This window comes from Gobio gobio (assembly GCF_949357685.1).
Source record: "Gobio gobio genome assembly, chromosome: 15".
Classification (NCBI taxonomy): Eukaryota; Metazoa; Chordata; class Actinopteri; order Cypriniformes; family Gobionidae; genus Gobio; species Gobio gobio.
This window is the reverse complement of record NC_137108.1, coordinates 39,522,696-39,594,784: the sequence shown is the minus strand read 5'-3', so window position 1 is coordinate 39,594,784 and position 72,089 is coordinate 39,522,696. Positions and strand designations below refer to the sequence as shown.

Below are 72,089 nucleotides of genomic sequence, written 5' to 3'. Positions count from 1 at the left end.
GTGTAATGGTGTGGGGGATGTTTTCATGGCACACTTTAGGCCCCTTAGTGCCAATTGGGCATCGTTTAAATGCCACGGCCTACCTGAGCATTGTTTCTGACCATGTCCATCCCTTTATGACCACCATGTACCCATCCTCTGATGGCTACTTCCAGCAGGATAATGCACCATGTCACAAAGCTCGAATCATTTCAAATTGGTTTCTTGAACATGACAATGAGTTCACTGTACTAAAATGGCCCCCACAGTCACAAGATCTCAACCCAATAGAGCATCTTTGGAATGGGAGCTTTGTGCCCTGGTTGTGCATCCCACAAATCTCCATCAACTGCAAGATGCTATCCTATCAATATGGGCCAACATTTCTAAAGAATGCTTTCAGCACCTTGAATCAATGCCACGTAGAATTAAGGCAGTTCTGAAGGCGAAAGGGTGTCAAACACAGTATTAGTATAGTGTTCCTAATAATCCTTTAGGTGAGTGTATATATATATATATATATATATATATATATATATATATATATATATATTACACATTTCTTTAAAAATATCTTACTGACTCTTACTAAAAGTGCTGACAAACTTTTGTACACCGATCAGGCATAACATGATGACCACCTTCCTAATATTGTGTTGGTCCCCCTTTTGCTGCCAAAACAGCCCTGACCCGTCGAGACCTGAAGGTGTGATCCAGGATCACCAGATCATCAGGCCTCCATGGATCGGAATTGTTTGTTCAGCACATCCCACAGATGCTCAATTGGATTGTGATCTGGGGAATTTGGAGGCCAAGTCAACACCTAAAACTCTTGTGCTCATCAAACTATTCCTGAGACATTTTTGCTTTGTGGCAGGCGCATTATCCTGCTGAAAGAGGCCACAGCCACCAGGGAAGACCGTTACCACGAATGGGTGTACATGGTCTGCTACAATGCTTAGGTAGGTGGTACGTGTCAAAGTAACATCCACATGGATGGCAGGACCCAAGGTTTCCCAGCAAAACATTGCCCAAAGCATCACACTGCCTCTGCCAGCCTTCGCTCCCCACGTGCATTAATGAGCCTTGGCCCATGAGCCCATGACCCTGTCGCCGGTTCACCACTGTTCCTTCCTTGGACCTCTTTAAATAGATACTGACCACTGCAGACCAGGAACACCCCACAAGAGCTGCAGTTTTGGAGATGCTCTGACCCAGTCGTCTAGCCATCACAATCTGGCCCTTGTCAAACTCACTCAAATCCTTACACTTGCCCATTTTTCCTGCTTCTAACACATCAACTTTGAGGACAAAATTTTCACTTGCTGCCTAATACAGTATATTCCACCCACTAACAGTTGCCATGATAAAGAGATAATCAGTGTTATTCACTGTTATGCCTGATCGGTGTATATTATTATATCCTTTACATTCCTTGATGCTTAAAAAAATTTACCCGCATAAGTTACTATAATTTACTGGTCTCCTATAGGGTCAGGCTAGTCTGCTTGCTGGCTTTGGAGAGTTCTTAACACAAGCTTGGCCAGGCTGGGAGGCTTTTATAACTAGTAAAGACCAGCAAAACAGCTAAAGCCGTTTTTCCCCCCACAGAATTTCATTTTAGGGCATTTTTGTGACATTAAAGTGATGAAAATATTTGTTATTCCCGTAGTAAAATCATTAAAACATTGAAGAATGCTTCATGCTTAATCTGATTTCATCTAATGCCATGTTTGTTTTAGTCTGGCATGGAGAAAGACAGCTGCAAAGCCCAATTTGAAAAGTACAGAGAGAAACACACACCCTCCCTGACATATTTATTTTCCTCCAACCACGTTTTCATGCGGTTTTGAGTTGGCACCAAGTTCATATTTCTTAGAACCTCTGTTCCATACTAGGCAGAGTCCCAAGATGCCGGACTCTAACAAGAAGAAACCAAAGGTTTCTGGCAGCAGCTATGAGACAGCCCTGATTAAAAATGAGGACAAAGACAATGTGAAATGTTATACTCCACTACAGCAGCCAAAATCAACTGTACATTATGGAAGCCAAACTGAGAGAGAGTTCTGTGACACAGCAGCTATGTGGATCAAGAGTAAAGTCCTACAGCACGCTCAGTCAATATCTCATCACTAATTAGGAAGCTTTATCTCTGCAAACACACATTAGCTCTCTCTCTTTGTTACTCAACATCAGAGTCATTATCGTTTCTCCTCATTGGCTGCTAGCGTTGGTAAAATATAGCCATTTCAATCCTCTATCTCTCTGTATTTAATTTAAAGTCAAATGAAAATAGACCCACAACCCATTTAACTTCGGTAATGTGACTGTTCAAAAGTTTGGGGTCAGTAAGTCCCTTCGTGCACTTGCGTGTACAGTGGACTTACCTCTAAAAGTACTGGGTAATATAAGATAACTACATAGGTTAAGGTTTAGGTTTAGGGGTAGGTAGTCATTACTCAGCTATTGTAATTATTACATGGGGAACAGGACTGTAAAATAAAGTGCTACATGCTCACCAATGCTGCATTTATTGAATCAAAAAAAACATTAAAAACATTAAAGGGTTAGTTCACCCAAAAATGTAAATCCTGTCATTAATTCCTCATGTCGTTCCAAACCCATAAGACCTTCGTTCATCTTCAGAACACAAATGAAGATATTTCTGATGAAAACCGAGAGCTCTCTGACCCCTGCATAGACAGCAATGTAACGAACACTTTCAAGGGCCAGAAAGGAAGTAATCATTTGGACTCCTTAAATGACGTTTTTACTTACTATTCTGGGCCATCAAGTTTCATTCCCTCTGAAAGCCTATGGAGGAGTGAGACAGCTCTCAGATTTCATCAAAAATATACTAAATTATGTTCCGAAGATGAACGAAGGTCTTACATGGTTGGAACAACATGAGGGTGAGTAATTACTGACAGAATTTTCATTTTTGGGTGAACTAACCCTTTAATAATGTAGATGGTCTTGCTGCCATTCTTTACTTAATAGACATCCAAGACTTCACCCACACCTGTTGTCAATTACAAGACAGCAAAACAGAAGTCATAATAACGTTACAATAGCCTGACCGGTAATCAATGCAATAATAACCTGAGCTATGGAAGCTGACCGGGCCACTAATGTTTATTTTTACAGTCTAACGCTAGTCTAGTGGGCCTATGTTAATGATGCTAACATTTTTTGAGCTATCGTCATTGTGGTGGTTTTCCATTAGTTACTAGTTCAGCTCGCCTCAACTGTATTCCCCAAGTTTGCTTTTCCATTGTGAAAATCTCGTGCCTTGTGGCTGTAAGGTAACTGTGACTGTACCCTGTAAGGTAACTGTGACTGTAGATCTGTCTCTGTCAAAAAGAGATGCTTAAATGAGAACACTAGTGTGCTGTTTATGAAGGCTATATCTCTAACACCAATCATATCTGCAGACTCTGTTGATTTTCTCCTTGACTCTTTTAACTCAAAAGTTAAGGGTGTAATTGATGATATTGCTCCTGTGAAAGTCAGAAAAAAGAGTAGCAAACAAAAAGCACCTTGGAGAAACTCAACAGCAGTGCAATTAATGAAAAGACAATGCAGGAAATCTGAACGCATGTGGCGAAAGACAAAACTTGTAGTCCATTACAACATTTATAAAAACAGTCTTCGTGCTTTCAATGTGGAACTAGGCAAAGCTAGACAGACCTTCTTTTCAAATATTATAAACAGAAACATAAACAACACACGCACTCTTTTTGCTACTGTAGAGAGACTAACAAACCCCCCGAGTCACATTCTCAGTGAAATGCTCTCAGACAGCAAATGCAGTGAGTTTGCTTCCTTCTTCTCCGAGAAAATCATTAATATCAGAAATGCGATCAGCACATCCTTGAGTTGCTCTGAGGTGAGTCAGATCAGACCACAACCTCATAAAGTTATTATGACTGATTTCGAAGCAATTGATGGTAAAATTTTAGAAGAAACGGTACAGCACCTTAAAACATCAACCTGCGCTCTTGACACACTCCCCACTTCTTTTTTCAAAAGTGTGTTTAACTGTTTAGAAGCAGATCTCCTAGAAGTGGTAAACGCCTCACTTCTTTCTGGGACTTTTCCAAACTCCCTTAAAACTGCAGTAGTTAAGCCTCTCCTTAAAAAGAGAAATCTGGATAACTCCATACTGAGCAACTACAGACCAATCTCAAATATTCCCTTCATAGGCAAGATCATTGAAAAAGTTGTTTTCAGTCAGCTGAACAAATTCTTGAATTCAAACGGATACTTTGACAATTTTCAATCTGGTTTCCGACCGCATCACAGCACAGAGACAGCGCTCATAAAGATTATAAATGATATTCGCCTCAATACAGATACAGGCAAAACATCAATTCTGGTACTACTGGACCTCAGTGCTGCATTCGACACTGTTGACCACAACATACTTCTTGACAGGCTAGAAAATTGGGTTGGGCTTTCTGGAATGGTCCTCAAATGGTTCAGGTCATACTTAGAAGGGAGAGGTTATTATGTGAGTATAAGTGACCATAAGTCTGAGTGGACGTCCATGACATGCGGAGTCCCACAAGGGTCAATTCTTGCACCACTCCTATTCAACCTGTATATGCTGCCACTGAGCCAAATAATGAAAAATAACAAAATGGCTTACCACAGCTATGCTGACGACACCCAGATCTACTTAGCCCTATCACCTAATGACTACAGCCCCATTGACTCTCTATGTAAATGCATTGATGAAGTTAACAGTTGGATGTGCCAAAACTTTCTTCAGTTAAACAAAGACAAAACTGAAATCACTACATTAGGAAACAAAGATTAAATTCTCAAGGTGAACGCATATCTTGAGGCTAAGGGTCTAAAATCAAAAAATCAAGTCAGAAATCTTGGTGTGATTCTGGAGTCTGACCTGAGTTTCAATAGTCATGTCAAAGCAATAACTAAATCAGCTTACTATCATCTGAAAAATATTGCAAGAATTAGAAGCTTTATTTCCAGGCAAGACTTAGAGAAACTCGTTCATGCTTTTATCACCAGCAGGGTGGACTATTGTAATGGTCTTCTCACTGGCCTTCCCAAAAAGACCATTAGAAAGCTGCAGCTCATACAGAACGCTGCTGCCAGGATCCTGACCAGAACCAGAAAATATGACCATATCACACCAGTCCTCAGGTCTTTACACTGGCTTCCAGTTACATTTAGGATAGATTTTAAAGTACTATTACTTGTATATAAATCACTCAATGACCTAGGACCTCAATACATTGCAGATATGCTGATTAAATACAAACCCAACAGATCACTCAGATCATCAGGATCAAGTCAATTAGAAATACCAAGGGTTCACTCAAAGCAAGGAGAGTCTACGTTTAGCTATTATGCCAGCCGTAGCTGGAACCAGCTTCCTGAACAGATCAGATGTGCTCCAACAGTAGCCACTTTCAAATCCAGACTCAAAACACATCTGTTCAGCTGTGCATTTACTGAATGAGCTATGCCACTGTACGTCCGACTGATTGCACCTTATCTTATGCATTTACTGAATGAGCTCTGTGCTTTGTCCGAACTGCTTGTAATGTGTTTCAATTTAACCCTGTTTTATTTTTTAGTTTTTAATTATACTTTTTATTTTTTATTATTTTTTATTTTGTTAAGGCTGTCTGGGTGGAAGAGGTTGAGAGATGGGGGAGCGATAAATCGAAATCCCTCCGGTGCGAGGACGATCCGTTTAGATCTGCTCTGGCGGGTAAAACATCTAGAGAACGCCCTCAAGTTAGGCCAAGAAGATTTGTCTGTAAGGGTACTGTCTAAACGCACAGTTACCTGACAAATATTTTTAAAGTAAACCTGACTCTCCATTTTCTTCCACCCCAGATTTCAGGGGATTTCAGCTTTATTTTTTATATCCTTTTAATTCCTATTATAACTGTTATACTATATATATTTTTATTTATTTTTTTTCACTTATGACCATTTTAACTTAATTTCTATGTAAAGCACTTTGAATTGCCACTGTGTATGAAATGTGCTATACAAATAAACTTGCCTTGCCTTGCCTGCCTACCCGTCGAGGTAACAAGGCGAGCCGATGAGATGACGTTCAGATCAACGGCTCTGGTTCTGAAATAATTGACAACAAATCCGTGTCTGAAATAATCCAGCTAGGAGCCGATGTGCAGCTAATTTACTCCCGCGGCGGTGTTACAGCTTCTGCTGAGTTTGTCTACGTTAGTATATGATTCCTTCGGTGTTGACCGTTCAGGGCCGCGGTGAAGTTTGCATCTTGCTCTATCCAACTTAACTAACGGTGAAGTTCGTTAAATTGGATAGAGAAAGACGCGAACTTCACCGCGGTCAGTTCAGGAGGTTTCTACCGGGAGCGAGCGAGTCGAGGCGAGCTAATTTTAGTAACGGGACCTAACGCTAATGTCACAGAAATAGACCAAACTAAACAAACAGCACTCACTCAGATCACCGGTATTAATACAGCCATAGACTTATAAAATAAATGCCATGTTACATACCTGAGATGTTCCTTCTTCCAAAAATGGTTGAATACTTCTGGTACCGTTGGCCGGCTGGCCGCGTAAATTTCGAAATTCAAACAGCAGCGATCCCACAATGCTATGCGGTTGCTGTAAAAGAACGCTTCTACAGTGTAGTTACAATAATATTACAGGACTGACCAAAAATTTCCCGTCATGCATTTGCATTTACAGGAAAACCGTGAATACAATACGTTGTTGTAAAATGTATTGTAAAAATTACATCAATTGCTAACAGTGCAGTAATAATCAGTTTTGAAGAAATGTTAACCTGTACAGTAGAGGGCGCAGCTCAAACAAACCTCTGTGCTGTCTATGTGATGCTTATGTAAAGGCATTTTTGCTTAGTATGGTTGAATTGGATAATGTTTTTGAAGGTCAGCAGCAAAGACATTGGTTAAAGCGAGAGTTCACCCAAAAATGAAAATTCTGTCATCATTTACTCTTAGTAATAACTTAGATATTAAAAAATAAAAAATAAATATAAAAAAGTAACTTAGAAATGTAAGACCGCGAAATTCGTTCCAATATAGGTAACGATCGCGGTTCGAAGGTCTCTGCGCGTTCGGTCTTTTCAGCTGGGTAGAAGGGATTATTTCCAATTCATATTTTATCTGATTCCATTTATCATAATCTCGAATTTAGGTTTGAATGCCAATTGGTTGTTTGGTCATTTATATTTAATAATTAGTCACACATTTAATCACTCTGTTTAACTCTGTTAAGTAAGTCAGAATAGATCAAAATGTAACAATTTATTAACAGTCAGGTAAATGTATAACACCAATTACATAATCAATTCAAGGATAATCCATACATATCATCAAATACTCTGCAGTAAAGAAAAAGATACAGATACCTGATTTAAGATTACACAACGCTGAGCATCTGTAAGAGACACTCAGCGTTACGGACTCAACCATGTAAAAGTTTGAGCCCCGATCTTTCTGCCATATCGCAAAATATCTCTAAACTCTAAAAACTCTTATCTTCTGGTTTACTTTTGTGGTGATGAGATCTTTGTACCAGTCGCACTGAGACATTTCAAACGATACCAAACACATAATACTGTAGAGTGGGAATTGACATTATATCAAATAGATTTTGGGTGTATTTCAGGTGATCTCAGCAGGAGAGGGAATAGGAGTTTGGGGGAAGTTTCAGGTGAAAGGAAATGGATGTGGATTAAAGCCATTTTCAACTGATTCACTCAGTGTGACGTTGTCTCAGATGCAGTAGCATACCGTGGAGTTTCAGTCAGGGCCTTCACTAACAATCAACACACCCCACGCCGCTGCCATAACACACACACACACACACACACACACACACACACACACACACACACACACACACACACACACACACACACACACACACACACACACACACACACACACACACACACATACAATCAAGCACTGTATGCACTACTGTAACAAACCCTGCTTTCAAAGTGCTCGTTGGGAAGGTTGCAAGCAACATAAAAGGACACGCGAGACAAAAAGGCAATTGAACTATTTATTGATACCACTGCACTCACGTGTCACCGTTTAGGCAACTGGTGAAATGAATCAAAATCAACTGACACAAATACTCTTAAACAAACAAACAAACAAAAACACGGACCAACAAGAATATCAAAAGAAACACGGAAAAAACAGCTTGTCAGCTAACGTCACACGAAGCTCACGCAGCCCATCATCCGCAGCGGCCATAGCTCATTTCACATAGATCCCTCACAACCAGCGAAAAGTTCAAACGGCTGATGACATCAGCGGGGGGTAAGGCCGACACACCACTAGGCCTCTGGGGCCTAGTGGCCAATCAAAATCTGATTGGCTGATAACACAAGTCAGTCAAAGTTATACTTCAACTGAAGGTTAGCTATTCTACTAGTGCTGGTCCACAGAGCTGTGATGCTTTTAGATGATGGCATATGTAAAATACAGCTCAGCCTGGACTTTTGTAATATAACTCCGATTGTGCTCGTCTGAAAGAAGAATGTCATATACACCTAGGATGACTTGAGGGTGAGTAAATCATGGGCTAATTTTCATTTTTGGGTGAACTATCCCTTTAAAAAGAACAGCATTTATTTGATTTTCTTTTGTAACAATGAAAATGTCTTTACTTTCACTTTTGACCAAAGGGATATTCACCCAAAAATTTTAATTCTGTCATTATTTACTCACCCTCATGTTCCAAACATGTATGAGTTTATGTTGAACAAAAAAGACGATTTTAAAGAATGTTTTGGTAACCAGACAGTTGACGGCACACATTGACTTCCATAGTATACTATGGAAGTCAGTGTGTGCTGTCAACTGTCTGGTTACCAACATTCTTTAAAATCGTCTTTTTTGTTCAACATAAACTCATACATGTCTGGAACAACATGAGGGTGAGTAAATGATGACAGAATTTTCATTTTTGGGTGAACTATTCCTTTAATGCGTCATTGCTGAATAAAAGTATTAATTTCTTTCAAAGAAAACAAATAAATAAATATACATTTTTACTGACCCCAACATTTTCAATGGCGTATTTCTGATTTTTTTTTATTTATAATAATAAATAATTGGGCGAAACTTGATTTTATCCATCTAGAACTGATCAGATTATAAAAGGTGGGTGTATCAATGTATCACACCAGATTTGAGACCCAAATGCAAGTTTGCAGTCAATTCATTAGTTAATGTTCATCCAAATAGCTAAAAATGTAATCATTTTTAAAGTAAATGTAATATGTTTTAAGCATATGTTTCCTGCAGTACCTTCATGGACCCCTGCATAATTGAAAACCTGCAGGCGTAGACTTTCTAGCTTTAACATTAATTTCTCTGCCTGCAACTTTCATAGCAGAAAAGCAACATACTTTCAGTAATTTGCTTTTTTATTAAAAAAATATGAAGACATGCATTATTTTTCTTTGGAATAACATGCGATAATTAATAAGAACGTCAATTTTGCTCCAATTGCAGGTTATAGCCGTATGCACTTATTTCCCTCTCTTTAAGTAAGAATGGCTGATGCCAGAAAATCTTACATACCATTATAGCTAATGTACTAAACCTTGGGTCAAGAGCAAGGCCAATCCTAGAAATTGCATTAAATATCAATTGGTAACTTTCATAAATGTTTCAGAGTATGCCATTCAATATTTAAACCTCAACGCTCTCATAAAACCACACGAAACACCCCATAGCCTGCTCACAGAGGGAAAATAAAGCACTGCTGAGCTCTTGACGTCAACTTGACGGTTTGTAACACACCCACCTGGTTCTAAAAGAAAACCACAGAAAGAGTCATGGAACCCTGACCTACAGATACAGACCTCAGCCGTCCTTCTGCGTTAATGTTACACAAGCGTCCAGAAACATATCAACACTATTAGCAAAACACGATTGCATAAGCAGGCATTATCTATGCTTAGTCAAGCTGCCAAGTGATAAACCACACATTTGAGAAGAGGGGCCTGATTTTCAGGGCCCAAAACACTTAATGTTCAATACCTTCCTTATCCACAAGCCACTCAAAACATCTCCAGCACTGAGAGGAATTTACGAAACGCGTTCCCTTTTGGTATCGCTGCTTTTGACCCGTTCTCTCTGGCAACAATAAAGCAACTTTTTTTTGCTGCAAATGCTGCCAAAGGCTACACAATTGTGAGTGTGATAATTGCTTGTAACTTGAAGAGGGTTTTATGGTCAGTGAGGCCAGTTTGGGGCACTGAGACTAAATTGGGTAAACCAAAAAAAAAAACAAGCTTAAACGTGGATGGAGAAAGAGGAAAAACAGTGCATAATTGACACATTGGTGAAGGTAAAAACAATAATTAAGTCAGTATCTGAATCTTTTAACTATGAAAAACTGTTGACATGAAATTGCACAACTGGAGTAGAATCAAGTAATTAAAGGCCACACTGTTTGACCGGTGATGGCCATCATCAGTATTGAGAAATGCATATTCTCCATGATATAAAGAGATAAAATCAGCAGCACATCAGTTCCACCTGGTGGGCAGAATGCATATAAAAATTCAACCCTAGTGTTCTATCAGACGTGATTTAAATGGTCAGCAATGTTTTGATGTTCAATAATATATACTGTAGGCTATGTAAAGATTCATCAGGCTCAAATTGTGAAAGAATGGTTGGGAGGGAGCATGAAGAATCATTTTCACACATGAATTGGCACATTGAACGTCTTTGCACCTCTTGATGGAAATAACATCACATTTATTTCCATTATCAGTTTTTGGTCAAGATCTTGTACTGACAACGTAAGAGTCAAAAACTCTGTAATGTCTGCTCCAGCACATCCCAAACACTTCAATCAATTCAAGGTCTGGACTCAGAAGTGCCAATTCATGTGTGAAAATGATTCTTCATGCTCCCTCCCAACCATTCTTTCCTAATTTGAGCCAGATGAATCTTGACATTGTCATCCTGGAATATAGCCATGATGTGTCTTCTTACATGGTTGTTTAAGAAATTAAAAGCAACATACTCTATCAATTATGGTTAGAAGAACTGTTGCCAAACATATAACATGCTAGAAACATAATCACTGCAATAACGATCCAATCATAGACTCTTAAGCATTTGCCTATTTAAATCCAAACGGCGCATTATTTTTGGTCGGGCAGTGTATATACAATATATTGCCAAAAGTTTTGGGACGTCTGCCTTTACATGCACATGAACTTTAATGACATCCCATTCTTAATCCGTAGGGTTTAATATGGAGTTGGCCCACCCTTTGCAGCTATAACAGCTTCAACTCTTATGGGAAGGCTTTCCACAAGGTTTAGGAGTGTGTTTATGGGAATGTTTTACCTTTCTTCTAGAATCACATTTGTGAGGTCAGGCACTGATGTTGGACGAGAAGGCCTGGCTCACAGTCTCCGCTCTAATTCATCCCAAAGGTGTTCTATCGGGTTAAGGTCAGGCCTCTGTGCAGGCCAGTCAAGTTCCTTCACATCAAACTCGCTCTTCCATGTCTTTATGGACCTTGCTTTGTGCACTGGTGCTCAGTCTTGTTGGAACAGGAAGGGGCCATCCCCAAACTGTTCCCACAAAGTTGGGAGCATGAAATAAATTGTCCAAAATGTCATGGTATGCTGAAGCATTAGGAGTTCCTTTTACTGGAACTAAGGGGCCAAGCCCAAACCCTGAAAAACAACCCCACACCATAATTCCCCCTCCACCAAACTTTACACTTGGCACAATGCAGTCAGGCAAGTGCAGTTCTCCTGGCAACCGCCAAACCAAGACTCGTCCATCGGATTGCCAGACAGAGAAGCGTGATTAGTCACTCCAGAGAACACGTCTCCAAAGCTCTAGAGTCCAGTGGTGGCGTTCTTTACACCACTGCATCAGACGCTTTGTATTGCACTGGATGGAAGGCTTGGATGCAGTTGCTTGGCCATGGAAACCCATTCCATGAAGCTCTCTATGCACTGTTCTTGAGCTAATCTGAAGGCACTATTAAAGTTGGCGACTTCTGCGCACCTCAACATGCGCTGACCCCGCTCTGTGATTTTACGTGGCCTACCACTTCGTGGCTGAGTTGCTGTTGTTCCCAATTGCTTCCACTTTGTTATAATCCCATTAACAGTTGACCGTAGAATATTTAGTAGTGAGGACATTGCATGAATGGACTTATGCTTGATTTTATACACCTGTGTCCATGGAAGTGATTGGAACACATGAATTCAATGATTTGGAGGGCTGTCTCAATACTTTTGGCGATATAGTGTACATAGTAAAGAGATCAATAGAAAAGGTTATATATATAAATAAACTAGCAAATTTATAATTCTAGCAAAGTAATACTAATAAAAAAACCTTCTGTGGTGGAGCCTGCAGGAAAAAAATATTTATTTATTTCCCATTATTATTGTTGAGCCCTGAACAATCGTCAATCAATAATCTGTCAAATTCCACATCCAATGATCAAGTGCAAGACTTCTCATTTTGATGCGAAGTTGGCAGTCAGATCAATAGAGTTGATGTGTAAAGACTTGACTCTGACAAACCGACCCATTATATGAGTTTATTGAAATATATACATCATACACACAAATCAAACAACACCATATCACTGAAATAGTAAATCCACAGAAACAACTGAAAGGGCAATATTGTGTGAAAATGAAATGTTATAAAACAGCATAGGCACTTCTCCACAGGTCGAAAATAAACCTGGTCACTTTTGATAAGATGGGTTATCGCTGAAGGCACATGAAGATGTACTAATCTTGTATGTTGCTCCTAATAATAGACTACAGATGAACCATCATGCTTGTGTTAAACTGTTACTTTTGGAAAAAGGTCAAATATACTTTATATATATACTACAGTACATACTTCACAATCAGTTTCTTCCAATGTCACGAGCATAGCACAAGCAATACAGAATGACTTGAGGCAGACACACCTACAATACTTCTGAAATTTCACATTCTGCTTTCATGACACAGTGTTAAAAAATGTAAACGAAATGTTTTTTTGTCACTTTTAAAACGTTTGTGTCCACAAAATTGTATTTAATTTAACTCCGCATGTGCTTACAAGAAAAATGAATAACAAAATAAAAGTAATAAAAAAACGAAAAGTGTACCAAGCGTCACAGGCGGAAGGATTAACAAATCAATTCTCGGGAACAACATCTACCCATTAAATACATCAATTATTAACATATTAACCAGCCCTGAACTGTTCATTTATACGTAAGTGCTATTTAATTCCCACACTAAATCACCTATTGCCACACTAAAGTACATTTTACTTAAGCATTTTGCCAAACAACAAGCTAGAAATGCTAACATGAGGCTCTGATGGATTGGCAGCACCATATTATATTTATTTGGATCACTGATCAATATTACAGCACAATCTGTATTTCATGGAAGTGCTGGAGACCCTAGTCAGCGTGTGTGACCTCACGGTGGAGTGTGGTGTAGTGAGCTGTACTGGGGAAGGGTGTGTCAGATTGGGCTTATCTCCTGGATGCACAAGTTTTAGGGGCTCTACAGAGGACCTAGAGTGAAATCGGTCCCCTGTTTAAGCCCCCCAGTGCACATGGGCTGCCCACGGCCCTCTTTCCCAATTACTTGCGACAAAAAAGTGAAATTGTATATTATAAAGAGTTTATTGTACAATGCATTGAAGAAGATGTTGATGTTCAAATGCTATCACTGTAAAAAAAGGTTTCTTCTTCAGGTAGAGTAGGTTTCTAGCAGCAGTATTATGCATATTTGTATTCGTGGCTGACCACTACGTCTGAAGGACGGTTATTGAGTTTATTTGCTGCACTGGAAATGTGTGGCATCAGGTTTGAGAAGCTTTCACCTGTTAAACTGACGAGTAGCACTGTTACCTTAATGCAATACAAAATAAACTAGCAATATTGACTTTGAAAGACACACTAATAGCAATATTGTATTTGAAATGACAGCGAAATAACCCAAGTTAAAGTCCAGAAGAGGTGAATTATTGAGGGTATCGACAACACCGTAGAAGCGGAAAAATGTATCTAGGTCTATTTCCTTCATGTATATATCATGTGTGGGGACACTACCGTGCAAAAGTTTGGGGTCAGTAAGGCTTTTTTTGGGAAGAAATTCATTTAAATTTATCAAAAGTGGCAGTAAAGACTTTTACATTGCATCTACAAATTTATCTAAATCTATTTCAAACAAAAGTTCTTTTGAACCTTCTATTCATAAAAGTATCCTGAAATTTTTGTATGACTTTCCACAAATATATTAAGAAGCACAACCGTTTTAACTGTGAAAATAATAATAAATGTTTCTTGAGCACCAAATCAGCATATTAGTGTGATTTCTGAAGACACTGAGGACTGGTGTGAAAAATTATAAATTAAATTTTAAAATATAATAAAATAGAAAAAAGTATTTGAAACTGTGCTAATATTTCACAGTATTACTATTTTACTGCGTTTCTGATCAAATATTACAGTTTTACTGTGTTTTTTCAGCCTTGGTGAGCATAAGAGACTTCTTTCCAAACCTTTGAACAGTAGTGTATGAAAGGAGACAGCAGTGAATAATTCATTAAAACAAAAAGGTGCTTCTCATTTCCTTTCGTTATAGCTCCTCCATCTTAAGATCTTAAGGACGTAAAGATGAGATGCAAGGATGGAGGAATCAAAGCAAGATGTATTTGTAAAATGGACAACGCTATTACTCTCACTGTGCTTTTGAGATTTGCAATAATGTTAAAGTTAATAAATAAATAAAGACATTCTTAATAAAGCAAGTATGTTCATACTAAGTTGTGTGAAATGTATGATTTATTTAAACTAAATTGGTAAGACGTGACTTAAAAGAATATTAACTTCAAAAAAAAAAAAAAAAAAATGTGTGCATCAGGTGTCAAGTCTCTGCGAAGCAGCCAAAGTCAGATAGGAAATCTAATGATGAATGGCAACTTTCTGCACAGCAGTAATTCTCATGCCACATGTTAAGTTACTGAACAACTGAAGCAGACTGAAGTGTCATTTTAGCATTTTTTTTTTTAAATACTTGTCATGGCATCATATACTTTTGTTTTTGTCCATGCAATTTCTTAAAAATGCAAGTACCTATTGGCCTTATGATACTAGTCACAAATGGCCCGTTTTAGATTTGATTTGCTTTCAATCGTGCAATTTAATGGTTTTTGGATTGTAATATTTCGAACACAACACAAACATGGACAGTATGAATGGGTGAGGGAGTCTCACCCACTCATGCTCAGTTGAAGTCTCGATTGGATAATATGACGGGACCCACAAGCGTCCACAGGTAGAGCCCCAAACTCAGCCAGCTGGAGCAGATCTTCACCCACACGGCAGGCATAGTGCTCTGCATGGCCTGAGTGCTTATATCAGGTCTAAAGATGGATGTGAGGAAAAGGCAGAAAGAAATAACAGTATTTAGACATGAGCTAGTTTATGAAGAAATTCATTGTAACTGCATGAAATAATGACTTGTACATTCTTCAAAGTTTCTCCTTTTGTGTTCCACCAAAGGTATAGGATGATATGAGGCTGTGTAAATGATGAGTAAATATTAGTGCTGTCAAAAGATCAATTGCATCCAAAAAAAAGTTTGTGTTTACATAATATGCGTGTACTGTGTATAATTATGCATGTATGCATGCATGCATGTGTATAATATATATATCTAAGTACACACACGCATATATTAATAATTATGTAAACATAAACTTTTATTTTGGATGCGATTAATTGTGATTAATTATTTGACAGCCCTAGTAAATATTGAAAATTTCTATTTTTGGGTGAACTATACTTTTAAAATATGTTACAAGGTTTATTTTTTATTTTTTAAATGACTATAAATATATATATTTAAAAAAGAAAGAAAAAAAAATTGTAATGAACTCACTCCAGAATCAAAAACTGAAAGAACGAACACTTACTTGTACCAGTTAGTCAGAGTCATCATGATGTAGAGAGAGGCTAGAAAGAGGTGGAAGTGGAAAAAGGAGTAGTTGTATGTGACGCCATCCTCTTCGTTATCCACAACACGCCGCAGACCATCTTCGCCCACCTCCTCCCCTCCCACAGTGCCCTTTCCCTCCTCTGTCTGCATCAGCCTGTTCACCTGAGCGTTACTGGATGAACGAATGCTGAAAAGAGAACATGCGTCACATGGACAATAGCATGAAAATGCCATTCACTTGATCAAGATTGGGGGGAGAGTTTAAAGAGGGAGAGTTTTGTTTTTTCTGATTTGGTGAAAAATTCACACATGAAAAGTCACACATGCCAGTAGACCCCACAGGTCACAGCAGTGCTGCGCTTTGATTTTTAACCGGAACAAAAGCGAGGCTGTGAGGGATAGACGTTCATCTCTTCAGTAGGTTGTACTATTATTTAATGTGCTTTTGATTGTTCTGCTGACGAAACACTGCCAAAAATATATATTTTCAAGAAATTTAAGTTGACAAAATAATTCCAGACAACAGGAGCTGTGCAAAATGATAAGTGATCTAGGAGCTTTATATATCTTTTTACAGCGGTTGCCTCACAGCCTGACTTGTCATGGAGCTGCTCTGAATAAGGTCTATGATTGATGAATCCGGAAAATTTACCAGCAAAGGATGCATTTAAATTGCCTTTTACACCATTTAAAAAAAAATATACATTTCAAATAAATGCTGTTCTTTTGAACTTTCTATTCATAAAACAATCCTAAAAAAATCTATTACAGTTTCCAAAAAAATTACAAATAAAAAGCACAACTCGTTAGCACAAAATCAGCATATTAGAATGGTTTTTGAAGGATTATGTGAAATAATCAGTAATGGCTGCTGAAAGACATTTTCATCTTAAAATATATTAAAACAGAGAACAGTTATTTAAAATATTAATATCTCATGTGTTTTTGATGAGCAAAAAAAAGCTATTTTTTAAAAACATTATAGTGTATAATAGTGTATATATTAGTGCCACTCAAAATTCTAAATGAAAATAGAAAATAAATCTGTGTTTGAACTGTTTCTAAAAAACCCAAATAATTGTTGATGCAAACTGAAAAATATTTAAGATTCTGCACCGTTTCTAGCTACTAATCAAACAAAAGATTTATGACTCACTGACTATGTTAAAGCTTAATTTACCATCCAACTAACAAGTTTTTTTTTTTTACTTGCCAATGCCACTTTGTACTCATATTTGCTGCTTGGCAAATGTTAATTATGGACCATGCCTACAGGTGTCAACATCTGACACCATTGATCAATCAATCCATCTCTAGTGCATGCAACTAAATATTCCAAGGCACTCACGTGGTTAAACTAAAAAAGCATTTAATACGCTGGGCTAATTTATTAAACATTAAAAAGGTTGATCAATATGTTTCGGTTACAAAGCACATCTATACTATTAGCAATCAGTGAATCATCCAAACAGCTGGTTAACCCAGTCTGGTGCAGTTGATTGTAATCATCAAATTGTAGGGTACAATGAATCAGCCTGGAAAACACCAGTTACTGTATCTACAGGAGCTGCAGAAATGTACTCGAGATGGTCTTTTTGCATTTTAAAAACAAATACTGATAGTAAAGAACAGCTCAATGAAAATCACAAAAATTAAAATTGTGTTCAAAAATGTTTTGCATGATGTACCTGGCATAAAAGGTGCAGAAGAGGAAGATGATCAATCCCACAATGCCTTGAGCATCCCACCACTGCACCATCCCAGGGGAGCTTGTGGGCATCGCCTCAGTTGTGCTGATATTGGACACCAGGCTGAGCAAACTAGGGTTACATTCACGATCTACGGGTCGAGTCAGAAAAATGAAAGGTTTAAAAGTGAACATACTATAATATAATATAATTACACCAATTAAAGGTTTAGTTTACGCAAAAATGTAAATTCTGACAATTATGTCATGCCTCATGTCGTTCCAAACCCGTAAGACCTTCGTTCATCTTCAGAACACAAAGGTGGGAAAGACATCATTAAAATAGTCAACCTTAGGTTCAACCTTAATGTTATGAAGCGTCGAGAATATTTTTTTGTGCGCAAAAAATAAACAAAAATAACGACTTTATTCAACAATTTCTTCACGTCTGTGTCAGTCTCCTATGTTGTTGATGTAGTTGTAGTATAAACAGTGCAGCGCTTCCGAGTTACGTCAGAGCTATGCCAGAACGCCGGCTTACCATTGGCTGACCAATATAAACTGTGTAGGAGACTGACACAGACCAGAAGAAATTGTTGAATAAAGTCATTATTTTTGTTTGTTTTTTGCGCACAAAAGGTATTCTTGTCTCTTCATTAAATTAATGTTGAACCACTGGAGTCACATTGACTATTTTAACTATGTTTTTACTACCTTTCTGGACCTTGAAAGTGTTTATAAAAATAGCGGTCTATGGAGGGGTCAGAGAGCTCTCGGATTTCATCAAAAATATCTTAATTTGTGTTCTGAAGATGAATGAAGGTCGACATGAAGGCGAGTAATTAATGACAGAATTTTCATTTTTGGGTGAACTATCCCTTTAAAATCACATACTTCACTACTGGTCAAACACTACACATCTAGTGGTCAGCTAATCACATTTTTAATGCTTATATGGATCGCTAATAGGTATATTTACTAGATCACGTATACTAGACCATAACAAAATGTTGGTATAGAGGGCTAAATTCATAATCTGGATTCTAATGGGTAATTTGGCCTTATTTAGTAAGGAGGCTATAAAAGGTTGAGCATCTGGTTATGACTCCACCAAACTCACCAAAAAAGCATCAACCTAAGTAGGAAAATAATGAAAGCTCGTAAAATGAAAATAGGGACCAAAGTCAGATATTTATTTCGAGTAAATATTTTTCTGCGTGACTTACTAGGATTGTTGGTCATGGCGGACCAGGTGACATACATAGTGTACAGAGTAATAATAGAGGACTGAAGCAGACCAGACTGAGGTGAGGCATCCTACAAACACATGAAAAAAAAAAAAGAAACATATTTAGTAAAGCACACATTTTGTAAACACTAGAGAAGCTTGTATGAAATTAGAGAATCTAAACTAAGCAGATTTTAATAATGGCTCGCACAGTGAAGAAAGCTTGTCTGTTGTGGCAGGCCAGCATTGATATTCTGTATGCAAAGAAGGGAACAAAGAAGTTTCCTTTAAAAGACAAAAGCTGGAGGCTTATGCAAACAGTAGATGACCTTCAGTACAACGAAGAGACTGTTTTCTTATGCACATTATAAATCAGCATTCATGTCAGGATTTGTGTACGCACGGAGGCAAAAATCACATATTTGGAACAGCTAGTTAAAACGGTTGTCATTTCATGTTTGTTGATTCACATTCAAGGTCTTAATACTGTTTATTACACGGCTCTGTGGAATACTTGATTCTGATTGGTCAATCGCGCATTGCAGCGGTTGTTCCCAGATAACAACCGCCAAAGTGAATAACACACCACTCATCCAGCGGTACTACTTGCTTAACGCTGTTGTTGACTGTCTGGTGCCATCTTGTGACTGAAAAACACTTAACCACCACGAGTTACAAAGGAAGACTTCAAGGGTTTCACTGCTGGAACTTTACTTTATAACGTTTTAAATATGTATATCTTTCTTACACAAACGCATCGATTCGCTTCAGAAGGCCCCCAGAGCCGCGTGGAGCACGTTTTTTGACGGACAGCTGCATTTTTATGGACTTAAAAAACAGAGCTACAACTAGTGCCATTATAAAGCTTGGATTAGTCAGGACTTTTTTAATATAACTCCGATTTTATTCGTCTGAAAGAAGACTGTCATGTACACCTAGGATGACTTGAGGGTGAGTAAATCATGGGCTAATTTTCACTTTTGGATGAACTATCCCTTTTGGCATTAATTTCAACATATATGGTAAAAACTCATCTTTTCAGCAATAGATAAAGGCTTAAAACAGTTTGGAAATGTTTTTCTTCGCGGAAGCTTTGCGTAAGAGCTAATAAAATATTTAAACTCAAGACAATATTTTGTGTCTGATTTACTTGAGAAAAGTAGCCGTGTAATAAGCTGGATAATGTACATCCATCTGGTTGTTATTGCAGAATAAACCCCTTCAGAGTGACCCCTCCGCTTCTTAAGTTGGGTCTCAAACATAAAAATTTGGGAGAAAAAACCCCCCACAACCATCCAAAAGCACGTCTTCTAGTACAAAATTTTAAAAAGCCTTTGTGGTTTTGGCTAGTCGTTTACAAAAACTACACTCTGACGCATTTCAGCATACAGCCTTCCTTATGCCGAGTTCAGACTAAACAATATCAACCACAATATCAACCCGATTTTGGCACGATCCGTTTGATGTAGGATGTTGTGGTGATTCGGCAATGGCCGCCGGGATGTAGAAATCGAAAATTTCATCTCGATAGTGTGTCATAGTGGACAACAACTGACGCCGCGTCTGTGGCGCTTCACGATGTCACGACAGAAAGACTAGCATGTTCTGTCACATCTGTATCTATAGGAGCACAGAAGCTCTTCCGTACACAGCTTTCAAACACGAGAGAGAGAGAGAGAGAGAGAGAGAGAGAGAGAGAGAGAAAGGTGATGGTATTGGTGCTGCTAGGTGGAATTATGCAATTAGGGAAAGATTCGTGGCGCTATGGCAACAATACTTCTGCCTTTATGATGTTTCCTCGAGTGACTTCACGACAGAGTGAAAAAGATACATTCTGACGAACGATAGCGTATGCGCTTCAGCAAACTGGTAACTACTGGAATTACATTAAGCTAACATTCTGCGTCTGTAGTTTGTTTACGCCGTTGTTTGCTGCGCAGTCACAAAAGCTTATCGTTTGCATGTGTTTTAAAGCATTGCGGTTTAAAAGCAGGTGATTTTAAACCTATGAATCACAATTATTTAGCAGTGAAAGAATTCATTGAGAGCTGTCAGAGACGTGCGACATGAGGTTCAGAGCGTGTGAGAACTGGAGTGCATTTTCCCGCCTAATAGGGCATGAACGGTTAAATACACATACCTGTGTCAAAGTGACATGTATTTGCAAGTAAACAGTAATTTGTGTCTTAAGTGAACATAAACAGATGAGAAAGAACAATGCATGAGTATAATGGATCCGTGCAGTCGGTCTTAAAGTGACAGCAACCACATTTACCTGCTTTCATTATTAATGCTAATCAAACAACAACAAAAAAGAAAGAGAAAAATCTCACTGCTTTCGACTGAATCACTTTTGTAATTTAAAAACTAAATGTATATTTAAAGGTGGGGTAGGTAAGTATGATCTAAAACACTTTTGTCCAAATTTGTTTAAACTGTCTTTATATGTCAATACATAATTAAAATTTAAGTACTCTGAAAAAGAGAGTATAAAAATCGAGTGACTCTAGACTTTTTAATCTGCAATAAACACCGCTCATTATTTTCGTTCGGGCCGAATCAAGTGATTGGCTTGGGCGCCTGTCACTCTCTCTCGCTACCATGACTACCACCGCTTTTGCTCAGGATCTGCCCACATGTGCGCACCCCAGTGTTGCCAAGTCGGGCTACTTCAAACAATGTGGCCGCGGGCTGTTTTTCATGTCCGCGGGTTGAAGCGACCCCAATTATGTGATGTTTTGCCCCGGGATTTGCAAATTTTAGCAGGCAGCCCTACCAAAAAGACACATATTTTACCCCCCAAACGCGATTTTTACCGGAGAAACACGATTGGGCTTGTTTTGAGTAGCAATTGGGCGGATTTTGTTGTGAAAACCTGGCAACCCTGGCGCACCCGATTGAGTTCAAGAGGCTGTATTTCTGCTGGACAGGTAATCTTTCATTTTGATTATACATTTTTTTGGTTTATGTTTTCATGAAGCATGTCTCACTAGCACACGTAGCTGCCTAATATAGCTAACATAACATTACTTAGCATAAAGTTACAATGTTATACACCTAGCGAGCCATTGGTAGAGATGATAAATACTCAATATGCTTAGCTCAAGTTGATCACTGTCGTGTTGAATTTCGCAAAATGTAACTTTAGATAACAAAATGCATGTGTAAAAGCTAGTACACCGCATCCAGGAACTTTTTTTTAGAGCTTTAGCTACTACCCTCTGTCTAAACTCTTCTACCATGTTCACCGGGAACTTTACCTGCACGTTTATTTCGGCCCTTGGTTTGTTTTTATATATACTCTACCAATGTTTTTATCTTGTATCTGTGTGTGTCGTAGACACTGTGTTGTGTGTGTATTTTGAACTTTACCAGTATCGTTATTCTAGCTTGATAGTGAGTACTAAAAGACATCTTATTTGTTTATATTCATAATGATAAAGTTAGATTTTTTATTACATGTGATTCTGACATGATGTCACTACATGCACTCCGCTCCTTCTTCTCCGCTAGTCTCAGGTAAATAATGCGTCAGCTGAGCTGTGCGTGGTCGGCGTGGCGCGTTCATGTGTTTTGGGGGCGTGGCTTTGGAAAGAGCCCAGAAGGGAGAAGGTGGAGTGAATGGAAATAATGAGCTGTCTTTAAAGGGTTAGTTCACCCAAAAATGAAAATTCTGTCATTAATTACTCACCCTCATGTCGTTGGACACCCGTAAGACCTCCGTTCATATTCGGAACACAAATGAAGATATTTTAGTTGAAAGCTGATGGCTGAGAAAGGCTTCACACAGGCCTCCATTGGCATTCAGTACATTGACACTTCCAAGATCCATGAAAGGCACTTAAAACGTCGTTACAAAGTCTATCTCACCACAGTGGCTCTACAATAATCATATAATGTGACGACAATAGTTTTTGTGCGCAAAAAAAAATCAAAATAACACCTTTATCCAACTTGTTCTCGACTTCCGTGTGTGCCTCCACGACGCATGCGCGAGAATATGACGTAGCGCCGGGGTTCGGGAATCGATGAAATACACACTTAAGCCCCATTTTGAGCACTACGCCGAGACCTAAAGCACGATCAATGTAGAATCCAACAGCTTAGACACGCGCGTCTTCCTCTGCTCGTAAACAAATCGCTTCTGGGTCATATGTCCGAACGCCGGATCTGCGTCATATTCTCGCGCATGCGTCGTGGAGGCACACACGGAAGTCGAGAACAAGTTGGATAAAGGTGTTATTTTGATTTTTTTTTGCGCACAAAAACTATTGTCGTCGCATTGTATGATTATTGTAGAGCCACTGTGGTGAGATAGACTTTGTAACGACGTTTTAAGTGCCTTTCATGGATCTTGGAAGTGTCAATGTACTGAATGCCAATGGAGGCCTGTGTGAAGCCTTTCTCAGCCATCAGCTTTCAACTAAAATATCTTCATTTGTGTTCCGAATATGAACGGAGGTCTTACGGGTGTCCAACGACATGAGGGTGAGTAATTAATGACAGAATTTTCATTTTTGGGTGAACTAACCCTTTAAAACAGTCGTGAGAGGTCTACAGACACTCAATTTTCATACTTTCTTTTTCTGAGTACTTACATTTTAATTAAGTATTGATATATAAAGAAAGTTTAAACAAATTTGGAAAAAAAGTTTTTTTAACCAAATCCTACCTACCCTACCTTTAATTGACACATAAAAGACTATGCCTTTTTTTTTAATACATTTTATGTAGTATTTCTAGTACTTAAAGTTTTCATTTGTGTCTGTTCTAATGTAGTTTGTTTTCTTTATCACTGTTTATTTGTCTACAGTAACCTTGAGTTTTTTAGGGCAGTATTAGTTTTTTTAATGATATTGAAAACGTTGATAAGAATTATGAAATTTCACTGGTATCAAAAATGTTGATATCATAAAAACCTTATTTAAGCATAAATAACTATATCGTGATATATATCGTTATTGTGAAATAAAATCATTATAACTCATGTCGTGATATAAGATTCTGGTCATATCGTCCATGCCTAAGAAGTACCTTGAATTTCTTTTCTAAATGTTATGTTTTTAAATGTTTTTGTAGGGATATTTGAAGAGCAGAGATGAGACATGCTTTGGTGCTTTAATACTTTACCTGCACTTTTGGCAGAATGGAAACCACAGATATGATGACACAGAGAATCAGGTTGAAGCTGATAAAGAACTTGTGTTCGGTGCAGTTGTCGGGTTTGGTGTAGTATAGATAAAACAGCACAATCGCAGCAAAGGCCAGGGCGTAATGCAGGATAGTGAAGAACAACAGACCTGTAGACATAGAAAATAGTCTCAGGTTTCTTTCTCGGAAAAAAGAGGATTGGGACACACCTCTTTGCAAGCCTATTGTGATGAACAGGATGTCTTACTGTGTATCTGCTCTCCACGTACCTGAGAACCAACATTTGTTGTTGCCCTCCTCAGCATTCCTCACCCACATCTCATTCCAGGAGTGGGCAAAGTCAATAAGGAGGATGAGCTGGATAAGGATGAACATGAAGGAGCCCACAATACCAAAGTAGAACCAAACTGTAATAAAAAAAGAAGAAAAGGAAACAGCTGGAAACAGCTGTGCTTGTGGAAAATGCATACATAATTCAGCCATGCATATGGAATAAAACATTTTTAAAAAAAATTCAACAACAGCAAAGGCTGTTGGAGCTGGACCCGAATATTGGTTTGGTTGGTTGGTATTTTTCAATTTTGGGATTTGAATAATCGTTGTTGGGGGTTTTTTCCGCACACCTGGCATCCCCCTTGAAACGGTTCTCATTCGCGCTTGAATATGTTTACACTATAAAATCTGGTGAAATACATTACTCTTTTTTCAATTATCTTATATAGCCTAGACGTTTTTAATAGGATGGACAGTTGAAGGAACCCAATCTTGTTACACTTAATAAATATATTAGCTTCTTCTTAGCCTACTAAGTGTTCCCTGCAACTGGAGTATTCTCTGTCTAGACAGAAGCGCATGCCTGAGCTTGTATTTTGGGTTAAGCTGCGTTGGTTTGACATTGTGGAAAATAGAATAATAGAAACAAAATGTATTAGCCTTTTTACCCGTTAGGGATGGAACCACGAGGCCATTTTCCTACTGGTTAATTGACGTGTTACAACACAGGTAATACCGGTATCACTGACCGTGGCTTTTAAATCACTAATTCTAAACCGAAAGTAAAATGCGCACGGCCACTCAGGCATTCATAACAGAGCAGAGCAAGTGTTTTCAATTAATTGAACTGAAAACGCGCCAGTGGACACGCACCGTAAATGCCAATTCGGGGGCGGGTTGCTTGAATGGTGGGTTCATTAGCCTATTATTCTTAATGAAAAACTCAACAACAAAACAGTACAATGACAAACTCCCTTAAATAGGGGCTTTTACATTTCGCTTTGAAAACTTCCGCGATCATCTTGTCAGTCAGCTCCTCACTCTCGTGATGAATAAAATCTGACTCCTGCTTTATTTGTGCTGCGACTCTTGTTCGGCTCACGCTGTATTAAACAGGCACGTTCAGTTTTTATTTGTAGCGTCTGTTCTCTAACTGAACTAAATTAATTTATTACTATATTAAAAAAAAAATCTAAACGACGGTGGGGGCGGTGCCACGGAGGGCAAGTGACATAACCTGAACACCGGCAACACCGACTATCGCAGCAAGCCTATTACGCGTTATTATCAATCTAAATTAATCTACTGCAAAATATATGAGCTTGTTACTGGGACGTAACAGACCTGTGTGTTTTGTATCACTAGTGCAGAGTCCGTTCTCAGAGCATATAAGCCCTGTCCCGCATGAGGTGCCGCTTTCGGCTCTTTATTAGAGAGAAGAATATGTTCAGCGCCCTCCCTCCAAAGCTTCGAATATTCGGAGGTGATTACTACCGAAGCTAAAAAAAAATGGTATTCAGACCAGCCCTAGATAGTTTTCAAAATATTTTCTTTTGTGTACTGCAGAAGATAAAAAGTCGTACAGATTACACACATGACAGTGAGCAAATGATGACAGAATTTTCCTTTTGTGGGTGAACTATCCTTTTAAACTATATTCATAACTAGGTTGCTTCTCTGAAGGGCCTGTATTTTCATACTCAAATTCACAATGAGGCATGCTAATGTCAAGATCGTGTTTTGGAAGTTACCCATGATCTCTGAACACAATGTTCTGCATCTTTAATTCCCCACCATGAGAATTCTGGCAAGACAGTAACAACGTGTTCCCACTGCTAATGTAATATGCTATGAAAAAATAACAACATCCTATTCTACTTTTAATACCCATCTTTTCCCATGCATCTCATAACATTCAAAATAGTCATTAAAAAGTAATTGACTTCTTCCCTGCCGAAAACCAGGCATTTTCCGCATCCCTTGAAATAGAGTCCTACGTTTTGACAATGGCTTCCCAGAATAGCATTATCATGAATATTGCTGCATTTAGAGCTTGACATCATTGTCATGTTGTCATTGTATTTCCCTTTGCGGATATATAAAAATGGAAAATGTTTCATTATGTGCTGTTAAAGGAATGTACCATCATGAAATGTGCCATCCGGGATGAAAAAGGCTCCGACAGTGATGCCAACTAGGATCAGAAACTTGAAGAACCAGAACCTGTCGACAAAATGTTTAAATTCATGTAGTAAATGATTACAAAAAACAATAGCATAATATAAGTAATGATCATAAAGCAAACGTCAGGCTCACCCGTTCTGAACAGCAGCACGAGGGTCTTTGCTGCTTTTTACACGAATCATGATTGCAAAAAAAAGGAAAAAGAAGCACGCCATAGCAAAGCACATGCGGTAGACTGATTTGTAGCCGACAATCACGTCACAGTTAACATGGTTCTCGATCCCTGGTATTGTGGTCCCCCCTTGACAAAAGCCAGGTATCTGAAGAGACATTAAAATCAACACAATGCACTTAAAGCACACGTGAAGTGAATGCGCACCGATGGTGAGCCCACCTTGCGGAGCTGCGTCTCCATGCCCGGCAAGATCATGATTACAGACACCAGTGTCCCCAGCAGGAGGAAGAAAGAGAAGATCAGCCGGGTGACGGTGGAGTTGTTGGAAGAAGGACAGCAGCCACAGAGCAGACATGGAGCCGAGCCACACAAACATGAGGCCTGTAACACGGAAGGAGTAAAAGAAAGAGCAGTTAACATGGGGTAGCATTTATTGATTAATTGCCAGAGTTCACAAAGAATCTGCAATACATTAGAACTTGTAATATACAGTGTGCAGAAAAAAAATTCTAACTAGAACAAGGATGTATTGTACAAAGTATCTACAAAGTGCACATACACTACACTATCATTAAAAAGTTTGGGATCTGTGAGTTATGTTTTATGTAAATGTTTAAAAAAGTCTCTCTGCATTTATGTGATAAAAAATATATAGTAAAAACAGTCATATTTTGAAATATGATTACAATTTAAAATAACTGTTTTAAAATAAAATGTAATTTAGTCCTGTGATGCAAAGCTGAATTTTCCACATCATTACTCCAGTCCTCAGTGTCACATGATCCTTCAGAAATTATTAAAATATGATGATTGGTGCTCAAGAAACATTTTTTACTATTATCAATGTTGAAAACAGTTGTGCTGCTTAATATTTATGTGTAAACTGTGATCCATTTATTAGAATAGAAAGTTCAAAAGAACAGAATTTATTAGAAACTATATTTTTGACATTATAAATGTCTTCACCGTCAATTTTGATCAATTTAATATATTCTTGCTGAATAAAACTACTGACCCCCAACTTTAGAACGGAAGTGTACATGAGTAAATGTGAGCTGACCTTTATCAAAACATGGCATATATGGATTAAAGGGGTCATAGAATGACATTTTTGTACAAGTTAATATGATTCTTTAGTGTCTAAATGAAAAGTTTGTAATATACTTTAATTAAAAATTCTCATTAGTATTGTAAGAAAACACTCATTTTATCTGGTCAAAACCAACTCAGTTTTCAGCAAGTCATTTCAGTGTATGTGACTTTAAATGATAATGAGCTTTGCTCACCCCGCCCCCTCTGCTCTGTGGGGCGTTCGGTTCGACCCGACACAACACCACAACACACGTGGAGTGTTGCCTTGACAACATTTGAGGGTATATTTTCGAGAAATAATGGCAACGGGAGTATCTGAGGACACATCTGAGCAACCTTATCAATTTGAACCGGAGTCGGACCAGGAACAGATGACAAACCCATCGAAGTTCGAACAGTTTCTGACGTTCGACGTTTCTGAATGGTTGGTTAACGTCATGTCACTTTGATCTATCTTTGTACTGGCAGAGTAGCGTAGTTGCTTTGTGTTTACTGATGTATACGTTAGTTCATTGACAGATTGATGTTATGTTATAAGATTTTTTTTTTACATTACTTCTTAATCAGTAACAGACACCGTTATAAACCATGTACAAAAGTAAGCTTAGTGTAGTGTTACCACGTTAACTTTATCACCCGAGTACACAGTTTGTAATAACAAACATAACGCGTTGTTCATTATAAACTTGGGATTATGAATTATATTGAGAACGTCATACACAGAAAGCATGCTGTAATGTAACTTACTTACCCTGTAAACTTTAGCCTCATTCATCGTGAAGCGTGCAAGCGATTTGCAAAGATTAATATAAAGGTTAATAAAACACAACACCACAATCGCTTAGACGCCATTCTGCTCCAGCGTATCAACAATGGCGGACGGATGACAGTTCGCTCAGGGCGGGTCTGTGTTGAAACGCTGCTGTCAATCAACAATCGTAGGGGGGGCGTCCACCGTGTAACGTCACACGATCAGACGGCTCGATTTGAGACAGGGGAAAATATATAAGGATATTAAAAAAAAACACTGGATGTATTTTTATCATTATAGGATGGTTGTGTACAGGCACTGCCAACACACATTTCCGTATAATCAACTTGTAAAAGTGCATGTACCATTCTATGACCCCTTTAATAAAACTTTTATTTTGTCTGAAAAAAATATTCTGTGTAAACTTATAGGGTGTGCATATCTGAAACATGTATAAGGGTGAATGACATGAGGTGCATATGTTTGTGTGTCCAAGTGCATTATTTCCTAACATTTTATTCTATAAAATCTATTTAGTTTGAATTGACTTTCAGTACATTCAATAATAAATATGCAAGGTGGCAAATACTTTGCCATAATTTTATGTTTGAAACCATTCATAAACAAAATGTATAAATATCAGTAGTTTTAAAGCTGTTGAGAATTTAAAAACTTTTGTCCAACAATTTGTATACACTTCAAATATCATAATTGCATCACTTGCCATGGTAATAACAGTAATCATTATAACGCAGCATCCAGAGGACCCCAACTGATCTTTGTGGCAGAATGAAAATGTTTGCAGATCTCTCTCAAATACTGATAAAAATAGCTACTTTCAAGTATGGATAGGTTGGAATATTTTCCATTACAGGTGGTACAACCAATGTAAAACTAGGAAAATGCTATTTTATCATTTCTTTATTGTATTTAAAAATTCTATGCATGTACTTGTTAGCATAGGCAAAAGCTAATACACAAATCCACACATCCACACACCAGTTTATGGTGGAGAGGAGACAGAGTGATGAAGCCAATCAGTATATGGGGATTATTAGGAGGCCATGATGGACAGAGGCCAATGGGAAAATTTGGTCAAGAGGCTGGGGTTACACCCCTACTCTATTTCCGAAGGACATCCTGGGATTTTTAATGACCACAGAGAGTCAGGACCTCGTTTTAACGTCTCATCTGAAGGACGGTGCTTCTTACAGTATAGTGTCCCCATCAGGACCCACACAGACCACAGGGTGAGCACCCCCTGCTGGTCTCACTAACACCTCTACCAGCAGCTACCTAGTTTTCCCAGGAGGTCTAACATCCAGGTACTGACCAGGCTCAGCCCTGCTTAGCTTCAGTGGGAAACCAGTCTTGGGCTACAAGGGTGATATGGCTGCTATATGAAACAAAAAACATTATTTAAGCTAAATAAATAATAAATTGTGAAAGAATGGTTAGGAGGGAGCATCAATGTTGTGATGTTATTTATTTCCTTCAAGAGCAATGAATTTAAGGTCTGGACTCAGAAGTGCCAATTCATATGTGAAAATGATTCTTCATGCTCCCTCCCAACCATTCTTTCATTATTTGAGCCTGATGAATCTTGACATTGTCATCCTGGAATATAGCCATGATGTGTCTTCTTATATGGTTGTTTAAGAAATGAAAAGCTACACTCTCCATCAATTAGGGTTAGAAGAACTGTTGCCAAACATAATCACTGCAATAATGATCCAATCATTGACTTCTTTAAACACATTGTTCCTGACGCAAATACATTTAAAAAAAAACAAAAAAGAAAAACATTTTTAAATAAAAAATTAAAGCTTTTTTGTCATTGACCCATAATAAAAATGTCAATGTTTGTTTGAATGATTTTTAAATTCTTTGAGTCTGTTTGAATAATTCCTTTAGTGAATCAGGCAGCTGAAAAAACAATTCACATAGCATGTGCAAATAAACACTTTATTCTAAGTGAATTCCCCCCGTGACAGTATGAAAGTCTGAAGCATTTTATAAAATGAATTTTACTCTATTGAGGCAGGAAACAGTTGGGAAATCATTGCCATTCCACATGACTGTTGCTCATGCTAGGAGTGGTTGATCGGCTGAACACCAACTCCCCAAGCACAATTATAAAAAACAACATAACTGCCACTCATTTCTATTTCATAAAAAACACCTGTAGACTGAACTGGAATACTGTATTGAGGACAGATATGAAAAGGTGTGTCTTACTGGCACGAATAATAAGTGTCAAATGAAAACAGTACTTTTTTCCAAACATTATAGCCCATTCCTAACCATAATGTAAACTGTTGGGAATATTGTTTGGCTGTACTTAGAGCAGATTTGGCTGTCATGCAGTGTGTACTGTACCAACAAGCAGTAGAATGTAGTGAAATAATCATTTACAGAAAGTGGGTCATTTACAGAAAGTAGTATTGTATAGTAATACAAAGTTCAATCCATAAAATTTCTGAATCTGAAGAGGTGTATTTTGGAACAATCAGGATCAAAACCCTGATCCTAAAACCAGCAGATGAAAGTATGTCAGCCAGGTAACATGTTTCAAGAAATATCTCTGTCATATCTACAGATCATAGGTCATCTAATTCCCCCCCCCAATTACCATTAATAAAGGTTCCAATGATGATGGAAATTCAATATGAACAAATATTTTATGTACAGTATAGATACTACCTTGTTTAACTTATTTATTAGATCTTTTTGTATTTATAACCACATTTCCGTTGACATTTGTATTTTAGCTATATCTTAGAGGTAAACAGATCAGCTTCACTTTAATAGGTTTAATTATTAATTATTAGTAAGTTTCAATTCTTTGAATCTGAGGCGTTGAACACTGTAAACCTGTATAACCTGTAAGTTACTATTATGAGCAAATCATATCAAATAAAACACATCGAAACTAACGTTACAAGAAGACTATATCCCCCCCAAATGGTTCAATTAATCATACACTGTTATTTGTTATGAAGCCATGGATCTGATATAATGCAAATATACACACTTCCGTGTGTGTGCAGTTGTTTGCCAGTAAAAAGCTCTCCGAAACGACACATTTTCTATTTAACGTTAAATACGGGCGTCCATTACGTTCATTTTTATCAGTAAGTTAGGTTTTCTTATTTAACGTTATATGTTTCTGTATTTTCTGTTCAGATAACGAATTAGCGACGCTGTCAAGTGGCAGCTCATTTAGCCAAACCATGGGAAATTAAACAGAATAATACTTACACAGCTCGCAAGAGAGCACAACGCCATACAGGCTCCCATTTTGTATTAAAAAATAAACAACTCCAAACCGTCAGAGGATGAATTGACAGTCAATTACTGTATGACGTGCTTCTCTTATTTCCGTCAGATGATTCCGGTGGTATTTGAAGCTAACTATTGTAACGGGCAACTCGTGATATTTCACAATAAAGGTTCCTCTTCTTTATATACATTTTTAAAATTGGGATTCTTAATTGCTGAAGTAGTTTGATGATACATAATTCCAGGCTTTTAAATAATAATAAAAAAATCTATATTTTTTCTATAAAGTAGGCCCTACTACACATGATATGTTTCCAGTTCTCTTATAAACTCAATTTTATTTTTATATGCTTCAGTGTGGTGTTAAATGATTATGTAGTGGTATGTTTATTGTATCTAAACTTAGTATCCATCATGTTTTTTTTTGTGTGTTTTTTTTTTTTACACATGCAAACTAGTAATATGTACTCTATATTATTACATTTAGTCGATTTAGTCCTGCCACATGTAAATTAAGAAATTAATTAAATTACAATGTATATTATAATGTATTTTTCAAATCCTATGCTGCTGTGAAAAACCATAAATACACAGCCTATAATAAAGCATTATAAAATAAATTGATTTCTTATTTATATTAATGTGAAGTGACGTGTTATATAGCTGTAGTGTAACTTTTATTTTGAAACGTGAGCTCAGCAAAGGCGTTGATTATTTCAAAGTCTGTATTTGAGGTATTTGATAAGAGCAATTGAATGTATGATGTTGATATTTAAATTAATTTGATCATATACAATGCTTTAAGCTTCCTTAAATTACATTGATGATATCTGTACAAAAGGGATAACAATTTTGATTAATTAGGTCAGATATTTCACAAACCACCTGTGTTACTGTTACTGCAGTGGACATTGAAGTGAAAATGGTATTGGATTTATGAGTGTGTAACTGGATGAATTTAGATAAGGATTTCAGATCTTAGGGCATACAGAGAATCTGAGAATATCAGCAATTGTGTGAAGCATAACAGTGCTCATAATTGCTTTGCATTAATCCTGGTATTATTGCATAATTATGAGTACTAATAACAACTTATTAGCCATAGAACTCATACAGTTTTGTGGTGCCAGGGTGAATATCTATGATTTTTCTTCTTCTTCTATGAGTGTTTATTAGAGCCACAAGAATGTTTATATGTTAGATAGATTTCACTCTTACTGATTAAATAGCTTAGGTTACAAACTTTAATTAAGTAACACATTTCAAAATCTGACTGAAAATTCAACAAGACATTTGAGTATCCATAGGGAATGGTTCTGACATTTTAAGCTGATTTAAAAAAAAAAAAAAAAAATCTTTTATTGCAGTGGTGTGCTGGGGGCCCACCTCTCTGACTTGTTGAACCAACCTAATCCAATTTAATAAAACACATATATACTAAATAATAAACAGCAACCAGAAAATCTTTATTTTGTCATGTTTAATGCCATGTTTATGTGAAATTACAACGATTTTATTCAGAATTCTTTCACGCTGCAGTGTACCGTCTCCCCCACGAATAATGAATGGTATCGCCCTCTTTGCCGCTGTCAATCCATTGAAATCACGATCCCAAACGGGAGCCGAGATGGTGTCAAACCTTAGGACTGGGGCAGGTGCTTTCAAAACACACCGTCTCCCGTGGAAAAAGGTGCATTAGTTCATCATTACCGTGAACATTAGCATCAGTCAGGGACTGTGGATATCTGTCTGCACCGCTGGTAAGTTCTCGTCTTCTTCCTTTGCTACCTTGAGCTCGGCATGAGCTTAATCTTCAATCACAGTGTATGAAATGTTGTCATTATTAAGGTGAAACATGGACATGCTATCCAAAGGCTTTGCATTAACGACCACTTGCAATGAAATACATCCAAGATAGATACAAGTATAATGACATATCGGGAGAAATGAGAATGGACACCCCTTTTGTTGACTAAGGATAATAATTTATATGAAAATGCTATATGAAAGCACTCATTTGATGATTTTCTGTAAAACTGTTGAATTGCGATATGTGAAGGTGACAGAGCAGATGTGAGGCATCAGGGGATGTGTGTGCAACAGAAACGTTTATAGCCTACATGTTGTACACCCATGGGCTCTTACTGCTGTCAGATCAATTTCAGCTGTAACCCAGTGCAACTTTAATATATTTACTGTAAAAACTAAAATATAAAAACCTGCTAACTATTACTTACCCTACCATATGCCTAAATTATTTTGCTGCTGCAAAATTTTGTACAAATGTTTAGAAGTAAAAAGTATGGCTTACCTTATAATTTAGTAGAACATTTAACAGAGCAATATATACAGTACACATTTTCTGTTAAAAATCCCATAATCCCCTGCTTAAACATTTGTCAAAAAATTATAAAATAATAAGGTAGTACATCATAATAAAATATTAAACAACGTGTGTTGTTTAATATTTTATTATGATGTGCCACGCCACCGTATTATTTTATTATCGTGTGTTAATGGTGTTTTGTGTTCCTGGGTAACACTGTGCTCTGTTTTTATTTGATTGTTGGCTATATAGGCCCTTTTTGAACTTTAAATCATCATGTGGCACTTTTCACTTGCTTCATCATACATTTTTACAATAACAAACATATTGTAGTAGTTTGAAGGGTTGTATATCAGAATTTACATTAACTACAGTTAGAAACTATAAAATATACAGACAGTATACTGAAAATCGCTGCCTCCGCTGACAATATATGGCAAAAGGAAGATCAAGTATTGTCTGAATCCAATATTCGCGCATCATCCTGTTTACTCAGATGCTTTCATATGGTCAGATTTTGAAGGCAGCGTACTGTATAGGCCTATGCATGATATCTGCAATCCTGTGCTTGCACTTCAGAGGAATGGAGCAGCTGAAGGAAGTAAACTTTCAAACTGTTTTCCATTGTTTAATTTTTTTAATTTTTTATTTATGATTATCTGTTGATAATCTATTTCTAGCAAGACATTTGCCTGATTATTTCCAAAGCTCATATGAATTTGTTCCAGATCATTAGACGTTATGGTGCCTTGGAAGGGAAACCAGTATCATATGGACGTATCTTCATACACTGCCTGAGAAATCTTTGCGTGGCAGTGAGGCAACAAGGCTTTAGGATACACACAGACACACACACACACACACACACACACACACACACACACACACACACACACACACACACACACACACACACACACACACACACACACACACACACACACACACACACACACACACACACACACACACACACACACACACACAGTCAAAGCAAAAATTATTCAGACACCAGATATATTTTTTTACTAGTGGGTGCAGGGCACTATAGTTAATTTATGTAAGTGAGGATTGAAAAATAAAGTAAACCGTGATGTATTACACAAAAAAAGTCTTCATACAGTGGGCTACCAGTAAAATTGATAAAAATTTGGTACCAAAATTATTCAGACACTTTGACCTGACCATGTTTTTTCTTTAATTGCTAATGCAACCTTTTACACCACATACTGAACAAAATGAAGCATTGCTTGGTCATTGGTTGACTTAAATTGGTATTATCTAATTGTGTAGAACTACATAATTTAACAGATTGGTTGATTGAAATCCATTACATACCTTTCTATCAAAGTTATCTGACATTATCAGGATGAATTTGTTCTGACACAGTTTAACTCTGAGTTCTTGTAATATTGTACTACCATTTTCTAAGCTATAGCAAATAAACCGTGATGTGAGAAAATGTTGATGGTGTCTGAATAAATTTTGGTTTGACTGTATACATACAGGACATACATGACATCATCTCCTCCAGTTTAGCTCTGATTCAGGTCCTCACTCCGTTAGGGTTAAAATCAACTTTCTAAAATGAAGGAATTTTAAATAAAATATAAAACTCATGGTTAAGAAGCAAAAGAAGAATCGATCATCTTGAGAATGATCATGGACTGTTCTTAAGATCACTCTTGTCTCGTCCCGTGTTGTTGTCCGAGGATTGCCCTGATGCAATGTCCAAATGTGTGCCGTCCAGTTTGATAGACGGTATGAGGTCATCCCCAAAGTGTTCTGGAGTTGTCCAGTCTGAATGCTCCGAGAAGTGAAGTGAACCCTGCGGTCCACCTCTATTTGTTTATATAGCCTGTCATATAAAGTCTGTCACTTCCCCTGCGTCTTATGCAACACTCTCTCTTGGACTCTTGTTGATATTTTGCTTTTCTGTGGATATAGAACAATCACGAAATGAGATCTGTCAGCAGAATATAATATCAGTAATCTGGGTGCACCGTGTCTCTTTTAACAGAATTAGGTTTTCAATGTGAAGGTCGTTGCTTTGGGCTTCCAGCTGTTGTGTGACCGATCATGTGAGTCTAATAGAAAAACAAACACATCAATCAAAAAGTGCATATCACAGTCTACAGTGTGCCATGTTTAGCATGTGCATATCGCAGTCTACAGTGTGCTGTGTTTAACATACAGCAGGTTAGATTAGGGCTGTTCGATTATGGAAAAAATCATAATCACGATTATTTTGGTCAATATTGAAATCACGATTATGTAACACGATTATTTCACATGATTTTGGGAATGTGTTGTATTTATTAAAAATACACCTTTCAACAATTCAATTGAAATTGTAACATTTGTTGTACTTTTTGAACTATTAAAATAAATATAACATATATTCAAATCAAAGTATAAAAGTATTCACGTAAAAATGATAACCACAAATAAATAAGATCAACAATATGGTTCGGCTAGATATGCTTTTCAGGTACGTCTAACATTAGTTTTCAGGTACAGAAATGTATCAAATGTAAAATAACATTGCATATTTGAGTGCATAAATTAAAGATGAATCCTATTAAACTTACAAAAGCTATTCAATCCGGATCGGATATGCGTCGTCTTTATCGACTGTATAAAGTTCACTTAAGGCATATACAGACTATGTCTGCTAGGATACTCATCAAGATGGACATGTTGACATACGTTTTGTGTGAGTTTGTCCGTTCAAGAGCAAGACTTAAAAGAGAACTCAATATTTGCGCGCTGAGAGACGTGTGCGCGCTCTCGGATGAGCGCACAGAGACACATTTTCTCACTGCGCGCGGCTTCTCATTCGCGTCTTCTGGCACTAAACCCGGGTGACGACGGTGAAAACGACTGGTCATATTCAAACATACGGCAGCACTCGCATGCATTGAACAAAGTTTACAAAGAGAGAATTATTTGAGAAATTTGAGGGAAAAAAAGGACGTTTACACGGCACCCCTGCTCTCGTCAATTTTTGTTTCTTTATTAGATTTTCATAGGTCACTCTGTGTTTAATTTTCAAGTGGTTAAACAAATTCGTGGTGTTCCCTTGCGTAGCATACACTACCATGTAGAAAATCTTGCCTTCGCATGTTTCTGCTCGTCGTCTGATTCCTCAAAGCCAAACTGTTCCCAGACAACGGAGTTGGTTTTGCCTTTTTTGCTCACCAAACGCTGCTGTAACTGCCCTCCTTCTGCCATCTTTACTCGCGCCGAGTTTTTAAATTCCAGCGGATGATATGCACACGAGTCACGAGACTCACGAACTGAGAGAGATTGTGGCTTCGGGAGGGGCGGATGAACGCGTGCGCGTTTCATTCAGAACGCAAGACAAAATAAGAGTGTTCTTGCAAAACTGAACATGGCAAAATAATCGTTTTTTCTCGATTGTACTATTTTGGTGATCGTTGGGAGGCAAAATCGAAATCGAAATCGAAATTCGATTAATTGCACAGCCCTAGGTTAGATTATGTTTTCCAAACACAGATTGTGTCTTGCTTTTATTTGGCTATTTGTGTGAGAAAGCAAACAGGTGCAGATGGTATAATTTTGCAGAAGCTGCTCAAAATAACCCATTATTTTAGTTCTTCACAGATTCATCTTTAAGCAAAATCATGTTGTCAGAGACAGGTTAAACTTTGGTAAAATAGTAATTAGTGATGCACCAATCATGATTTTACATGGCCGATTCCAATTTTTTTCAAGAAAACTGGCCGATTCCGATACCGATTTCCGAATTTTTTTTTTTTTTTTTTACACAATAAAATAATGAAAGTATACATGAATAAGATGTTTATTTGGTATTTAACAGGCTAAATTGGCTTTTGGCTAATGAAAAAAGGTCCGCAATCTGAAATTAACAGGAAATTGAATTGGAAATGAAAAGGCTGAAAGGTGAAATTAAAGGCAACAACTGCATATTCTGCAATCCAGACAAAGATGTTACTTAAATCAGCATTTGTTTTCAAATTCAGTGTAAAGAAAAAAAGTCTTTACCCGTGAAATTAAATAAAACCAAAGTATATAATTGTTCCAAAATGTTAAATCAAATAATGTTTAGTGCAACGAAAAAAACTACGATGCTACAGCAGGTGCTTTTTAAATCAAATTAAGTGAATGTAATTTTAAGGTAAAATAAAAGGTAACACATTAGAATAATGTCATTAGTTAACATTAGTTAATGTATTAACTAACATGAACTAACCATGAGCAGTACATTTGTTACTGTATTTGTTCATCTTTGTTAACGTTAGTTAATATAAACATCACAGTGCATTAACTAATGTTTACAAGATTTTAATAATGCATTAGTAAATGTTGAAATTAACATTAACAAAGATTAATAAACGCTTTATAAGTGCAGTTCATTATTAGTTAATGTTAACTAATGAAGTTACTAATGTTAACTATGACCATTATTCTAAAGTGTTACCAAATAAAAATGATCATCCTATAGGCTACAGAACTGATAGTATTTCATTTCAAAAGTGCATGCATGTTCTTCTTTAGGCTAAGAAAAAAAGTATTTCGGCTTTTTCACAAGTTAGTCTGTTTCGTTCTCATCCGATCCAACACGTGAGAAGCTGAGCTGAACAAACGCTTGTGCAGGCGGAGAGTTAAGCTCGCGCAGGAAAGCGGCTCTTCATTCCCTTCAGCGTATCTCGTCTCTTCCCTCATTTCTCCAGTTTCCGTTTGTAACACGCAAGTGACATGTTCGCGAATGATTGCAATATAGGCGTATGTTTACGCGGGCGCACTTCCGGAAAAATCGGCAGAAAAAAACAAAGAAAACCGGTTGCCGATCGCGCGCCAGAAGCAAAAACCGGCCAGTTCCGGTTTTTGGCCGGTCAACCGGTGCATCCCTAATAGTAATCACAGGAGTTCATATTTCTAGATTGGGTCTTAGTTATGAAGCAAAAGCCATCGTTGTCAAAAACTTTTGCAATACAATATATATATTTTTTCTAGTGCTGTGAAACGATTAATCACGATTAATCGCGATTAATCGCATCCAAAAAAAGTTTGTGTTTACATAATATATGTGTGTGTACTGTGTATAATTATTATGTGTATATATAAATACACACACATCATGCATATATATATATATATATATATATATATATATATATATATATATATATATATATATATATATATATATATATATATATATATATATATATATATATATATATAGTATACATGCAAATATTTCTTAAATGTATATATATGAATGAGTTTGTGTGTGTATATATATATATATATATATATATATATATATATATATATATATATATATATATATGTACATAATAATTATACACAGTACAAGTACACACACATATATTATGTAAACACAAACTTTTATTTTGGATGCGATTAATTGCGATTAATCGATTTTACATTTTTCTAGTAAAACGCATTTAATGTTGTTTCACTTTTCAAGATTAAATATATTTTTATTTTGGTAACTTCCATGACTAATTTTAGTTACACTGAAAAAAAAAATTTTTTTTAAAAAAAATTAATTTTAAAGAAAAATTTATACTTTTATTCAGCAAGGACACAATCGGCCAAAAGTATTTTTGAGTTTTTTTTTTATTTTTTACTTTTATTCATCAAAGAATCCTGAAAAAAAAAGAATCACAGTTTTCAACTTTCCCATGACAGGAATATATTTTTCTTTTGTAAAAAATAATAATAATAATAATTAAAATATTTTTTTTTATAATTTGACCATTTGTTTTATTAAAAAAATCTGTTCTTGCATTGCTTCAACTTTTAATCAAGAATGGACTACACATCTGAACTTTGAACATTGCTTGTCCCAGCTTTGTTTATCCACACACTTGCTGCAACCGTAAGATAACATGATTGCCATCTACTTGGCATTGATCATACAAAAGTGTGTTTGTATTCAAATGTGAGGTATTGGTAATTAAGAGACAGTGCTCTTTGAATCTTCATCTTTAAGGCAATGACATCTGATTTAGTTTAAGATCTGTGGTTAAGCAAGTGTGGACAAAGAAGAAGTTGAAATAAATGGGGGGTTTAAATAAATGATAATAAATAAGGAGTATAGCTGGGAGTGCAGTGGATCCACTCCAGTGCTGTCTCTCATCCGTAATCCTCCAGCTTCATACAATATGGATTATAAAGCTACAGCTAGTCAGGCAGCCTGCCATGAGAGAGACAAACAGAATGAGAGCGGAAGTGATGCTGTCTTTAGTTAGCCTGTGCTTTTACCAGTGAATAGTGTTTAATAGCCTGAGAAGAGTTCTTGAGAACTCAGTCCCCGGCTGAGAGAGCCTTGAATAATCCTTTTTATATTTTATAGCATTAGTAGACATTTCTGGGGTATTTGTGGGCCGTTGCCATGGTCTTGCCATTTGGTTGCTAAGTTGTTTTCGGTGGTTGCTAGGTAGTTTCTCACGCTGCGTCCGAAAACGAATACTTCCCTACTATATAGTATGCCAAAAACAGTACGCCAACAGAGTAACATAACATGTCCAAATACATAGTATTCGAAAAACAGTAGGCAAAAAGTCCCTGGATGACCTAATACTTCCGCCCAAGATTCTGAAGTGTGCATTCGATGGACACTTTACTATCCCATGAGGCCACGGGAGAGGATTTATGAATGGCAGTGAAGCACACAACTGACGCTGGTAGGTCATGTGACAGAAACAACATGGCGGATGTAGTACATAGCCTACGGATTTCGTTTAGAGGTCGACCGATTCATCAGAACAATCGTTATCTGCAAAAATCCATGCTGAAAGTTTTTCCGGGTTGCTGAAGCGGCTGAGAAGTGCTGTCATCATACAGTACGAGAGTGGCCTCTAGAGGCGGAATCACTGATGCCTCGTGCTGTTTGTTTTGACGTGAGGCTTCACACTGCACAGAGAGCACTGACACTTCAGATGCGTATTCAAAACTCTGACGGTATAACGGTATGAATACAGAACACTATAGATAGTACATGTTGTCATATCTTGTCATAAGTAATTCATTTGCTGATGACGGAAAAACCACATGATTTGGAGGCATGAGTTCCCAACTACAAACTCCCAACTACAAGCACACACAAAAAAGGTGTAGAAACTATTTTTACACAAAGAGAATTACAAAGAAACAGCAAGTAACGCATTGTATTAAATGTTGAATAATACCATTTCATTGAATAAAAAAATGAAATAAAATTTTCTTTTAAAACGTACTCCAGCAAATTAGGGTACGTTTACACGACAGTAATGTACTAAAAACGGTTTTCCTTTGACAACATTGTCAAAACGTCACCCATTCACACAGATCCGTGAAAACGATTAAATTGCTGTATTTTTCATGCCTGCCTGTTGTTGGCGAATCGATGTTACTTAGTAAAGAAACACTACGCACTTATAGGGCCCCATTTTAACGATCTGAGTGCATGCGTGGGTGCAATTATGGCGCGTCCGAATACACTTTTGCTAGTTTAATGATGAAAAAACTAGCGCCCCAGGCGCATGGTCTAAAAGGGGTTGTACCTAGTCTCTTAATAAATCATTGGTGAAACATGCAACAAACCAATCCGAGTCTCATCTCCCATTCCCTTTAAAAGCCAATTGCGCTTGCACCATAGCGGATTCGCTATTTGCGAATGTAAAATGCAATATCACGTAAAACATTTGCGAATAAAGCACCGTTTCCATCCAGTGAGTCAAAGAGAACAATCGTCACTTCCTGATAAACTGCCGCTAAAAAATCACTAAGAAACATAGGAGAAGCCACCATATATAATAATTTTCGTATATAATAAATTATCTGCGTCTCAGAGAAACTTGTGCGTCTCAATAAACTTGTTGTCATGCTTTCAGAGGCAGATGCTGCTGTTTGGGAACGCAGTCATGTAAGACAGGAGGGAAATATACCGAGCATCTTTGACAACAGACTTCTGAGTGACCAAAACGGCAAGATTTTTCCACTGGTTAGTACATTTATGCTGTAACATCGCGAAAGTCACATGATATTTTTTATGCACATCAAGGAATTTATTCAATAATGCATTTCCATCGTAGTTTATGCGCATGTTTTTGTATCAGATAGAAAATGTATCCGACTCAAACAAGCGCATACGGTTTTTTATGTGCATTTTTAGAATTGATGCGCATCTTGGCGTTTCCATTCAGCATTTTTTAATGCGGTATCCCAAAATGCGCATAAAAATAGGTGGATGGAAACATTGCTATTTACTCCATTGCTCTGATTGGTTGTAGGTCTATCCAACTGAGTGCAGATGGATTTTTGCCCCATAATCACAGCCCAATGGAGCAGTATCAAACTCATATTCTGTCTAGAATCTGAGTATGACGACTTCAGGCTAGTAAAGTAAATTACCCCTTAGAAAAATCATTTTTAACTGTGTATAAACGATAACTGTAATGCTCAGAGGATAAAGGTTCAATATAAACAAAATGACGTTTTTACACTGCAATAAACACTTGAATCATGCCATCAAAACAAAGTGTGACGTTTTATGTCTGCTATCGTAAAGATATGTTATCTTTGCTGATATGTTTCATTGAAAATATCTGCATTAAAGATACATAAAATATGTAGTTCCTGTTCACTATGGCCTTGGCTTGGGTGTCAATGATTTACAGCACTTATATATACACACTGATTTATTAGTCTGTTTTTTTGGAAGTTGCTTTGACCGTGTGTAAAACTGAGTGTGAGAATGTGGACCAGATATTATGAGCTTTTTGAATCGTCCTTGGTGGATGGTCCAAAGATGCACTTTTCACTATACTGTATTTAAGACATATGCGAGTACATGCATGTGGTCATGTCTTCACATATGTGAGTAGTAGATATACACACAGAGACTGGGATCACATGGACAAATAGCTAACTTGTATCTTGCAACAGCTGTGCCAAAAGAAAAAGTGCATCTCAGCACTGTTTGTCAGAAGAGATTACCTGTTGCTATGCAATATAGGTGATCCATCTTGTTGCCTAGGCAACTGCTTCCTGACTGAGAGAGAATAGAGAGTGATTTGGGAAGGCTTTGCGTTCTGTAGAGTGGCCTATTTGTGCTTGTGAAAGACGAGCCTTGGGCCACGATGGAACTGTCGAGATGGGTCAAGCATAAAAATGTTTGCTTATATAATTCTGTTGTTCGTCCTGTGGGCGAGAAACTATTTCTGGGGTGCCACCTCCATCTAGTGGTCAGAAAAGATTTGTGCATGTGCTTTATTCAGATAATCATCTGTTGTTCAAATTGTACTGTTTGCAAGCCTCATGTCAGCACTGTCTTTTCTTTAGCGATGACCGAAGTGGAGCCGGTGTTGGATTTTGCCTCATCGGGCCGCTCTGGTCGCCGTAATGCACTGCCCGACATCCTGGGCTCCCCTGTTGGAGTCCCTCCTGATCTGCCTCTTAAACTGGCAGAACTATCCCTCACAGGTAACTCTTTTATACTTTGGATTTTGTTTAATATAATTACACTGAACAAAATTATAAACGCAACACTTTTGTTTTTGCCCCCATTTTTCATGAGCTGAACTCAAAGATCTAAAACTTTTTCTATGTACACAAAAGGCCTATTTCTCTCAAATATTGTTCACAAATCTGTCTAAATCTGTGTTAGTGAGCACTTCTTCTTTGCCGAGATAATCCATCCACCTCACTATTATAAATATTATAACATAATATATTATAATATTTTATATATTTATTTATATACACTATATTGCCAAAAGTTTTGGGACTTTCTGTTGACCTTTTAGAAGCGCATTTGTGAGGTCAGGTTCTGATGCTGGACGAGAAGGCCTGGCTCGCAGTCTCTGCTCTAATTCATCCCAAAGGTGTTCTATCAGGTTGAGGTCAGGACTCTGTGCAGGCCAGTCAAGTTCCTCCACACCAAACTCGCTCATCCTTGTCTTTATGGACCTTGCTTTGTGCACTGGTGCGCAGTCATGTTGGAACAGGAAGGGGCCATGCTGCACATGCTGAGGCACATGCTGAGGTGCACAGTGTGCAGAAGTCGCCAACTTTCTGCAGAATCGATTGCTACAGACCTCCAAACTTCGTGTGGCCTTCAGATTAGCTCAAGAACAGTGCGTAGAGAGCTTTCATGGCCGAGCAGCTGCATCCAAGCCTTACATCACCAAGTGCAATGCAAAACGTTGGATGCAGTGGTGTAAAGCACACCGCCACTGGACTCTACAGCTGTGGAGCCGTGTTCTCTGGAGTGACAAATCACACTTCTCTGTCTGGCAATCCGAAACTTCACTTGTCTGACTGCATTGTGTCAAGTGTAATGTTTGGTGGAGAGGGGGGGGGTTATGGTGTGGGGTTGTTTTTCAGGGGTTGGGCTTGGCCCCTTAGTTCCAGTCAAAGGAACTCTGAATGCTTCAGCATACCAAGACATTTTGGACAATTTCATGCTCCCAACTATGTGGGAACAGTTTGGGGGTGGCCCCTTCCTGTTCCAACATGACTGAGCACCAGTGCACAAAGCAAGGTCCATAAAGACATGGATGAGCGAGTTTGGTGTGGAGGAACTTGACTGGCCTGCACAGAGTCCTGACCTCAACCCGATAGAACACCTTTGGGATGAATTAGAACGGAGACTGCAAGTCAAGCCTTCTCGTCCAGCATCAGTGCCTGACCTCACAAATGCGCTTCTAGAAGAATCCCCATAAACACACTCCTAAACCTTGCGGAAAGCCTTCCCAGAAGAGTTGAAGCAGTTATAGCTGCAAAGGGTGGGCCAACTCCATATTAAACCCTACGGATTAAGAATAGGATGTCATTAAAGTTCATGTGTATGTAAAGGCAGACGTCCCAAAACCTTTGGCTATATATATATATATATATATATATATATACAGTGAGGAAAATAAGTATTTGGAAACCCTGCTATTTTGCAAGTTCTCCCACTTAGAAATCATGGAGGGGTCTGAAATTGTCATCGTAGGTGCATGTCCACTGTGAGAGACATAATCTAAAAAAAAAATCCAGAAATCACAATGTATGATTTTTTAAACTAATTATTTGTATGATACAGCTGCAAATAAGTATTTGAACACCTGTCTATCAGCTAGAATTCTGACCCTCAAAGACCTGTTAGTCTGCCTTTAAAATGTCCACCTCCACTACATTTATTGTCCTAAATTAGATGCACCTGTTTGAGGTCATTAGCTGCATAAAGACACCTGTCCACCCCATACAATTAGTAAGAATCCAACTACTAACATGGCCAAGACCAAAGAGCTGTCCAAAGACACTAGAGATAAAATTGTACACCTCCACAAGGCTGGAAAGGGCTACGGGGAAATAAACATGACTGTCAATCTCCCTCGGACTGGGGCTCCATGCAAGATCTCACCTTGTGGGGTCTCAATGATCCTAAGAAAGGTGAGAAATCAGCCCAGAACTACACGGGAGGAGCTGGTCAATGACCTGAAAAGAGCTGGGACCACCGTTTCAAAGGTTACTGTTGGTAATACACTAAGACGTCATGGTTTGAAATCATGCATGGCACGGAAGGTTCCCCTGCTTAAACCAGCACATGTCCAGGCCCGTCTTAAGTTTGCCAATGACCGTTTGGATGATCCAGAGGAGTCATGGGAGAAAGTCATGTGGTCAGATGAGACCAAAATAGAACTTTTTGGTCATAATTCCACTAAACGTGTTTGGAGGAAGAAGAATGATGAGTACCATCCCAAGAACACCATCCCTACTGTGAATCACGGGGGTGGTAGCATCATGCTTTGGGGGTGTTTTTCTGCACATGGGACAGGGCGACTGCACTGTATTAATGAGAGGATGACCGGGGCCATGTATTGCGAGATTTTGGGGAACAACCTCCTTCCCTCAGTTAGAGCATCGAAGATGGGTCGAGGCTGGGTCTTCCAACATGAAAATGACCCGAAGCACACAGCCAGGAAAACCAAGGAGTGGCTCTGTAAGAAGCATATCAAGGTTCTGGCATGGCCTAGCCAGTCTCCAGACCTAAACCCAATAGAGAATCTTTGGAGGGAGCTCAAACTCTGTGTTTCTCAGCGACAGGCCAGAAACCTGACTGATCTAGAGAAGATCTGTATGGAGGAGTGGGCCAAAATCCTGTGCAAACCGGTGAAAAACTACAGGAAACGTTTGACCTCTGTAATTGCAAACAAAGGCTACTGTACCAAATATTAACATTGATTTTCTCAGGTGTTCAAATACTTATTTGCAGCTGTATCATACAAATAAATAGTAAAAAAATCATACATTGTGATTTCTGGATTTTTTTTTAGATTATGTCTCTCACAGTGGACATGCACCTACGATGACAATTTCAGACCCCTCCATGATTTCTAAGTGGGAGAACTTGCAAAATAGCAGGGTGTTCAAATACTTATTTTCCTCACTGTATATGTATGTATGTGTGTGTATATCTATACATACACGCATACATATACACAAACTTTAATTTTAGATGCGATTATTCGCGATTTGATTGATTGTACATCCAATTAATTCATTGATTTGACAACACTAAAATAAAGTAAACATCGCAATTATTATAATGATTATAAACTTTATAATGTTACCGTATATTAACAATTATTATATTGAGTTGTCGATGCCACTAAAGTATGCAAATAGTTATACACGGAAATACCGTTTTCTGTCTGGAATTAATACAATTTAAAAATAAATAAAATAAAAGTCACAGAAATTAATAAAATCTGAAAAGTGAATATACTTTTTTTTCTCATTATGCTCGGCTCCGTCGAAATTTTCCTCTTGTGTAGATTTTAAAAATGAATCTGTCTTTTGAGCCGGTTGTTATTAATGATTTGGTCGAACTGGTTCACCAATGATTCATTAATGAATCACTCTTTATTTGAATGATTTTTATCTTTATCTAGTTATCACAAATGATTGGAAAAATGAAGGACATCCAAAAAGTGTTGGAACTCTGGTATTGGGTTCAATAATAATTTCAGTACTGTGAATAATAATAACAATAATAATAATAATAATAATAAAACCATCTACTATTCCTCAGTGTTTTTTGTCTCTCTGTGTCAGACGGTCCAGGTAATGCTCAGTCCCCGTCTACGGAGGAACCCCCCACTCCCACAGAGAGCCCAGAGGTGAAGGAGGGCTCCTAGGTGGCTGAGTCTATACCTAGACCACAGAGATGGGGCCTCGGCCGCCCCCGCCTTTCCCCTGGAGCTCATCCTCTACCGACTGTTCCTGATGCCTGTCAGACTGCATTATGGGAAGCAACAGAGGGCAGCTAAAATCTGAAATGAAGGACAAGGTCTTCAAAGGGTCTGTGCAATGAAAGAATAGAATGTCCAAAAAACAGGAAAGGAAGCAGACTATTGCAAGAGGAAGTCGAAGAACAATCCTCACTTTTTTTTTTTAACACAGAAGCCAAAACGTGGGGGGACCTGCTTAAGAACGCTTTAATACATTTTACGCATTTGTTTGACAAAATGCTGTTCTTTTTATGAGCTTTCTATCCAATAATGACTATTGTGAGTTATGTACTGTATACATCCAGTTGTGGTTTGATATTGTATGATGTGTGATCTTAGTAATGTGTCTTTGAAAATCGCCTCAGTCTTTGGAAAAGGTAACCGTGAAGAGATACAAGCAGATGTGTGCGAATATTCAAGCGTCATGTAGCATTATCTTCAGCCTTCAAAAAAAAAAAAAGGATATAAAAAATGACTTTGCGAAAAAAAGAAGAAAAAAATTGTGAGTAAATTAATCATAACTGCCAAACCTGAAAAAAAAAAAAAAATGCAGTGTGAAAAGACAGGACGGGAAAAGGAAAGTTCAGAGTACGATACGAAAAAAATACTTTGCAGTGTTTTAATAAATATTCAAAATGCACACTGATTTCTAATTAAAATTTGAATGGTTCAGTGTATTAAAATAAATAAAAATGCTAAACTAATGTAATCATAGTGAGCAAAAAAACGTCCACTTTCTCTATAAACTCTCATACTGTATGTGATGTATAGAGTGTCCTTACCGAAGAGAGTGTACTTAAAATATATGTTTATGTTTAGATCTTCGATGTCAGTTGAAAATACATGTTCTTGAAAATACATATGAACTCGAGTTAATAATTGAGCTAATCTAAACAATATGATAAAACATTGAGTATTGTTTCTTTTTTTAAATGTGGTGGTGCGAGGGTGTCCAAGAGCCATAGCCTTTTTAAGGTCTGTAAACATGCAAACTGAATGGAGGGATATGACTGATGTTCGACAAGGCCAGAGAGATCTTTTTTATTGTCTGTGTCATCATGATAAGTGTGAAAAGTGTATTATTTAGCTATTAAACGCGGGGCGTTTTGGGATGTCGATTTTTGTCTGGTTTAATACTTGTATTTTACATTATCGTTCCATTTATACTCTACGCTGACTGCTAATGTATCAGTGTAAAATGTTGTAATTGCCAAACTGGGATAAATTGCCTTTGTATGTTTTTACACTGCAGTAACTGTGCTGTTAAAAACACATCAATGAAGTCACACAATGTGTGTATTGTATCTAACATTACAAAGACAGTGAATATGTGAAGCTCTTTATGTATATACACAAATATCGAAAACGTATGATACCGAAAGGGGCCAGTATGAGAAAATCAATTGAAACTTGCTGTACCTCAGAACCCTTTTAAATGCATTGTGTGCTGTCTGTTCACCACCAGGTGGAGCCACTGATCGCGCGTGGCCGTTGCAAGCTACACGCCATTTGTTTTCAATATGAAACAATAAGAGGGTGACCATGTGTTTCTCTGCAATAAAAGTATAATGCCATAATATATTTAGCTTGGCTTTTTACAGGAAGTAAAGAGGCGTGTGAAGCTGTTCTTAAGTACACAATCAATACCAATGGACTGATCTTATTTGTAGGTAGTTCACAGTAGCCTACATAAGTCAGGGTGAAAAAAAATAATATTGATGCTGAGATGGTCTGTGTGCAAATCACTGAGTGCTCTGTGAGCGCTGGCAGTGAACGTTATTGTGGGTTTGTAGGAAACAAGTCATGACAGTGCAGCGTTTGAGAAAAGTCTTTTGGTGAAAAGCAAAGGTCATTCATTTTTTACCCTCATGTCATTCCGAATCGACTTGCTTTCCAAAACACAAATCAAAACTCATGTGCAAGATATTCATTCTAGCATTGTCATTCTACAAAATAGGACCAGACACACCACAGAAAACAGCATAAAAAGAATTATTTACAGCCTATGCGTTTTTACAGTGACTTAAATTTTGTTCTGTTTCTTCTGAAATTATGAACACACTCCATACAAAATCTGATAGGCCTATTGTTGTCTATGGAAGAAAGTTACCGTTTGGAAAGAAGGTTTGTAAATGATGACAGAATTTGTATTTTTAGTGAATTATCCATGCAAATCTGTACTGCATCTATAAGCTACAGAGGATATATAGGGGTCTATTTTAATAATGGTTTCCTCCTGATGGGCCTTAGGAAACTCAGCGAATCATAGGCTGTAGCAAATCGAAGGCCCTCCATTTTGGCTAAGAAACACGGCCTTAGAAGTAAACCCTAATATACAAAATAAATAGTTGGTTTGAGTAGAGCCAACTCAAATTAACCAAATTAGTACAATCAAATGAACTTTTATGAGTATTTAAAACTTTCATTTTCTTTTGAGTTCACATAACGGTCACATTTTAAGTAATCTGAATTGTTTCATTGTTTTGAGTTTTATGAACTTGTTTCTTTTAATTTAGACAAACTTAAATTTAATTGAAACTGGCCTGAGATTTCTATTTCCCTGTATGCTTGGCCATGACACACAAAAGGGAGGGTAAATATTAAAATTAAGTATTATATAATATTTTTGTGCAAGATTATATTTAAGGTGGAGAAATTATAGGGGGGGGGGTATAGTAATCAGCGTGTCGAATCATGATTCGGATCGCGTGTCAAACTGCCAAACTGAAATCGTGTGACTTTGACGCTCCGAACCGCTGATTCGATACACTCCGAAGCTTCATGAAACAGGGTTTTGAAATCGGTTATCACTATATAAGTCGTTATTTTGTTTTTTTTTGCCACACCAAAAATATTCTTGTCGCTTTATAATATTAATATTGAACCACTGTACTCACATGAACTGATTTGTTTTTAGTACATTAATGGATCTTGAGAGAGGAAATGTCATTGCTGGCTATGCAGGCCTCACTGAGCCATCGGATTTCAACACAAATATCTTAATTTGTGTTCCGAGGATGAACAGAGGTCTTACGGGTGTGGAACGGCATGAGGGTGAGTAATAAATGACATTATTTTCATTTTTGAGTGAACTAACCCTTTAAATGTACGAATTAGCTTACTCAAATATTTGAAGTTAAGAGCAATTCAAATATGAGTACAAAATAAAAATCTGCAAGTTCTGCTTACTTAAATTTTTTAACTTAAAAAGAATTATGTAACCGATTGCCTCAATTTTTTTTTTTAGTCTTGCCAACTTATTCGGGTTTACAGTGTATCACCCAATATTTTATCTTTCACACTCTCATTTAATCGTCCAAAACATCATGCTCATCTTGGCCTCAGTCTCACTGATTACTAAGCAGAAACGACAGTGACGGCTGCTGACATTATGGAGTCCCTCCTACTCTTGGCTCTATAGTGCAGACTTGATGAGGGCACCATCCAGACTCCATCCTATAAAGATTAAAGGAGACTTCTAATCATGAAAAGACCCCTTTTGAAACATCTGCCCATATGTGCCATTCTGACATTTTAAGACAACATCTGTGACGAATCCGCAATGAAAATGACACAGGGTTTATATAGGCCCTGATCATTTGATCTTATCTTGAGTTTATCTAAATAACTATTAAATTTGAAATGAAGATTAGTACCAAACAAAAAGCATAGTGTTAATGATATAGAAATGTTCCTACATATACTGTCTTAATAAGCATTTGCTTCCACTGTATCCCATAACAATAAGCTGAAGTAGAACTTCCCTATGGGATAGGAAATAGAGTTAGTATTGTTTAAACTGCTTTGTTTCTGCATGAGCCGAATCATTCAGCATCATTCAAGCCAATAATACATTTAAAAATCCCACAAAATCAGTGACAAAATCCCCCATTTACTGAATGCTAATGCTCTCATTATTTATATGAAGGATAATATGGTAATAATATAAGGCAGACTCGGTGAGACATCACATACAGCAATATTGTGACCCCCCTCTTTTGATATATCAAGCACATGCATTGACTTTGTGTCTGGTCGTCTGAGGATAGTGTTAGCTTGCATGAGGCACCCAAATATGCTGTGAGGGAGTGTAGTCCCTCCCCCCGCCTTTGTCGTTGCTATGGTAACACGTTGCCCAGGAAACCACCTCGGCTAAAAATGCACTGTATTGCTAAAAAAAACTCACTTAGAGATATGTTTTTGTAAGAGACATGCTCAAGACTCTTTCATTTGATGTTTTCAGAAATCATGCAAGGACAGGGGCCAGACGCCAACAACTGCCTGCTCGCATCATGTGACTCTGTTCGTATTTGAAGCACAACATGGAGGGACACAGTGGAGGTGGGTTGGGTGAAGCCTGAAGCAAAGCTGAAAACAAAGGCTACATCCTCACAGCAGCGAGATACTATCACAGGCCCACATGCGGTGCAGACAAGTAGCATGCTTCATCAGTTAATAACTACATGTCGTGTAAAAGCACAGCTATTAGTCACAACCCCAGGCAGCTGACCTCAGTAACATCTTCCGTAATACAGACACTGGTGAAGACCTTAACCGAGGAGTGACCTTTTCTTTGGTCCTGAGCCTAATAGTATTTTGTGGCTTCTACTGGGGCAGAGGAATTTGTTGTGTTGTTGCAAATGATCATGTGTTGATGTGAGCCAATGAAAAATAATCGGCAGCTTTTGCAGTGCAGGGGTGTGGGGTGGCAGTGCCAACTCAGACGCACAGCACATGCCGTTTAACGTGCCAGTCAGGCTGCCTGAGGTAGAGAGACAGAGAGAAAGAGTAAGAGATGGAGCAAGAGGAGGAGGGGTAAGCCAAAGTGAGCGCAATGGATAGAGAGATTGAGGTGCAATGATAGAAAGAGACATGCAGACAAACATTAAGTCAGACCTCTTGGCGAAAACTACAATGAATTCCTAGATGTGATTTGTTGTTTGAGCCGCAGTAATCTAAGATGGGAACATTTGCAATGGCTTAACCCTTAATTGCATGAATGTTTCACCAATCATTATTACATATTCGGGTCTTTAGTGACCCGGATCTATATCTAACACGGATAGATCTCTACGTGTCGCAATAATATAAAACTCTCCTGATATTAGAGTAACAATTACAGAAGAATAAAGTAAAGCATATTTTGTTACCTTTTGGAGGTTCAAAGGGTTCAGTTTGAGCAGATGTTTTATACTATCATCATCACTGTCCTTGCCAGAGCTCATTTCTCAGTGCATTCAGTATCTGGCTCATATTCGCCATTTCAAACATATTCTCAAAACTATAATTTTCAACATCTTCAAAATTAATATTTTGACCGCTGACAGCTTCTTCAGTGACACTAATATTTGATTGTGTTCAGTACTTGCTCTGCAGTAAATCACTGAGCCGTTTCAAGTTTTGCTGATGATTATTCCTATTCTGTTGGGTTTTTTTCGTCTGCGGTAACTATGAGTGAAACGTCACTTCATCTTCGGCGCCATCTCAAATGGCACACTTCATTTGCACTTTCGGTCTTGTGGACTTACAATGGCTGCCGCGTGCGCATGTCCGTTAAGTCCACGAGACCGTAGGGTGTCCCATTTGTCATTTAAGATCTCAGAAGGGTGCTCGCTATGCGGTCGATAAGTGCCCTTGATGCGCACTTTTGCAGAGCCCGCACAGATATGCACTCTGCAGCAGACTTCTTCCCGACAGTCAAAGCAGCATTATGTCATGAAAGTGCGGACTCGTAGGAAGGCCTCAGGGGTTTAGGGTGCCATTTGGGACAGGGCCATTGTGTATCAGACATTGCCACCTTGGGAAATAAAGGTGAAATTGCACTTATTCAGTCATCAAAGATTAAATTATTGTTGTGCAGAAAAATATGTAATTACACCGTTACACACCTCAGGTTGTTAGCGACCCTATACAATTTTTATGAATGGGAAAACAGGAATTCTTTTATAATTGTATTATTGTTATATTGTTTATAATTAATTGAGTGAGGAAAACTAAGGCCCTGTCCCAAATGGCATCCTAAACCTTCGCGGTCTTCCTACAAGTCTGCACTTTCATGACGTAACTCCACTTTGACTGTCAGGAAGAAGTCCGCTGCGGAACCTGCACTGTAAGTCATTGTAAGTCCACAAGACCAAAGGTGCATAGGAAGTGTGCCATTTGGGACAGGGCCCAAGAAGGTTGATGTCTAACATAAAAATAAAATTAATGAGGAGGAGGGAATGATGTCCCGGGTGACTAAAGACCCAAGATATTCGTTTATGGGTTAATTAAGTGGTTTGCAGCTGGTTTTGCATTAGAATTTACATTGGACATGAAGTGGCAACTAAACACAGTACCACAATTGTTTAATAATAATTAATTAGGGAAGAGCAAAAATGCTTCAATAATAATGATGCTACTACTACTACTACTACTACTGCTAGGCCTAATAATTAATTGACTCATCTTTTTATTTTGCATGATTATTTGGTTAGTTAATAATAATAATAATAATTAATTACATTTATATAGCGCTTTTCTAGGCACTCGCTCAAAGCACTTTTACATAGAAGGGGGAATCTCCTCAACCACCACCAATGTGCAGCATCCACCTGGATGATGCGACGGCAGCCATATTGCGCCAGTACACCCCCCACACACCAGCTGATTGGTGGAGAGGAGACTGAGGGATGATACCAATCGTATATATATATGGGGATGATTAGGAGGCCATGATGGACAGGGGCCAATGGGCATATTTTTTTTTGGCCAGGATGCCGGGGTTACACCCCTACTCTTTATCGAAGGACATCCTGGGATTTTTAATGACCACAGAGAGTCAGGACCTCGGTTTAACGTCTCATCCGTAGGACGGTGCTTGTTACAGTATAGTGTCCCCATCACTATACTGGGGCGTTAGGACCCACACAGACCACAGGGTGAGCACCCCCTGTTGGCCTCACTAACACCTTTACCAGCAGCTACCTAGTTTTCCCAATTTGGTCTCCCATCCAGGTACTAACCAGGCTCAGCCCTGCTTGGCTTCAGTGGGAAACCAGTCTCTGGCTACAGGGTGATATGGCTGCTGGCATAGTTGCATTTAACACCATTTATTCTCTGTAGATCAACCTGTTGAGAACCAGTCATTTGTATAACATCAAACATCAAAAGGAGTGAATGAGTGGATCATTTGAAAATAATCACTGAACACAAGTGTCCTCTGGACACTTGATGTTCTGACTCAGAGGGTCAGCTTCAAGTTAATATAAAAGCCTGAAATGTCTCAGCTTAGCAAAAATGAGTTTCTGGCAATAACATGGCATTATCAACGGCAAGGACATGGGTTTTTATTTCCAAGGAACCCTGCACATAGCTACAGCATACTTTCAGTGTTAAAGTATAAAAGCATCTCCTGATATAAATAAAGAAATGTGAATGTCAAGTAGCACAATGAGGTTATTAAGCAACTGAAACCATTACAACTTCAATGATTTTAAATCTCACATTAAGTTGTAAACTATAGGCCTATGTGTTCGGATGGCCCGATTGCCCGGTATAATTTTGATTCTCTAAAAGAACCATCTCACTGGGGTTAGGAATTGGACACAGTTTGGTCTGTGCCTATAATTAAAAAGGTAGGAACGAGTTCAATTGCTTATACAGCACTTGTTCCCTGGTCGGTTTACAATGAGTTTGGTGTCATTCATTGCATAGGGATAAAAGACTAGAAGACAGATTTAACCGAATTTACCTCCTCCCTTGTGACCGACTAGGCGTGTATTCATCTCACCCGCTTTCTGACCGTTATAATCGGATCTTTTGTTGAAATGTTGGCGGGACGTTCTGGGCCGGAGAAAACTAGGCAGCTGATATCTGCCTCTCCATTGTGCATTTTGAACGAGGCAGCTACCAGCAGCATTACAACTTCATACTGGAGCAACCGTCAGCGTTCCCTCCTGAGACGCTGGTATTTTTCCACTTGGGCACCACTGGGAGAGACACAATAGGAAAAGTGCCAAAGAGAGCAGTTTAGATTGTGGAGAGACAGTGGGTTTAATGTCATCTGCTCCTGGAACAGCATGCTTTATGGTAAAAATCATCTGGAATGATTACGCCTAGCAATTGATGAATATTGTCCACAATAGTTAGTCAAACATTAGTTGATACATTTAGTTGAAACCGGATACCAGTGAACTGCATGCAGCAAGCATTTTCAGCCACAGAATAAAAAACAAAATAAAATGGTAATTGCTTTTTGGCTACATTCACACTGCGAGCCAGACACGACAGTTGACCTAATTTTAACTGTCACAGAATGAAAAGCACAGGATTGTGCGATACCATAATGCAGCAAAGGATACATCTATAGTGCCTTCAAAAATCGATCAGTTGAAGGTATCTCAGGAGAAAGGAAGCTAACATTGGATTCAGATGTGCCTTGATGTCTTCATACCTTGAAATGCATCCTCCGAAGTCTGCATTTTTAAGATATCAGACGCAGTCCAAATGTCTAAAAGTGGAGTTAAACCATAGACTGTATAAAACTATGGACGTAGTGTCTGTGTTGTCACCCGTAGGTTTTTGAAGAGCATTTTTGTAGGCCAAAGTGGGCGGAGCCGTTCGTCGCCATCTTGGCACCCGGATAACCGAAAATGGGAAAAGAGGCGGGACATGGGTGGAGCTGAGGTGACGAGATGGCTAGCGGACAGCAGACAAATGGCAATCCACCTGTCACTCAAGTTGCCACGCCCTAAATTATGCAGAACTTTAAGGCTTAATATAATTTAAACTAATGAGTTATAAAAAAATGTACCCCCCTTACAGTTGTTATGCAAAATTAGCTGTATAGACCAAAACCACTTTTTGAACCAGGCTGTAAACATATATTTTTCTGATGTAAAAATGGCCATTTTAACATGGGGGGTCTATGGGATTGATTCCGTTTCGGAGCCTGTCTCTTCCGTGTTGGATTCAAGAGAGAGACCAGGAGTTGAACGCAGCCCAGATATCGCTTCAAGTATAGTATGAGGCATGCGCCTCCCCCAACATAAACATCACAAACACAGCTGTTACAGGTGCTTGTGAACGCATACTTTCAGTAAAAAGTCCAACATATTAGACATACTTTTAGCTGTGTTGTTATGTATCATCAGTAAGCAATTATATAGGCTAACTCAAAGTAAAGTCGGTAAAGAGAACAAAAGGCACTATGAATATGAGAATATGAATATGAGAATATGAATATGCTATGACATCATTTGTGTGATAGCATTCATCGACACAAATGTTAAAGATTTGTGATGTTGGCATGTTTGGTCCATGACAGCACAGAGAGAGAGAGAGAGAGAGAGAGGGAGAGAGAGAGAGAGAGAGAGAGAGAGAGGGAGAGGGAGAAAGGGAAAATACTGTTGGGCCATCATGCATATGATTACGATTTTACATAATATCCAAATTTACAATGACCTTGTCTGTACTGTATGTGCCTTAGTTAAACATTTAACACCAAAGTCTACTTTATCCTGGGGATTGCCCATTTGAACTCAGGTTCACTCAGGTCACGGGCCAAAAATAAAATGAAAATAAATAAAACATTGAAATTCTGGAGTGCTGGACATCCTAACACAGAGATGAGTGCTTCATTAATCTACAATTCATCACCATCTTATTCAGCCCCTAATGGAGGCAGCACAGAGCACATGTAAAGCATGGGTCCTAGTGATGTAATGGCAAACTAATGCTTTACACTGCATTAACTGCTTAATACATTAGTGACGAATGACCATGATAAAGCCAGTCAATGACAGGCTCTCACATACTGTTTTTTTAAAAATGAAGAAATGACGATAAAATTTGGCTCGATAAAAATTATTTGTGTGTGTGTGTGTGTGTGTATACATATATATATATATATATATATATATATATATATATATATATATATATATATATATATATATTAAATTAACATGTTGTTTTATATTGTTAGCATGTAAGGTGGGCAAAGACAGGTGTCTTTTCTATTTGTTGTTTTATTTTAATTCCATTTTAAATTCAGGAAACGGTTTCCTTTCTCCCAGGGGCTTTGGGAGACAAAGCAGAAAGACATTAGGAGGGGATGTGTCTGTGTGTAAAAGCATGTGCAACCAGTATGTTATTGTGGTTAGAGTAGGGGAGGAGCATCGCTCTTATGGGAGCTAACATCCCCCACTCTGTCTAAAGAGGAGGAACATTACATAACACTATGACATTACGTTTCATGACATCATCTCTAGGGATCCAAGGATCCAACTAAAAATTGTATGACTTCAGCCTAGGCACTGGAAAAAAACTCAAACATCACATATTGCACACCTGCATTCCAGTAGAGGTGTTTTTTTTGTTCTACCTATTCAGGCTAGTGTGAATTCAGTGGTCCATTAGAGAGAGAGAGAGAGAGAGAGAGAGAGAGAGAGAGAGAGAGAGAGACAGCTCAGTGGTTCTGTAAACTGGGTCACTGTCAGCGGTGGGACATTAAACGCACAGTATCTATCTGTCAGTCTGTCTGCCTGCAGGCAGTTTGATCCTCAATCTAGCCAATAGATGTTCAAATGCATTTATCAGAATGTATTTTGGCATTAAGTCTATGCACATCTGGTGCTGGGTCAGTCAAAGTGCACATCTGGCTGTCGATAAAGTGGCTTTAAAAACATTTTATCAGATCAAGTGTCAGTTATTAGGCTTAGCCCAATTATAATAAGGTTGACATAACAAAGGAAGATCAATAGGACGTGTTTTTCACCATGATCAATTTTCATTGACAATTTTATACTGTAAACTTAATCCATCGTTGGAATGTTTTGGTGTCTGAATATGTGTGTGTTTGTGTGTGTGTGTTTTGTTTTTGTGATTTATGAGGACACAAATTTGTATAATGACACGGGTATTACACTGATATTACGATGTAGATATGAAATATGAGGACATTTCATATGTCCTCATATTTAAAATAGCTTTAAAAACATACTAAACAATGTTTTATTAAAAATCAAAAAATGGGGTAGGGGTAGTTTAAGGGGATAGAATGTACAGTTTGTACAGTATAAAAACCATTACGCCTATGGGACATTCACTTAGATGGCAAAACAAACGTGTGTGTGAGTGTGTGTGTGTATATATATATATATATATATATATATATATATATATATATATATATATATATATATATATATATATATATATATATATATATATATCACATATGTATCTTATATATATATACACACATTCATACATAGATACATACATGCAAACACTTGCATTTCTTGCTTAATTCCAATCAGCAACAAGTGTGGTAAGCAACACATGTGTAGCAAGTGTTCCTGCTGATTAAATTAAAATCTATACTCATTTAAAATGCTAAAATAGCTTTTATGATAGCTTTTGCCCCCAGTGACACCAGCCAAAAAATTTCCTTGGCAGGGTTTTTTCCAGCTCTCTTTGTGTCTTTGTGTAAGACTCCAGAGACCCTAGACAGGGCGAGGCATCTAAACACCATCTGCTCCCCCTTCCCCCTTTTCCCTGGGCAGCTTACTAAATGTCTCCCCCCTAATACAGGATGAATGAGATCCAGGGTGGGGCAGGAGGAGACTGGCAGAGCATGATACAAGCACTTTTGGACAGAGATGAGGCCTACACGGAAAATATTAGAGAGATATTTAACTGAGGAGCAAAAAAAAAAAAATTCATATAATCTAATGTAATGCAAATGCATGCCATTACGTGTTGTATTTGTCCTTTGGATAAGAGAATCTGCCAAGTTATTATTTGAAATGTAATATTAATGCACTTAAAATAGTCAAAACAACTTGAGTAACTGACTCCAAACATTTGCCTTTCTCGGGCAGAGACCAAGACCATTCAGCGACAAAGAAACAAACACCAGCCACAAGACAGTAAAAACCAGTCAGCTTGAAACGCAGTGCTGAGACTATCAGCTCTGCCATTTCGCTAAAGTTCATGCAATGACAGAGGATTCATTGAGGCATCGGAAAGAACAGAAGCAATACAATCACTAATGCCAAGTGAACTGTTAATTACCCTATTGCTTTGCTCTGAAAACAATTTGTAAAGTAGGCCACAGACGTGTTGCTGCTTTGTTCTAATAATTTATTTGGCTGTAGTCATCTCTGTATGACTACTAGGGGTGATGTCAGGTCTAATAAAGCCTCACCTCACATTGTCATGGAGTTAGGCTACTTTTTAAGGAAACAAAATGTGCTAGTCTCAAGTTGTAGGCTATTTTATTCCTCTAAATTAAGCTTTCATATTGTTCTATACCAGTGCTAATGTCGATTTATAATGTATGAATCCGTTTCGTCTCATATATGCCAATAATTTAAATGTAAATTAGGACTACGAGCTTATTATGCCGTTGAAATTATAAAGTACTACATATCCCAGAATTCTCTACTCGACAGTCATTGGTCACATCCAAAAGTGACGTAACACATTTTGGTCCTCTTTTGCGCGAACGGTTGATGCTGAGGCATAGAGGAATCTGCGCGCGGTCAACTCCTGCTCTGATTTCCACTTCATCTAAAGGTGTGTGCTTTTTGTTTTCAAATATTCATATTTTCGCAATGCATCCCAACCGTTCCTCGCGTGACAGGCAATGAAAGTATCAAAACCGTAAACATTCGTAGGGTTTCATTTATATTTTTTAAGTAACGCCATTATTTACCTCACTCTTTGGGGAGGGGATGTAACGTTAGATAATAGACAAGGGTATCGAGAATATTCTGTGTGGTTAGATAGTTATCGCACCGTTAAAAAGTCCACGAATTTAAAAATAGCCATCGCAATCTAACTGCTCGTCGTCGCGCGACCATTAATATTTCGTTTTTACGTCGTTTAATCGGGAGGGAATTGTGCGGTATCAGTGCGGGTCGAGGTGCAGCTCAACATTAGCCAACTGGCTCTCGTTTAGATTGAATGTTTATTTTGGTGGTGACACAGACTTGGACAGTTTTCTGTTTTACCTCAAATTTTAACAACAAGCCCGCCATATAACGTTAGTCCAAAATACAGCGAGACAGGTGATGTAAGGGTCTCGACGTCTTTTGTCTTCGTTGTTTGTGCATTCCCTAACTATTCCTGAAAATTTATTTTTTTTAACCTTCGGATGCATCAATATATCGATTAAAAGAATATATCAATATGCATTTTGCATGCCAGCACTGAGGTTATTCTGTTCCATGGGCAGTGCAGTGTCTGATGAGAAAGGGGAGAGATTTGGGTGTGATCTGGTTTGCTGGAATACATGATACATCCACAACATTATTTGTAAAGGTTGCATTTAATATTAGCATGTTCCTTGCGCATTATGAGGCTCTCCTCGTTATTTATTACAGAGTATGTAGTATTATGGCTTTTTGCAGGCTGTTATAATGAGGGTTTAGGGTGTATCTCGACCATCTATTGTCTCCAGAAGAGAGCCTGCATCCCATCGGATAGACACCAATGCTGGATGTTTATTTTCAGCCATCGAGTGATGATTTGTTGTCAGGTCATATTTAAGATGTCAAGTTTGTCTAATACTTAATATGCGACGAATCACCACAGCTCGAGGATCACTGCCCTTTTGTCTTTGTTCGTTTCTTACACAATATCCCCTTTGTTTTAATCTCTCAATGGCCAGTTGGATCACATTACATTACAAAAAGACATGATGATTTGTATTCTCTACATTTCACCCCCGAGTGGACACTGTGTATTGTAGATTTTAATTGAACTATTATCGTTTAATTAGATGATGATGACAGCACGTCTGAATAGATGGATCCGGTGGTTGTTGTGCTGGCAGCCACTCGTCCTTCTCTTGGCTTCCAGCAAAAAGAAGGCTATATTGCCTTTAAATAGGCAGTACATTTTGCATTTTTTAACAAGAGTTTTGTCTTGCTTGTTTCCTTCCCATAATAGCATTCGCTTAGTAAATTATGCATGACTATTGTGGCACGCCACTCCCTAAAGTAGTGCACTAGTGTTATTTCTAGTCATTTATTTTACACAGCAGAGACCGATTCCACTCAATGTGATTTTTAATGAATAGCTACCTTGAAGATTATAGAAATTATGTTGTAAAGCTTACAGTATACGAATGTTATTACCTGTTTACAATATGTGTCAGAATACTGAAGATTGTGTAAGAATAAGTGTGCTGCATCAATGTTTCTGATATTATTATATGCTTTGATTTGGCAGGTGTGCGAAACCATCAAGGTTGGAAGTGCAATGGCGTCCTCTGGAGGTAAGATGTGAAAACAGGAGCAGCTAAGCTCCAATTTCGAAATCAATATGCTTCACTATAACCACAATCTAAATGAAGTCATTGTGCAAATAAAATGGAGCATGGGTTATCAAATGCAATGCCGTACGGTTCATAGACTTTCAGGTTAAGGAACTGGACAAGCGTGCCTCAGGACAGGCTTTTGAAGTCATCCTGAGTCCCACGGCTCCAGATGCCAAGGGAGAATTCCCACTTTCTACCCCCAAGAAGAAGGAGGTATCTCTGGATGAGATCCAGAAAAAACTGGACGCAGCAGAGGAGAGACGCAAGGTAAGCGGCGGTTTAGCAAAGAATTGCGTGCGTACTATCCTGCATTCTGTTCCTCATTTGTTCTTCGTTTCGTATTAGAACCATGAGGCAGAGGTCCTAAAGCATTTGGCTGAGAAACGAGAGCATGAGAAGGAGGTCCTTCAGAAAGCCATGGAGGAGAACAACAACTTCAGCAAGATGGCAGAGGAGAAGCTTAACCAGAAAATGGAAGCCAACAAAGAAAACCGCACAGCACGCATGGCAGCTATGAATGAGAAATTCAAAGAGAAGGTGAGATGAATACATACGGTACTCATTGTATATTACGCCATAACGCTTTAGTTCTATTGAATAATACATTGTTTTAATGGATGTTCGTTTCTTTATTTCAGGACAAGAAGCTTGAAGAGGTACGAAAGAACAAAGAAACAAAAGAGGGGGGCGAGGGTGAAAACTAAGTTTCCTCTCTCAATTTCCTTTTCGTTTAGGGTATAGTATTGGGTTTTTTAATGTATCCAAAGATTTATTTTTTGTTCCATTAAATGGCCTGTTTTCCACGTTTGGATCCATGTACTTGCCACTTTTTTATTAAGGGGTTTTGGGGAAAAGCTGGTGCACGACATTTCATCAGTTTGTGTGTATTCAGTTGTCTTTCATCATCCCCTCTAACCTGTAGATTTGTCCAGTTGCAGCTCTATAGCATTTAAAACGAGCAGTGTTTTACTGATAGGGAAGCATGCCTGTGTTATGCATAGGTCTAATATATACTTGGTATATTGCATTGTGCAAGTCCACCTGTTCCCTTGTATGTCAGTACTGCCATCCTTTGAGCTTAATAAAGTTGCACAGTTGTTTGTTATGGTACCAGTTTTGCCACGGCCTCTTTGTTGATCTGCAGTCAGCCAGAGTGTAGTATGTGGAGTAACATAACTTCTTAAAATTTTTACATTATGGGGATGAATGGCAGTTTCTGTAATTCTATATAGAAAAAAAGATTTTGCCAAAATAATCATTAAATCTTTTGGGACACTTTTTTGATGTACTCTTTATAATCTGCATGAGATTCTTAGTGTTGATACTTAACATTATCCACAAGCATTTCCTTTACCAGATCAAACTTGTAGTAATTCATACCTAATATGCACTAATGGAAAAACTAAATGCGTTTTAATGTATTCCGATAAGGTGTGAGTTACAAAAAAAAAAATTTCCAATAAAATACATGGCTTGAGACTGTATTTGAACTATACTGGCATCTAGTGGTTTTGAGCTTGTCAAACAGGTATTAGAAACATTTTTTTTGTGTGTGGAAAAAAACCATCTCAAAATGGTTTCAGAAAAGAAAAAAAAAATGTTGACATTGACAACTATTCATTTATCCTTTGTTGCCAAAATAGAGTTACGTGCATGAAAATTGATGGAAGTTGTAAACAGCTTTGCAATGATGAATGGCTTGTTGTCCACATGCTGTCACATTATTATGTGTTCAGAAATAGTGCATCAATCTTTTCTAAAATGAATTAAACCTTATTTCCAAATTCTGAACTCCCTTAGTAGAAGCAATTACATGCATCCAAAAAATAGATCATGTCCAGTAATATGTTGTGTGAATAAATGTTTTTTAATTGAATAAAATAAAAATGAAATCATGTGCTTGTCTGTGTCGGAAGGGGTAAGAAACTCAATGACCTCGAGTCATCCACACGCTGTTATTTTTCAGTCACTCAGAATACTGTAGACAGAAAAGCCTACCAATATGACATACAATTCAAGTCTTGAATTATTTTTATTCTGCATCTCTGACAGCTTTATGCTGGTTATTGTACGCTATTATTACTTGACTGACAGAAATATTTTGCCTTCCTGTGTCTAAATTCACAATGTGGATCTTTGTTTCCACTGTTAACTGAGTTTGACAAGGACACATTGTCAGCCGGAGTGCTTGTGTGGGTGATGACATAAGCATTCATAGTTTAGCACAAGAAGTGAAAACAGAACATTCACGATGTGTACATATTAGACAAAAGGTAGTGTATGTGGCTTTTGCCAAATCAGCTATTAACTCCGAATGTATGGTAAATTTGCTCACTTACACATACAGAAGCAATATCTAATATATCCCCTAATATATACACATATTTTGTGTGTGTGATATACTACAGTGGCTCTCGCACCTTTTATTAAAGAGGGCATGTAGGCGGTATTAATAAGAAGATGGTAGTTTCACGTTTCACAGCCCATACATTTTACAGGGTGTTGCCACCTTAAAGGGTGTTTCCTATTGGCGAGTTTTTCTAGACGAGGCGGGGGCAATGCTCTTGGGTCTTTCTGATTGGACAGTTTACGTGCCCATCAGAAATCTTAGATTTCGGCCATCTGACACTGACAGCGCGGTACTGCAGGGAGCTGACAGGAGCCTCTCCCGCTCAACACATTTTCACCTAATTTTTCATTATGACATTTTCCTTGTTTCATCTCGGTTCCTCAAGACGCACATGAAGGCAATGCAGTTCTCTGACTGAGAGGATTTTCCTCATAAAAGGTAAACCAGTTCATTTACCGATCTGCAAAATGAAAGGTGGCAAATAAAATGTCTCTATGCTTTATTATTTTAGATAAAGTAAAAAAATAAAATAAAAAAAACATAAATAGCCTTTATGTTGAAGCGTTAAGATGCTCAAACGGGGAGGATGAATTACCATAGCTAAAGATAGATTATCGACATTGGACTGGTTAAATCATGTACAGTAACGTTACATTGTAATGAAGAACACGTTTAGGGTTGTTGCTTGCACCTGTAGACGTTGAATTTCATCAAGACATTTCATTGTTGCGCTTCCGGCGTCTCACGTTTCTTTTTCGAGATTTTACGAGAAACAGCTCGAGGGTGTGGGAAGGGTTGTCTGCCTTTTGGGATGCCATCACTAAAATTGTCCACAGCTTTTTGCCTCCTTCTTTCTCGTTTTTTTTTTTTATTAGATTCGAAAATTAAAATTAATTATTTTGTCCATATCATATGTTTTCCAGTCATTATGATCGATTATTTCGTTTTATCAATTTCGTCCTTATTAATTCATGTTCACGAGGAGCTTTACGCAGAGAGCTGATGTTACGTAAGCGGTGAAAAGAAACGCCCCGTTTTACATCACGTTAACTTAATATTCAGGATAAACCAGTTTTTGTTACTCTTTTACATTCAGTTATATGTTTTACATTTTTAAATAATATTTTCATGATCCTGGTATTCCATTTGAACACGTATCAATTTGCATGGATCGCTTAGATTGTGGTTTGCATTCAAGTAAAATGGAAACAATAAAAAAAAAATAGGCCACAATCTTAAAAACACACCAATTAAAACGTTTTAAAAACGCAAAACTTTAAAAAAAATATACATATTAGGGTTCTGAAACTTCAGGCACTTTTATGTCCTATGGGTTGATTTTATATTAAAACTCTAATGTTCGTCTTGTTAAAATTCACATTAAAATGTGTTGGAAACGTTTTACTATGCCTTCATGATATATTTTTTTCAAATCTGTTTTTTAAATTGTTTTACCCAGCTAGTTCTTTCAATCTTAAACTATGAAAATGTCTAAAACTATGATAACCAACATGGTGTGAAATAAACAAACCAATTCAGTATTAAAGGCACAATATGTAAGATTTTATTTATATATTATATTTTGTTGACTTGTGTATCATTATACCAAATGTTTCCAAGAATGTTTAAATCCAGAGAAATTGACAATTTTGACCATGTGTCGTCTATCAATGACATCATACCCACGTTACCGATTTATTTAGTAAAAACCATGAAAACACCAGAGACGCTTTAATATATTATGTGTTTTATTAGACAGGTGAGCAACTGTTTGGATGCGTTCATTGACAGAAAACGAATCATTGTTATATTGCTCAACACAGTTAGTCATTGTTTAAATCTTGTTTTCTCGATTTACCGCGAGTACCGTGTTTTACCATGCCTAATATCGATCTAACTTACTGCAGTGTGCAACAAGTGTCTCATAGTAGCCGCTGAGCGAACGCACAGAGTAGCATTATAACATAACTTTCAACACACTCAAATGTATCTAATATGATAAAACAGCGCTGCATACATAAAATGTTTGCATGTATTTGTCATTGGCATGAAAAGTGGTTAGCTATTTAATTCTAAACTAATTTAATTCCCCATCCTTTCCTCTACAGAATGTTATACAATAGATTATCGGAGCTGTAGTGTAAATGTTTATGATCTTAATGGAACAAAAATATGCGTGTATTCAAACTGTTGGTAGACAAATGCATTGTATTTACTTATTTTTTCCCATGAAGAATGCAAGGGTAATATTTAACTGTTGAATACTTTCCCCAAACAGATTTCACAATAGACTGCCGCTTAATTATTCCTCACCATGGCGACGGTCGTGATGGAGCAGATTGGGCGGCTGTTCATCAATGCACAGCAACTTCGCCAGATCCCACGTTTCCTGGAGTCAGCCTTCCCTAAATTGCCTTGTACTGTGATGGTGAGCGACGTGCCGTGGGTTTTCCGTGAGTCACACATATTCACAGGCTACCGGTCGCCTGACCAGAGCTGGCGCTACTACTTCCTCACTCTGTTTCAGAGGCATAATGAGTCGGTCAATGTGTGGACACACCTGCTGGCCTCCCTCATTATCTTAGTCAAGTTTCAGGAGCTGTCTGAAACTGTGGATTTCCTGCGAGACCCGCACGCCCAGCCGCTGTTCATCTTGCTCCTGGCCGCGTTCACCTACCTGGGCTGCAGTGCGCTGGCTCACCTACTCTCAGCCAAGTCGGAGCTCTCCCATTACACCTTTTATTTTTTGGACTATGTGGGCGTAGCCGTTTACCAGTACGGCAGCGCCCTCGCCCACTTCTATTACGTTGTCGAAGAAGAATGGCACGCTCAAGTGCGAAGCTTTTTCTTGCCAGCTGCAGCCTTCCTGGCCTGGCTGTCCTGTACGGGCTGCTGCTACGGCAAGTACGCCAGCCCAAGTTTGCCCAAATTCGTTCACAAGCTATTCCAGGTGGTGCCCTCGGGCCTGGCCTACTGTTTGGACATCAGTCCGGTGTTCCACCGCATCTATAAATGCTACAGCTCCGAACAAGGCTGTGCTGACCAGGCGGTGGTCTACCACTGCTATCAGGTCCTCTTCTTTTTGATCAGCGCCTACTTCTTCTCGTACCCCCATCCTGAGCGCTGGCTCCCGGGACGTTGCGACTTCTTCGGACAGGGCCACCAGATCTTCCACGTGTTCCTTGTGCTCTGCACTCTAGTGCAGCTCGAAGCTGTGCGGCTGGATTACATCGAGAGGAGACCTTTCTACGAACGTCTTCATGGTGACTTAGCTCACGATGCGGTGGCTCTTTTTATCTTCACGGCGTGTTGCAGCGCACTCACTGCGTTCTACGTGCGCAAACGGGTGAAGGCTTATCTAGAAGAGAAGCAGGAGTAGATGTCACGGCGGGGACCTTGCTTGCACATGTAGGAGGGATTGCACTGGTCTACAACAACTGAAGCAAATAACCACGAAAGACCTTCTTCATTTTCAGTTCATCTTATATTTGTTGTTAATGGTTTTATTATGTGTCCCGCCAGTGCATTTTGAACCAACTGCTTTCTGTTTACCAAACTGGTGACATGCTTTAAAACCGCATTACTTATGGAGAATGGCTCGAAAACATTGGGTTGCCTGCTGGAAGGTGCTCAGTTCCTAAGCGGATCTGTATGACGAGTGCCATTACAACCTAATAAACCCAGATTACGTGAGATCTGTGAGGGAATGTCAGCATTTTGATGATAGTTTAGTTAGTTTGCATACAGGATAGTTCATGTAGGCCACGACTGGATATGTTCATACTTTCATTGTGCCTCTAAATCCATCTCATTTTGGTGTTGTAGTGTGCTGCTCTTAAAGGATTAGTTCACTTTTAAATAAACTTTTGCTGATATTTTACTCACCCCCATGTCATCCAAGATGTCCATGTCTTTCTTTCTGCAGTCGAAAAGAAATTAAGGTTTTGGATGAAAACATTCCAGGGGTTTCCTCCATATAATGGACTTCAATGGGCTCCAAACGGTTCAAGGTCCAAATGACAGTTTCAGTGCAGCTTCAAAGGGCTTTAAATGATACCAAACGATGAATAGTTTCAGTTTCTGCTAGAAACCGAGCAGTATTTATGCTATTATTTGACCTCTTTTCAGACGAGCGTGATCATCTCTGAGCTCCGCCATAACTTCCGCCAAGTGAGGTCAAAAACGATCGTGGTCATAGATATATCGATCGTAGATCCTTCATTCTATTGATCCATGCAGGCGCTAAAGAGGCATCTACGTATACATCTATGACCACGATTGTATTTGACCTCACTTAGCGGAAGTTATGGCTGAGCTCAGAGATGATCACGTTCGTCGGAAAAGAGGTAAAATAATAGCATAAATACTGCTCGGTTTCTCGCAGAAACTGATTGTTTCGCTAGATAAGACCCTTATTCACTGTTTGGTATCGTTTAAAGCCCTTTGAAGCTGCACTGAAACTGTCATTTGGACCTTGAACCGTTTGGAGCCCACTGAAGTCCATTATATGGAGAAAAATCCTGGAATGTTTTCATCCAAAACCTTAATTTCTTTTCGACTGCAGAAAGAAAGACATGGACATCTTGGATGACATGGGGGTGAGTAAATTATCAGCAAAAGTTTATTTAAAAGTGAACTAATCCTTTAATGATTTGTTACATGTCATTTACACATTTGCCAGACTTATTATATTGCATTCAAAGTACATTTACTGCGTTCCCTGTGAATCAAACCCATGACCTTGTTTTTTTTTTTAGTGCCACATGCTACTGTTCTGAAGTTCCCATGCCACCAGACCAGTGCAATAAGCAAAATGTGGAGCTCAGATGAACTCATTTGGATGTCAGTTAAATACACAGCTGATCTTTAACCAGTCTCTCTTTTTAATCAGATCAAATTCCTCCCTCTGCAGTGCTTTTTAGATTTTAAACAACAATTCTCGGTTTTAGCTTCACTTACTTCGACAGACCAATGCAAATCAGTGTCAAAATGACTTCTGACTTGCCTTACAGTGTGTCTATAATTACCTGCGAATTGCAATCGATTGGCTTTGCACTGCCAGTGCACACTTCCCTGCCTTTTTGATGTCTAGCCTGTGAAGAGGGCTAAAATACCGAATGCTATGAAAAAGACAGTAGGCAGGATGTGATGTCATTGGATTGAAGTATAGGAGATGTAGCTCAATAGAGTCCACGCTTTGCATGTACGAGGTCCTGGGTTTAATCTCCAGCATCTCCAAGCAATGTTGGACTTGGGCAGTCGTGACCTAATGGTTAGAGAGTCAAATTGGTAACCTGAAAAAAGGTTGTGGGTTCGATTCTCAATACCGGCAGGAAATGACTGAGGTATGTGTGTGTTTATGGTTTGCAGTGTGTGTGTGTGTGTGTGTGTGTGTGTGTTCACCATATGCATTAACTTGGATGGGTTGAATGCAGAAGACAAATTCTGAGTATGGGTTACCATACTTGGCCTTTATGTCATGTCACTTAATTGTGTAGTCAGATTGAAGGATTTCAGATGCAACCCTGGCTGATTATTAATTTGACACAAAAATGAAAAACTGCTCATCTTTATGATTCTCACACTTATTAGAAATTTGCTCGATGACACTTTTTTTTTTGTTGCATAATGTTACAATAGACAGTTCACCCAAAAATGAAAATCCATCATTTACTCACCCATGTTGTTCCAAACTAGATTTAAAGAATGCTCTTTTTTTTCTCTCCTTCATACAATTAAGATCAATGGGGTCCAAAAAAGCTTTGGATTGCATTGACTTTCATTGTATGGACATATTTTTGTGAAATATGGCAGTGTGTTCATTTTTGGGTGAACTATCTCAGCCAAAGAGGCTTTTGAAACAATTGTGTCCTTCAACGCTATGATGTCCTTTCGTCATGAAGATGCTCCTTTTGTACACAAGGGCTATAACTATGGTCTTTACCTTTACTCATACCCTGATACGAATGCCTTTGTGTGTTCTGTGCATATGTGGATTTTTCTATTAGAAGTTCAGCACTTTATTTACAAGAACAGTCTGAGCATCAAAACTAATAAGTGTTAAATGTATATTCTAATGTGCCTGACTACATGCATGCGTCCTTGTGTGAGTATGCATACATACAGGTGCTTGTCGGTGAGTGTGTGTGCGTTTTTGAATGCGTATGTATACCTATGTGAGATGGCTACTGATGAGAAAGGATATGAAGGCTCCGTCTTAGTCTGAACCTGTCTGACCTTTTAATGACCGTGAAATACATCTTGTGTGTCTCCCCTTGTTTTAGACCTTGTCCATAAATCAACAGATCCATCAGAAAGAAAGTGGAAGGATGATCTAATTTCCCATGGAAGTGATCCATATTCATTTGAGATGAATATTGTGTCACTAGACTGTTGCTGCATTTCCGGTCCCAGAAAAAGAAAGTGTTGCTGTGGTATGAGCCGTTTGACAAAAAAGCAGTCATGATAAACGGTGACCAGCATTCATTTTTGCAACACATATGGCAGATTAAGGGACCATTCACACAGAACACCTTTTTTTCCAGATGCTAGGTAGTTGAATGAAAAATGCAAGGTCTAGAGATACTGTTTTAAAGAGTCAAACTTATTTTAGTGCTCATTTTTAAAATGCTGTGTCATGCATGAGGAGCTGCAAAAGACTAGTGTCCATCTAGTACATATTTACTTATACAACAATGGAAAAGCAGCTCAGTGGAAAGCATACGCAAGTGGCAGGGTCTAGAGACATGTTTTTTAAGTAACTGCGTTTTTAAAAGTGCTGTGTTGAGAACGGACAAAAGCCGATTTTCCACCGTCGGGCCGAACGGTTCTCATTGCGTAACCATTCCATGCCGATCCGGGCCAGCCGGTACGGTTACAGTTTCATGATTTTCCACTGTGAAGCTCTTTGGAATGTAATTCAAATGCGTCAGTCGTTTGTTTAAAGACCGTTTGTAAATAGCGACCACGTTATGGAGTGCGATCAGGTATTTCTTTTAATATTATTAATCTGCGTTTACGTCGCTCAAATAGCACGCTTAGCCAGCTACAGAGAAACTGGTAGCCAGGCAATAGACCCTTTTCACAGACTATGATGACGCGTTTTAACGGTTCATTTAAAAAAAATATATGTACATTTATAACACTAATACTTTGTATTTTATTACTTTTGCATCAAATTACAAAAAACAAGTTACTGCTGCTGTGAGGAGAAAGTGTAACGGCCAATATGGCGAATAAGCTCCGCCTTCTAAATGAAAGAGCCAATCGTTGATTAGTAAAGTCATCACGTCACTGCAGCTGCCGTTAGAAGCTCTGTTTGCTCTAGAAACAGGCTGTGTTCAAAGACACACGTTTAGGATTGCGCATTAGCTTTGTCCAGTCTAAAAAATTATTATTTTTTTATCATGATTTGAAACTAAATTTATGAGACAGTTGTCAGATTTCATTGGTGATTTTAAATATGAAATTTAATCGTAAGCTTGGCAAACAGTTGAGAATTTGATGTTTCCCTTGTCTTAAAGGGACTTTTTATCTTGAGCCCCACGTTTTTAGAATACTGCCATTCGCGAGACTCTGCAAAAGACGTGAGCGCGACGGTCAAATCCGTCCGGCTCGAGGTTACATTGAAAAACAGTGGAAAAGTAGCGCAGTGGAATGGAAAAACACATTCTGTGTGAACGGCCCCTCAGCCAGTTTTAACAGCACCAGCAGACAACGATGATGTCACAGATTGATGTTGTCAAAGACTGGAACTGATGAAGTGACTAACATGTTGTCAGTTGGCTCATGATGATTTACAGGGCAAATATCACAGAAAGAATTATCACATGGTGGGTGCTTATTTAATGAAAAACCATAATGATATAAATAAGAAACTATTTTAGAATATTATTTATTACAAAAGATATTCAACAGAAACAGAATATGTTGTTTTTACTGTTGTACCAGCCTGTGTTTAGGAAATAAATGGATCCTCTGAAATCACATAGTTGAGC

The 72,089-nt window shown here is 38.1% G+C and overlaps 3 protein-coding genes across 5 annotated transcripts; 2 read left to right on the top strand and 1 right to left on the bottom strand.

Moving 5' to 3' along the window:
- Positions 1–12,570: 12,570 nt before the first annotated feature.
- serinc2l (serine incorporator 2, like) lies at positions 12,571–31,964 on the bottom strand. 2 transcript variants are annotated; one of them, XM_079837090.1, is made up of 10 exons: positions 31,805–31,964; positions 26,920–27,081; positions 26,658–26,845; positions 26,485–26,564; positions 24,338–24,475; positions 24,048–24,217; positions 18,916–19,006; positions 17,691–17,841; positions 15,980–16,189; positions 12,571–15,427 (listed from the first exon to the last, which is right to left on the bottom strand). In XM_079837090.1, the coding sequence occupies exons 1-10, from the start codon at positions 31,841–31,843 to the stop codon at positions 15,289–15,291; spliced, it is 1,368 nt and encodes a 455-aa protein (XP_079693216.1). In that variant the 5' UTR covers positions 31,844–31,964; the 3' UTR covers positions 12,571–15,288. The 2 variants fall into 2 exon arrangements, with proteins under 2 accessions (XP_079693216.1, XP_079693215.1); XM_079837089.1 differs by having other exon boundaries at positions 14,722–15,427; positions 26,658–27,081; positions 31,805–31,903.
- Positions 31,965–59,917: 27,953 nt separating this feature from the next.
- Positions 59,918–63,020, top strand: stmn1b (stathmin 1b). 2 transcript variants are annotated; one of them, XM_079837404.1, is made up of 5 exons: positions 59,918–59,995; positions 61,655–61,700; positions 61,837–62,009; positions 62,088–62,279; positions 62,381–63,020. In XM_079837404.1, the coding sequence occupies exons 2-5, from the start codon at positions 61,685–61,687 to the stop codon at positions 62,444–62,446; spliced, it is 447 nt and encodes a 148-aa protein (XP_079693530.1). In that variant the 5' UTR covers positions 59,918–59,995; positions 61,655–61,684; the 3' UTR covers positions 62,447–63,020. The 2 variants fall into 2 exon arrangements, with proteins under 2 accessions (XP_079693530.1, XP_079693529.1); XM_079837403.1 differs by lacking the exon at positions 59,918–59,995 and adding an exon at positions 60,659–60,742.
- Positions 63,021–64,369: 1,349 nt separating this feature from the next.
- On the top strand, positions 64,370–67,784 carry paqr7b (progestin and adipoQ receptor family member VII, b). The gene is made up of 2 exons (XM_079837402.1): positions 64,370–64,530; positions 66,371–67,784. Exon 2 carries the CDS (start codon positions 66,407–66,409, stop codon positions 67,469–67,471), a length of 1,065 nt encoding a protein of 354 aa, XP_079693528.1. The 5' UTR covers positions 64,370–64,530; positions 66,371–66,406; the 3' UTR covers positions 67,472–67,784.
- Positions 67,785–72,089: the final 4,305 nt, after the last annotated feature.

Bases quoted from the DNA above. Each gene is read 5' to 3' on its own strand.
- serinc2l (XM_079837089.1), bottom strand. From the start codon at position 27,076: ATGTTTGTGTGGCTCGGCTCCATGTCTGCTCTGTGGCTGCTGTCCTTC. The intron at 19,007-24,047 runs GTAAAGTATTAA...ATGTGTTTGTAG, and splicing joins CCATTCTGCCAAAAGTGCAG to GATGCCTCACCTCAGTCTGG. The intron at 17,842-18,915 runs GTAAGTCACGCA...CTCGACCCGTAG, and splicing joins CGCCATGACCAACAATCCTA to ATCGTGAATGTAACCCTAGT.
- stmn1b (XM_079837403.1), top strand. From the start codon at position 60,668: ATGAGAAAGGGGAGAGATTTGGGTGTGATCTGGTTTGCTGGAATACAT. The intron at 60,743-61,654 runs GTTGCATTTAAT...TTGATTTGGCAG, and splicing joins CCACAACATTATTTGTAAAG to GTGTGCGAAACCATCAAGGT. The intron at 62,010-62,087 runs GTAAGCGGCGGT...GTTTCGTATTAG, and splicing joins CAGCAGAGGAGAGACGCAAG to AACCATGAGGCAGAGGTCCT.
- paqr7b (XM_079837402.1), top strand. From the start codon at position 66,407: ATGGCGACGGTCGTGATGGAGCAGATTGGGCGGCTGTTCATCAATGCA.